General features: G+C 47.9%; 1 protein-coding gene across 2 annotated transcripts; it reads left to right on the forward strand.

Annotated features, from left to right (window-relative positions):
- The first annotated feature begins 21,022 nt into the window (after nt 1-21,022).
- Nucleotides 21,023-60,048, forward strand: LOC126520945 (uncharacterized). Of its 2 annotated transcripts, XM_050169778.3 has the most exons (4): nt 21,023-21,222; nt 31,276-31,353; nt 56,367-56,491; nt 58,089-60,048. In XM_050169778.3, the coding sequence occupies exons 1-4, from the start codon at nt 21,124-21,126 to the stop codon at nt 58,216-58,218; spliced, it is 432 nt and encodes a 143-aa protein (XP_050025735.1). In that variant the 5' UTR covers nt 21,023-21,123; the 3' UTR covers nt 58,219-60,048. The 2 variants fall into 2 exon arrangements, with proteins under 2 accessions (XP_050025735.1, XP_050025736.1); XM_050169779.3 differs by lacking the exon at nt 31,276-31,353.
- The last annotated feature ends 900 nt before the right edge of the window (nt 60,049-60,948 follow it).

The following is a 60,948-nucleotide window of genomic DNA, read 5'->3' on the forward strand; positions in this document are numbered from 1 at the left end:
ACAACTCCGAAATCATGTCAGATTTTAAGCACAGAATGACTTTTGCGAACGTTTAACGCCGGCACCATGACTCCCTTTCCAGATTCCACGCACCACCTCATACTTATTCTAGCAACAAAGCGCTCTTTGCTTCATTTTGTTTTATTTCTTCACCACCGGGGAGCGCCGCCTACACGAAGCAAATCGACTCGGATGGGAACGTAAAGTTTTTTTCTCAAGAGAAGGTTGCTCGAGCACACTGCGAATATTTTCTACAACCGATAGCAGACGATACGGTGCAAGAAAGAGCTACTGCGAATAGTATTGCACCAGCTATCCTGTCACTGCTACGCATTACGGGTAAAACTGCTATTTTGTATTTCCCCCTTCGTCTCTCTTTCCTTTTTCTAGGATGTTCTCGCAGAAGCTCGCCAAAAACGTGGCAGAACGCCGGCGGATCTGAAGGCTCTACGGCCAGAAGCGAGAATACCCTCTGCCGAACTTGCCAAAAATGTCCTACTGCCTTGGAGTTTCGATATGTTTTCTTACAGCGACGTCTGCAAGGCGTAAGGATAGGGCCGACGACCGTGCTTGGAAGTCTGCTTTCTCACGTGGTCGTGAACGTAAGCACCAGTGGGGCACCCATCCTTGAAGCGATCACCTCCCCCCCCCCCCCTCCCTCCAAACAAAAGTGTTCGCAGAGATCCCCCCACCACGCGCCCCTCGAGCAGGCGAGGGTGAAAAGAGAAGGAACGCAAAGGCGCGGAAATCCACGACAGCCACGCAGAAAAGAAGAACTAAGGCAAAGCAGTCGTTCCAGGGTCGTTTCCCAGTGCGCGCAGCCTCTCTCCCTCCCGAGGTGTGTGCGTGCGTGAGTACGCGTACGGAAACGTGCCCGGCGGCACGTCCGTCACGGTCCCACCGGGTGGCGGCGGCCCCGAACCAGCCTGGCTCACTAGCACCGCCGCTCGACACCCGAGTGTTCCATTGCCAAGCGTGGCGCACAGGATTTTCGGAAACCCGGAAGCGTTCTAAAGGTGTCCCTTTGCAACGGGTATGTCACGGCACGACACTGAAACACAGGACGTTTTGCCCCCTGTGTTGGTTCCGTCATCCGGCTGATAGATAGAAAGACGAAGGAAAGGCAGCAACGTTAACCAGGTTGCATCTAGTTTGCTATGCTGCACGGGGGCAGAGGCAGGAGCGGTGGACCTTTGACCGCATGCGAATTTTTTTCTACGGTTTTAGCTCCACGTCTCAGTAAGGTGCCTGGTGGTGGTCTCGTGCGGACGATGCCCTCTCGGTGAGCGCATATTCCCCCTCATCTTTTAAGAGGTTCAATACTTACAAGCATTTGTCTCGCAAACCATATTTATTTCAAAGGAATTTTCCACGTCTCAATAATTTCTCTCGTCGTATTCGAGTGCTGATCGCCGTGTCATAGTTTGTTAACGAAGCTTTCCCTCAAGTCTAAATATTTTAAGGTAGTTTGTCGTGTGCGTATCATGGCCACGTACGCTTATATCGCCTTCCGTTTCTCTACCACGGGTGCGCTTTAAAACCGCGGCGCTGCAATTTTGCTTCAGAGACTTTCCTTCCCTTCCTTCTTCTCCTCCCTTAAACTGGCTCTCTTAACTACTACACGCAGAGACAAAGCAACAGCGCTCGCATTAGATCCCATAGATGAGATGAATATTTACAATTATTATTAGGGTTATAATTATATTCGAGTGCTGATTGCCGTGTTATCGTTTGTTAACGAAGCTTTCCCTCAAGTCTAAATATTTTAAGGCAGTTTGTCGTGTGCGTATCATGGCCACGCACGCTTATATCGCCTTCCGTTTCTCTACCACGGGTGCGCTTTAAAACCACGGCGCTGCAATTTTGCTTCAGAGACTTTCCTTTCCTTCCTTCTTCTCCTCCCTTATACTGGCTCTCTTAACTACTACACGCAGAGACAAAGCAACAGCGCGCGCATGCGATCCCATAGATGAGATGAATATATATATATATATATATATATATATATATATATATATATATATATATATATATATATATATATATATATATGTGTGTGTGCATAGAAAATTATCAGTCATAGCTCTCGTAGTATAGCCCTCTGGGCCGTTTCTTTTTTTCTTCTTTCGAAAGTAGTCCTGTTAGGGTTATAATTACACGAAGATATTTCGCCCTCGTCAGCAGCAGTCCTTAAGATAGTTATTCTGGCGGCTAGCTTCCCACGCTATGCGTGCCGCCCTCGCACCTGTTTAAGCTTTTCCTAGACGCTAGAGTTATACTATGTCCGCGCAACCTTGAGCGACCGGAAAGCACGTGTTCTGCTCTTAGCCGGCGGAGAAGGGAGGCTTTGGTCCGGCCGCAAAGCCTTCCACGTCTCAGTAAGGTGCCTGGTGGTGGTCTCGTGCGGACGCTGCCCTCTCGGTGAGCGCATATTCCCCCTCATCTTTTAAAAGAAAGTAGGCCTTCCAACCACTCGACTATTGAAAATCGACTATCGCGGACAAGATCAGTCCTTTCCACGTAAGTATGAGACTCGGAGCAGGAGCTATAGCGCCTGAAAGTAACCTGGGGCCTGACGAACCAACCGACTGAGCTATCTTTCCGGGCAACATCCAAGGGTCACGAGTTCAAATCACCTGTTATGTTCCTTTTTCCCCCCTTTTTTTTCTTTTTTTAATGTCTTTTCTTTTATTTTATCACTGTACGGGAACCCTCCTAAAAAAATTATATATATCCTCAATTATGTATGGCCACACATGTGCAGGTCATAAATACCAGGTTCTCTAGCCGAGTGCCATCCGTGCGGTATAACCGAGCTCAGATTGGTCCACCTTGACTGATCAAATAAGGCACCACTGTAGGTTAAATGAGGCGTAAAACTCCTGCGGGACCCGCCGTGGTTACTCAGTGGCTATGGTGTTAGACTGCTGAACACGAGGTCGCGGGATCGGATCCCGGCCACGGCGGCCGTATTTCGATGGGGGCGAAATGCGAAAACACCCGTGTACTTAGATTTAGGTGCACGTTAAAGAACCCCAGGTGGTCGAAATTTCCGGAGTTCTCCACTACGGCGTGCCTCATAATCAGAAAGTGGTTTTGTCACGTAAAATCCCATAATTTAATTTTTAATTTAACTCCTGCGGGGACGGTAGAGTATCCGCCTCCCGTGCAAGAGGACCGTGATTCAAATCCCGGTGGCGCACAATTCACCACCGGAAAATACCAAAAAAAAAAACCGTGTGTTGAGAAAATTGCACAAACAGGCCTGGAGTGCGGCCTGATCCCGGTGACCAGAACCGGTAACGCACTCTCTCACCAGAGCAGGATTGGCCACCCTGGTGCGGTACTTGGCCACAAACTCCTATATGAATACAACAATAAAACCTCGGCCCTCAGTCTCCAGCAGCCGCGAAGCAACTGACCACGGCGGCGGTCAGATATGTGACGCAGCAGAGGGTGCTAAGAATACCTGGCTCCGGACAAGCCGCCATTGGAATCTGAACCTGGCAACGTTTAACGTTAGAACATTATCTAGTGAGGCGAGTCTAGCAGTGGTATTGGAGGAATTAGAGGGTAGTAAATGGGATATAATAGGGCTCAGTGAGGTTAGGCGGACAAAAGAAGCCTATACAGTGCTAAAAAGCAGGCACGTACTGTGCTACCGGGGCTTAGCGGAGAGACGAGAACTAGCAGTCGGATTCCTGATTAATAAGGAAATAGCTGGTAACATACAGGAATTCTATAGCATTAACGAGAGGGTGGCAGGTCTTGTTGTGAAACTTAATAAGAGGTACAAATTGAAGGTAGTACAAGTCTACGCCCCTACATCTAGTCAGGATGACCAGGAAGTCGAAAGCTTTTATGAAGACGTGGAATCGGCGATGGGTAAAGTCAAAACAAAATACACTATACTGATGGGCGACTTCAATGCCAGGGTAGGCAAGAAGCAGGCTGGAGGCAAGTCAGTGGGGGAATATGGCATAGGCTCTAGGAATAGCAGAGGAGAGTTTGCAGAACAGAATAATATGCGGATAATGAATACCTTTTTCCGCCAGCGGGTTAGCCGAAAGTGGACGTGGAGGAGCCCGAATGGTGAGACTAGAAATGAAATCGACTTCATACTCTGCGCGAACCCTGGCATCATACAAGATGTAGACGTGCTCGGCAAGGTGCGCTGCAGTGACCATAGGATGGTAAGAACTCGAATTAGCCTTGACTTGAGGAGGGAACGGAAGAAACTGGTACATAAGAAGCCAATCAATGAGTTAGCGGTAAGAGGGAAACTAGGGGAATTCCGGATCAAGCTACAGAACAGGTATTCGGCTTTAACCCAGGAAGAGGACCATAGTGTTGAAGCAATGAACGACAATCTTATGGGCATCATTAAGGAGTGCGCAATAGAAGTCGGTGGTAACGCCGTTAAACAGGAAACCAGTAAGCTATCGCAGGAGACGAAAGATCTGATCAAGAAACGCCAATGTATGAAAGCCTCTAACCCTACAGCTAGAATAGAACTGGCCGAACTTTCGAAGTTAATCAACAAGCGTAAGACAGCGGACATAAGGAACTATAATATGGATAGAATTGAACAGGCTCTCAGGAACGGAGGAAGCCTAAAAGCAGTGAAGAAGAAACTAGGAATAGGCAAGAATCAGATGTGTGCGTTAAGAGACAAAGCCGGCAATATCGTTACTAATATGGATGAGATAGTTCAAGTGGCTGAAGAGTTTTATAGAGATTTATACAGTACCAGTAACACCCACGACGATAAGGTGAGAGAGAATAGTCTAGAGGAACTTGAAATCCCACAAGTAACGCCGGAAGAAGTAAAGAACGCCTTGGGAGTTATGCAAAGGGGGAAGGCAGCTGGGGAGGATCAGGTAACAGCAGATTTGTTGAAGGATGGTGGGAACACTGTCCTAGAAAGATTGGCCGCCCTATATACACAATGCCTCATGACCTCGAACGTACCGGAATCTTGGAAGAACGCTAACATAATCCCAATCCATAAGAAAGGGGACGCCAAAGACTTGAAAAATTATAGACCGATCAGCTTACTGTCCGTTGCCTACAAAATATTTACTAAGGTAATCGCAAATAGAATCAGGAATACCTTAGACTTCTGTCAACCAAAGGACCAGGCAGGATTCCGTAAAGGCTACTCAACAATAGACCATATTCACACTATCAATCAGGTGATAGAGAAATGTGCGGAATATAACCAACCCTTATATATAGCCTTCGTTGATTACGAAAAAGCATTTGATTTAATCGAAACCTCAGCAGTCATGAAGGCACTACGGAATCAGGGTGTAGATGAGCCATATGTAAAGATACTGGAAGATATCTATAGCGGTTCCACAGCCCCCGTAGTCCTCCACAGAGAAAGCAACAAAATCCCAATAAATAAAGGCGTCAGGCGTCAGAGAGATACGATCTCTCCAATGCTATTCACAGCATGTTTACAGGAGGTATTCAGAGACCTGGAGTGGGAAGAATTGGGGATAAAAGTTGATGGAGAATACCTTAGCAACTTGCGATTCGCTGATGATATTGCCTTGCTTAGTAACTCAGGAGACCAATTGCAATGCATGCTCACTGACCTGGAGAGGCAAAGCAGAAGGGTGGGTCTGAAATTTAATCTACAGAAAACTAAAGTAATGTTTAATAGTCTCGGAAGAGAACAGCAGTTTACGATAGGTAGCGAGGCACTGGAAGTGGTAAGGGAATACATCTACTTAGGCCAGGTAGTGACCACGGATCCGGATCATGAGACTGAAATAACCAGAAGAATAAGAATGGGCTGGGGTGCGTTTGGCAGGCATTCTCAAATCATGAACAGCAGGTTGCCACTATCCCTCAAGAGGAAAGTGTATAACAGCTGTGTCTTACCAGTACTCACGTACGGGCCAAGAACCTGGAGGCTTACGAAAAGGGTTCTGCTGAAATTGAGGACGACGCAACGAGCTATGGAAAGAAGAATGATAGGTGTAACGTTAAGGGATAAGAAAAGAGCAGATTGGGTGAGGCAACAAACGCGGGTAAATGACATCTTAGTTGAAATCAAGAAAAAGAAATGGGCATGGGCCGGACATGTAAATAGGAGGGAAGATAACCGATGGCCATTAAGGGTTACGGACTGGATTCCAAGGGAAGGGAAGCGTAGTAGGGGGCGGCAGAAAGTTAGGTGGGCGGATGACATTAAGACGTTTGCAGGGAGAACATGGCCACAATTAGTACATGACCGGGGTAGTTGGAGAAGTATGGGAGAGGCCTTTGCCCTGCAGTGGGCGTAACTAGGCTGATGATGATGATGATGTCTGACTGCTGTTTTGCTTCCCTGGAAGCTACCTTCATGCGCTTTTCCTCCCATGTCAGTAAATTAACCAAGAGCGAGGTCTAGACGGGGTGGTTCAGACGGCTACGGCGTAGATCTGTTGTTGAGCATGAGGTCGCGGTGGGCGTATTCAGATGGCAGCGAAATATGCCTATTAGTGCATGCTAAGGAAGGTGGTCAAAATTAATGTGGAGAATTCCACTATGAGGTGTCCCTCATAGCCCAGTGTGTAGCTTCGAGACTGCAGCTACGAATGCTACGAATGCTAAGAACCAGTGCAAACGAGGAAACATGATAGGTTTAAATTGCGACTATTGCAGACAGCGATATTCTGAGCATTCTAGTTGAACATTTTTTAACGCAATAAAATAAAATGAAAATAAAACTGGCTGACTTAAAAGTGCCTAATCTTTAGGAACCTACGTCAAACAGTTGAACACGGGAGTCTAACAGCACCGAAATACTTGCAATGTCCGACGCCTTATTGAAAAGCGCGACGCTATAAGCAAAGTCAGCGGTGGTGTGCGCACGCTGCTGGCGATGCTCTTACATCAATTTTTCGATGAAAGTCATTTACATCCACACACTACTCACATTGAAGTACCTGCATTATAAACACCGTCCACATCACTCATATCTAACCTTTGTGGGCCCTCACGTTTCAAGTCATCTGCTGGAGCTCACGTTGTCTGACAATAAAAAAAGAAGGAAAGAAAGAAAGAAAGCGGGAACGGCCGTGTTTATTGATTAGTTTTGATGGAAGTGGAAACGTACGCAGACATTTTGTTGCGGGCTTCTCCACACATGCGAACGCTTTCTGGTAATGTCGGTTTCACGCACTGAAACCGTTAAATACGCTCGTGTATGCACTTTCACTGATATTTATTGAGGCACTGGAAGAGAGAGAAGGCGTAAGGGAAAGGCAGGGAGGTTACGCAGGCTGGGCCCGCTTGGCTACTCTGCACTGGGAAAAGGGGGATTGAAAGATGAAAAGGAAAGGAGAAGTTCGCGCTTTGCACTGCGGTACACACATAATCAATCGTTCATCGTTCAGTCCATCACAAGCGGTCATACACGTTGGTGCATTTCAAACTGGTTATAAGCTCAATTTATGTGTTTAATTTGATCCGAATTCGGTTCATTCAATGTATGGATTCATGTGCCTTCGCGTGAATCTATTCCATGTTTTCTTATGTGCCCCGACTTTAGTGTAGTTATATTATCGGACTTTGTGTTGCGGTGTTTCTGAGTTGACTTCTGAGTTTTAGTGTTGCTTTAGTGTACTTATGTAAGTGGACTTGGTGTTACTGTGGTTCTAAATTGACATTCAGTTTTAATGCTTTTAAGTGATTTCGTTATGATATCTGTGGACTTCATTATTTTTGCAGCTCTATGTGACAGGATCAGCCGGCGCCAATTAAAGGCGACAACATCTCCTAAGCACCATATAAAAAAAAAATTGCAAAGCGCTGTTGTGGCTTTGCATATCGCAAAATCATCAGGCCACGGCCTCAATAACTTCTCTTCTGCAAAAGGCCTGTCATCTAAGCACCTTAAAGCTGTCCGAAAGGCAATCCTCACATTTTCGTACGTTGGTCAGTCACACAGGGGGTGTTTTACGGTTTCTTATACACCACATGTGTCGCAATTGGCACTGTCAGCCATTCCAATTAGGGATGAGTAGGCGTTCGTGAGAGAACTCCTTGCAGCAGGTGGCACAGTAACGTTTCTTCCCGTCGAGTAAAGCCGGGTAAAGGTTGTAATTTCATTCAGGCGTTGAGGCACTCAAAGGCTGCACGTTATTTCCAGGATGTACAACCCTTTCAATATGTCTCTAGCCCATCAACTGGTCCACCAATTAAGTCTTCTTGAGTACACATGCCTGCACACGCAACAACGAAGACTAGACCTCTTTTATTTTTATTTATCCTCACATGTGTATATCCGCACATTTTTACAAAAAAGCCTGAAAGCGCTAGGGATGCTGCACAAGTGGCCCAGTGTGCAATGCGGTGCTGCCGTCGTACCCATGACCGAGAATGCACTCTACAGCACAGCTCCTTCAACTTGCACACCGGAGATGAACAGTGATCGATGACATGGTGAATAAAAATAGATTCATGTATGTCACGCCGGTACTCGACCGATGTTGTCAACTGCAGAATAATGGCTCTACCTGGACACTTTTTGGACAAATCTGGCTATATTTTGGATCATCTATCTGTTAACTACAATCTCGTTTAGCCCTGAGTCAGTAAGCAAGCCACGTGTTCAAAACGGAACTACAAATTTAGCTGTTCGGAGGAACGTTTAGCAATCCTCTATATTTCTAACTACACGTACACAGTGACTGGCACAATAGTGGGGGAAATGGGCTGCATATCAGACATACCCGCCTGTATTCCCTGGACCTTGCCTCAAGGCGCTACCTTTTTGTGATTGGATGTGGCGTTAATCACTGCCAACGCCTTTCGCACATGTGGCCGAAACAGGAGCCTGTGGCCGCCTGCAGAGGGACTGGTATTGGTGACATTTTGTGCCAGTGCTCGCACTAGTGGGTGCAGAAACACTCACTGGCCATTGTGTTTATAACAAGTTATAACAAGATCGTGCAAAATAGACTATATAGACTCCCCGTTTCATCAGAATCCACTGGACTCTCTCTCTCTCTGTTTCCATTATCTAGCCACTTTTCGCACACCCACATGAAGGCTAGCAAACCGGAAACCTGGATTGTCTTGTGGGGCTTGATTACCAACTCAAGTTACGCGAACGGCAGCAATAGCGACGCTTATTTTGACGCTCTGATAATATCACTCAGTGGATCTTAGATAATTTTTTTAACGGTTGCCGCGCGTGGCCGGTTCCGGTATAGGTTCGCGTAGAACAGTGCAGAGGTTATCCGTAACGAGGTCATGCCGCCGTCGCGACCTTCTGCTAGAATAGCTCCGTGATGGAAAGTGGAAGACTGTGTTTGGCGGCTACAGTCTCGAAACGAAGCCACACCAAGCGGCCCGCTGCATAAGCACCACGTCGGCTTTAAACGCACTGCCAAGTTTCGGCGCACTGTTGCTTCCCGCATTAGAGAAAGTAACAGCTCTCACCATCCAATGTCCAGAGAAAGGCCCGCGCGCATACGTGGGTCGCCGTCTTCAGGCACGAGTGGCCTGAAGACGGCGTGCCGCGTGAAGTCGAACCGCGTGCAAAGTCTACCGCGATCTGTGTTGTATACAATTCGCCAGAGTTTGCTTTATTCTGCCTCTTCATTTTCACTAGGTAGTACTATAACAAATAAATACAAAAACTAAAGCCTTCTTTTTTCTTGCGATCAAGACATAGCGCGCAGTATTTTATAATCGTGCGGGAAACGTTGCTCCTAAGCGAGTTCAGTGATGCTCGCATGCTGTGGCTTCGTCCGCAGCGATAGGGCGTCCTCGCACCCCTGGCAGATCAAGGCTGGCGCTCTGTCGGCCAGGTCCCCCACATTGCACCACTCAAAAGGATCGCCGCCGAGGGCGAAGGAAAGCACGCACGCGGCGGCAGCAGCAAAATAACCGCGACTGCGAGTGGCGGGAAAGGGAGCGCGCGCTGTGCTGTGACTTGAGCGGCGGCACAAGAAAGCGCGCCGCTCTTCTTCCCACCCGCGGGGGTGGTGCGCGAGAACGTGCTCGCGCGCACGTCCGTTCACGATCTGCCGCCTCCTCCTCGCCCGTGGGTGACGGGGTGGTCACAGACTAACCCGGCTAACTAGACGCTGCGCTTGGTCGCGACCGGGTCACGTGGGCGCCTTCACCGTCTTAGGAGCGCTCGAAATAGGAGAGAATAGACCTGCACCGTTACGTGCCGCGATCTCGAGAACGCTGTCATTACCGCGGCCTAAAATACGGTCCTGGCTGGCTCGGGCATAGCGCAGTCAGTCAGAAATAAAGGCCTATAGAAAACCAAAAGCGCGCGTCCGTTCTCTGCACGGGCTCTATACTGTGATTAGCGATTGCCTTACTTCAGCGTGCATCGTGAGCTCCTACAATTAGAGCACATGAATTGTTGCGGTGACCACTAGGGTGCCATTGTTACGCATCCTAATGAGTTGCATCACGCTGCACTGACACCGCATGTCTTTATTAGTATTTGTTTTAAAAGGAAGCACAAATCCGGGGGAAGGGAATGTACCAATCCCAAGTGGTGAAGCTCTTTCAATACAGCGATCCCATATGTGGACAACGTAGCTGTCACAAAAGGAAGCTCGGGGACAAGAGATGCCAGTGAATGAAGAGGACGGCCACGTGGCTGGAAGAAGACCACGTGGCAATTTATTTAGTAAAAACAACAAACCGGGCCGTTACGAGGTACTTACAACTCTTTCGACGCGCTCGTACATTAGAAACACTCACAGGTGGGACTGAATGAACCATCGAACGCCCGTTTTGCAACTGCTCTTCCCTGGCGCATCTTTTCAGCAGACCGCGCTAAACTTGCGTGCGCTTCTGCGGCGTTTCAGGTCAACTGGCTTCAGCGACCGTGAGTAGGCCTCCTCCGCGCACGCAATGCCTCCCGTTCCTTTTAACCCCGTTTACAGAGCAACAAACGAAACGCGCGATCTAGCTGACCACCCTCCCTTTCCTCTTATAGCTCTATATCTACGTATTTATCTTTCTTTCTGCATCACAAGTGCACATTTAGAGTCTCATAACGCAATCTTATGCTATAATATAATGCCAGATTATGAACGCACAAGCCGCACCGTGCGTTAGCGCATTTTTCCGGCGTTGAATGACGTCTCCAAATCCGCGATTGCAACACAATTCCTGTCGCCAGTGAAAGGGGGCCGGAGAACGCGTACAATTAATCGGTTGTAAAGAGGTACTCAGAACCGTCGAGCTTTCGTCGACTCAGACAACTTTAGCGAAACAGCTTCGTATCCTCACCGGGGTAATTTTGGCTTGATAGGCGCTCTCAGTCTGCCTTTGGAGCACGTGGGCGGTGTACTGTTGGTCTGTCACGGGAACAGTCTTGTTTGATGCATAGCAGAAGAGATTGCTCCTAAAATGTTCTGACGTACGCGGCTTTTTTTTGGCCAGGCCAGCCCGGATCATTTGCGTCTAAAGCGATTTTGACACTCCGCTGCTCTTCTATATTATATGGCAAGGCAGATTTGGGATTTTAGAGAAAACCATATGAACCTGCAAATCAAGTATTCTTGAGGATGATGTGTTGAATCTAGGGATTGCTGTGAGATTACGCCTACTTTTCTTTAAGACACAAGGCTACAGCGCTTCAGGCATCCGCGATGGAGGCTGTATGCGCACCAGAAGCTTTTATTTCTTCTTTTTCTTGACAGTTCTTGTGTAATCATTTGCTGGAAGCATGAGATAAGCGACGTCGCATTTCATTTGTTTTCAGCGTAAAATGTTCGAGCATTGTTCTGATAACTGGCAAATGCCTTCCGTGTGAAAGTATTTGCTTCCTTTCATGAATTTTTTAATGATATTGCGCACATAGCTATTATATATGGTAGTCAATGACGTCTATTGCCAACTGTTGCAGACAGGTCAAACAATCGAGCAAGCACCACCTGCCAAGAAAGACCGAGAGGAAACGCAGAGAAATTTAACCACGCGTAAGGCATCTCCCGTTCGCTGCTTCGCACGGCGAGGGGGAGTGGTGAAGGAGGTTGGAAAGAAGGAAGGAGGATTGACAAAGAGAAAACACTAGGAAGTAGCACAAGCGTTCCCTGACCCTGCTTGATCACAACACGCACGCCTTCGGATGGGATATCGAGTGACGTCTACCTAGTCAAAAGATACGCAGTGTCAAAAGAATGAAAGCCGCTCTGCGCGCCACCTTTGATGTCCCGGCTGTGTATAGCAACTCTCGTTTCAAGATGCTGATGCTCTGGCCGTGTGCAAGTAGAAAGCGGAATTTATTACTTTCGAGATCTTCGGAGCTACGTTGGTGCCACAGAACAAAGTACACGGTCCGTTAACAGGTGCCATCACTGCTGAAGTGATGCATAAATTTTTGGCACAGGTCTCTCTTTTATAGCATCTCGGTTCTTATTTCTCCCTTTTCTTTTTTTTTGAATGCTTGTACCTTTCACGTGTTTCAATAGCCCCAACATTCGAAGACCTCAATGGCACAACAGCTGATCGTCAAATGCTACTTCACTGCATGGCTGCAATGCATTGCGCTGAGCTCAGTGGCGTTATCGCTCTGCTCGCATGGCGAAGCAATAGTAAGAATATCATGCACAAACCGTGGTTAATATTCCATGATACCACGGGTATGCGTTTCCAATCAAGAGCACTGCAGAAAACAAATTAATGAGCTTGGTGACGGAACTATTTGCAGCAATGAATTTTTGTTAAAGGATGCTTTATGCTACTGCACCCCCTTCCGTCTCCTTAAGCTCGAAGTGTAATTAGGTATGTGTCGTACTTATCTGTGCAGACACATCTCCTCACCGTTCTTCCATCGACAAGCATCGCCTTCGCCCTTGTGCTGTCGCTGCGCCGACGTCTCGTGCACCTGACTCGGTGTGTGCGTTTCGGCCTCGCTTGCGAGCGGCGCAGTGTGCAAACATGCACACTTCACGAGATTGTGTCCCGTACAGTGCGTAAACATTGCGTCAGTTTTCAGGTTGCATAAGATGAGAACAAACACCACTGTAGGCGTTTGATGAAAACAGTCGTCGTAACCACATGGCTAAAAGCTGCGCTTCATGTAGATTCCAACATGTGCATTGGCTTTATATATTCTTTTTTCATTTTTGTACACTGCAGGCAAATACTTAGGTCGATGCAAGACAGGCAACAATGATTCGTTTTCCCGAAGTTACACTTAGAGTACAAAGGACGACGTAGCATTTCTCAACGTGTTCCAGTACTATAGAAATGCAGTTTGCACTCCCGGTAATCGAGCCCATGCCACCTGCTGTTCAGCAACAGGACATCATAGCCGCTAGGATATGACGGCTTGAATTCGGCGTATACGAACGTTCAGAGAAAAAGAAGACTCGCACAAAAAGGCTGGGAAAGAAATGTTCGCTTCGCCTGCTGGGCCCATCTGCCACGACGCCACACTCGGTGCAACCAACGCGAGCGCTCCACGTCGTTCGGCTGGCGCGGACGAGATCTCGCGGGAACCGCGCGTCCAAGCAATGTTTCTGTGCGGCCAGCCGAATTCTGTCTTCAAATATCTCGTTGGTGTGCAGCGGACCGGTGCTTCTGACGCACGTGGCATGAGTCGGCCGCAATGCTGACGGCAGCGTATCACGCACAGAGGGACAATGGCAGTGTAGTGAAGACCACGCAGCGGTGATTTCCTGTCCCACAATACGTAGCGGTGCGTACACCCGTTTCTCGACGAAGTCTATATCCATGAGCTTTCCGAACAGCTATGACCGCTCTGCTGCCTCGTGCAGCTTATTGCGAGAGTTTGTGCACGTGAACAAAATAAGGCTCTCTGCTTGTTTCGGATGACGCAAATGCGACGAAGCTTTGAACATTGCTGCGCCTTATAGGCTCTAGAAACCAGCCCACGAATTGCGGAGCCGGAATTGTATATGGCTTCACAAGCGTAACGGGCAGCAATATTCCCTGCAATAAAAACAAAAACAATAACACGCTGGCGAGTTAGAGGAAAATTTGTTTCATTTATACGCAGCGCCTCATCCATTGCTGACGTTCGAGTGGTTCTTTCGTGAAAACATTTTCTTGACCTCCACGTTGCAGAAATGCTATTATTATTATTATTATTATTATTATTATTATTATTATTATTACTACTACTACCACTACTACTACTACTACTACTACTACTACTACTACTACTACTACAACTACTACTACTACCACTACTATTCGTTTTGAAAACCTATATACATTTGACAGGAAAAGGGAAGGCGAGGAGTAGGCAATACAGGCAAAGCATTTCAACGCAGATTTTTTCACTGCTTGAAGTAATTTCCTCGATAAACTTTATTTTTTTGCACTTAGTATGTACCATTGGGAATAATGAAATTCCTATTAATATGCGTCGGTCGACAATAAAACAGCACGCAATTGTCAACAACCTCATCCACTTCCAATCACGTATACGATGAACGGTACAGAGATGGGCAGGGTGAAAGCAAGTGTAGCGCTCGTTAATTTTTCCCCCAATAGCAACTACGCAGTAGCTCGAGGCCCGTTGGCGCCGTTGGCCCCACCGCCGCCATGTCATTACGGTATCTGCAGCGCACGCGCATAACGACGGAGCCAAACGGACGCAGCGCCGCTGGCTCGTGCGGAGCGCTTCCGCTGCTGGCGCGCCTGCTGAGCCGTGCTGCGCGCCCTGGGGCGGTGAGCAGCTTCGAATCTGTCTCATCGGGCGTCGACGCTCTCGGGCCGTGCACCATGCCACATCGGCGCCGTTCTCGTCACATGTTGTGACACGGCGCTGTTGCCGCTCTGCGCATCCGCAGATGTGTGCTGCGTCGCGCCATGCCGTCCCCGCGTGTTGTTAGTTCATCCACAATAAATGACTGCGCACTGTTTACGCGTAACTAGTGCATATGTGTGCGTGCGTGCGAACGATGAGTGAGTGAGTGAAGCTTAACATGCGCAGGTGCAATTCAAAGAAAGTTTCACATCTAATCATGTTTGCTACCCCTATCATTGCTAGACGTGCATAAAAGCGCAGAGGCGATATTATCTTTGACCTCCCCTCTTAGAAGCTTCGAAACAACAACTTTTTGCTCAAAACAGAGCGTTTGTAAGCTGCAGTGAAATGAAAAGTTATGAAAACTTGCCCATAATTGAACGCGCATAGCTAACACATTTCGCGATACATTGGTGACCCGAAAATCCAGAGTAATATAACACAAACTGTCCTATAATAATTTGCACCTCGTATTGTGTGATCTGCCGTTCGTTGTGTGCGTTACGTGCCACATTAATTTTGAATTGTATTAAAGAATGCGGCGTGCTCAAATTGCGTTCCATTAATTCAGTTACTTCCACACTTTACGCAGTCAGATAACCCTTAACCCGCTCGCATGTCGTCCACACAGCCTTTTGATCGCCCTCTGGAAGGTTGACACTGTATCGCTATATGGCACCTCCACAGACTGTGTGACGAGCGCCCACATTGACAGTTTTATGTCCTTCATTCTTTCCTTCTTTTCCTCTCACCCTTTCCACCTTCCTCCTTTCCCCAGTAGACAACCGGAGGTGTTATCTTGTTAACATCCGTCGCTTTCCATTGCTTTTGAGTCTTTCACTTTTGAACGCCTTCATTTACTTTCGAATGGAAAATTTGCTCAGAAACCCGGGGGTCATGTTGGGGAATACACCAGTTGAATATATCCTATATAGTATTCCAATCAGCAAGGTCCACTTTGTTTCAGATGGTTTTTACGAAAATTGCGTTCTACAATCAAAGAGCATGCTGGTGCGAGTCTCTTTATTATTATTATTTTACGGCAGGTGGCCCAAATTTGTTTCAACATATATGTTCTTCCTACCTCCTTCGTTTATTTATTTTTTACTCACCGTGGTTGCTTAGTGGCTATAGTGTTGTAATCCCGCCATAGGGCCCGCATTTTGATGGTGGCCAAGTGCAAAAACACCCGTGCACTTAGATTTAGTTCCACGTTAAAGGAGGACCAGGTGGACCAAATTATTCCGGGGTCCCTCACTACGGCGTACCTCATAATAATATCGTGGTTCTGGCGCGTAGAACTCCATGATATAATTTTATTTATTTATTGCGATTTTGCCTCAATCGAAATGAAAGGCACAGATTTACACTAGCAAGTTATGGCAAATTTGCCGCCAGGATCGTTCGTTCTTTTGATAAAGAACGCTCACCCATAGTTCTAGTCTTCTCTAGAGACTAGTACTATGGGTGAGCTGCGTACTCTCTTGAATTCTCTCCGGAAACATGACTCGTGGATCAAGAAACACAGCTTTAGTTTGTCGCAGAAAGACTTTCTATAAAGCCGAAATGTTGTTGTACTGTCCGAAAACACCGTGGCAACCGTAATTAACGGATTCGCGAGAGTTATAATCACAGTATCCCCTTCCTTTGTCCCAGCCACCTTTTGAGTTTCCAAGTTGCAGGCCGACTGGATACCGTTATAATTTGGCACTTTAGCTTCTTTATCCCGCTACTTCCCTCCTTTACATCCAGTTTTGACCGTACGTACGCATTTACAAGTGACGCTTACATTGTTTTCCTCTCAACAACACACGTCTTACGAAATTTGTATTACGTACTGTTCCCGCACACGTTATTACAGGCTTTACATTTGCGCTTACCTCGATAATGCATCCTACCTCAACAATTATGGCCACCATGAGACGGCCGATTTATATTGCTATTAAGTTAATAACAGTGGTCGTCACTATTATGAAGTTGCTAAATCTCTGTTTTATTTTAATTTTGATAAAGAACAAAGGCCGAGTAATGCGAATCTGCAGCAAGCCTCTTTCTCAGTCGTGCAGTGAAAAAGCGCTAACGTCGAAGAATTCCACGTCTATGACGTAAAATCTCAGTGGAAGAGCCTCTTTTTTCCCCCCCCCAGAACATCGCGTGCATTGTCATATCAATTTTGTTTTTCACTGATAATAATGACGTTGACAAACGCGCAGAGAACAGGCCTGCTGCCTCCATTCGCCGGCCTTTCCGGCGCTCTTATCGTTCCTCGCTGCCGTCTAGCGTGTAAAAACGAAAACATGGCGTCACGAACTCTGTAATACAGCTGCCGCAGGCTGTTTGTGGCAATGGTTCAGCGCTCACGAGCACGCGTGTCATGTGCATGTGAAACTCATGCTCGAAAAAAAAAAAAAAAAAAAACGAAAAACGGGAGAATGACCAAGCACGAGTGCATCTCATCGCTATTTAATACGAACGTTCCGGTCAACTTGAACGTGTTTAATCCTATAGCATTTCCCGTGTTGACGTGCTTTTACTTTGTTGTCCTTTTCTGGAACACACTTGAACAGCTATTCGCACTCAGTGCACTCAGCATTGGTGCATTCTGAAGGAGCGTATGTATTACGCGCATTAGAAGGCGTGAAAAGCTGCCGCGATTAGGGCCCTGGAATACGCACTCCGGCCGCAACAGCCAAACATGAGTAACAGTTCATTCTGCCTCATACACCGTTGTGCGTGGCTTCAGAAGTGAAACGCCCAATGCAGAGAGAAACATCGTATATACAATGACAATCCAATCCAAATGATAGAATACCCAGGAATCCCGATAAATTCCATGCACAGACAGCTATTGCATTCGCCGTGCGGTGAAAACAAAATTTTTTAGAGGCTGCCACTGGTCGGGATCAAACCGACACCTCTGCGGGCAGGTTGTATCAGGGGAGAGAGAGAGAAAAAAAGACGTTGTCAACTTCTTGCCTTGCTTTATTTTACGTTACTTATACAAAATCTAATTTACGGGCCAGAATGTAATGAAGAAGCAAATCATCAAGGGCGTGCGCCTTGGGCATTATATAATCATCATCGTCGTCGTCGTCGTCATCATCATCATCATCATCATCATCATCATCATCATCATCATCATCATCATCATCATCATCATCAGCCTGATTACGCCCACTGCAGGGCAAAGGCCTCTCCCATACTTCTCCAACTACCCCGGTCATGTACTAATTGTGGCCATGTTGACCCTCCAAACTTCCTAATCTCATCTGCCCACCTAACTTTCTGTCGCCCCCTGCTACGCTTCCCTTGCCTCGGAATCCAGTCCGCAACCCTTAATGACCATCGGTTATCTTCCCTCCTCATTACATGTCCTGCCCATGCCCATTTCTTTTTCTTGATTTCAACTAAGATGTCATTAACGCGCGTTTGTTCCCTCACCCAATCTGCTCTTTTCTTATCCCTTAATGTTACACCTATCATTCTTCTTTCCATAGCTCGTTGCGTCGTCCTCAATTTAAGTAGAACCCTTTTCGTAAGCCTCCAGGTTTCTGCCCCGTACATGAGTACTGGTAAGACACAGCTGTTATACACTTTTCTCTTGAGGGATAATGGCAACCTGCTGTTCATGATCTGCGAATGCCTGCCAAACGTACCCCAGCCCATTCTTATTCTTCTGATTATTTCACTCTCATGATCCGGATCAGCAGTCACTACCTGTCCTAAGTAGATGTATTCTCTTACCACTTCCAGTGCCTCGCTACCTATCGTAAACTGCTGTTCCCTTCCGAGACTGTTAAACATTACTTTAGTTTTGTGCAGATTAATTTTTAGACCCACTCTTCTGCTTTGCCTCTCCAGGTCAGTGAGCATGCATAGCAATTGGTCCCCTGAGTTACTAAGCAAGGCAATATCATCAGCGAATCGCAAGTTACTAAAGTATTCTCCATTAACTTTTATCCCCAATTCTTCCCAATCCAGGTCTCTGAATATCTCCTGTAAGGACGCTGTGAATAGCATTGGAGAGATCGTATCTCCCTGCCTGACACCTATAATGGCAGTGTCCAAATAATCTATGCTGTAATTATTTTTTACGAATCACTCCTCGCAGAGTGTCACTCCTCTTGGGTTCTTCATTTCGTTTTACAGATACAGTTCATATAGAGTGCGTCCGATTAATCGGGCAAGTGATTGACCAAGAATACGGCTGCGGATATGCTGATGATAAAGAAGAAAAGTATACTGAGGTTCCTCAGTCAAATGTGAACGAAATGTGAGAGGCCTATCAAATGGCTCCTGTCGCTAGTTTGCTCGCTGTACTTCCCCGTCTGTGATTTGCATGCGAACATGCCACATGCGCGGACAACGCGTAGTTGCTTTCCCTTTGCGTAAACTGACGCGTCCTTTACTGCGGCACCGATGAGTGCATCCGGGCATGAGCACGGACACAACTTTATTTTTGTCCGTGCTTGTTTCTGGGCCCACTCCTCGCTCCAATAAAACCCGGCGTTTCGTACTCCTTCGCCGCTGCCTTGGTTTCTTGTAAATGGGCACCATCTTGTTAAGTCCTTTACGGATGGTACCGTCGCATTATCTCTTAGGGTGGACATTATCTCTTAGGACGTCGCGGGCTAGAGACAACGAACTTGCATGTTAATGCGTAAATGTAATGTTTTAATCAAAACACGCTACTTCATTGGCTTGTCGCATGAAGAGGGAAGTCGGTGCTGTTAGGGTTGGCGTCTGGCACCACGTGCAGAAAGGAATGTCATCCGACCATCTTCGTCGAAATGAGGCGTGACTTATCTTGCGATGGTTGGCGTCCCGCATCACGTGCAGAAAGAACTTTCTCTCGCCCGACCTTCTTCCACCAGGCCTCGTCGAAATGAAGCGTGACTTCCTAATTCATCATGACCATTTCGAGTGTCTGCCGGTCTGGCGGGAGCCCCGCAGTGCACAGGGCTCTTTTGCGTGCGTGCGTGTGTGTGCGTGTGTGTGTGTGTGTGTGTGTGTGTGTGTGTGTGTGCGTGCGTGCGCGTGCGCGCGTGTGTGTGTGTGTGCGTGCGTGCGAGTTTAGAGAGACCCTTTCCTCGAACAAACTACATGAGAACGTCCACGAACCCGCAACGCGCAGAAGAGACGGACAGGCGTCTACAACTCCCGGAGGCGGGACAACCTCCTCCTTGCAGCAGACTCGGTATAACCAAAGGAGGAGGGGCCCTCTTTCTGTGCCGGTCACGTGACGTCGACGGAAGCAAGATCCCACCCACGATTGTAGCGAGCCTATTTAAGGGGCTCCGAAATGTACTTTTGATCACTTCATGCTCTTCTCACTTTTTTTCATCCACCTTTGAATAAACCGTGCAAGTTTCGCACTAGAAATCGTCTCGCCCTTGCTTGGTCGCCATGGTCTACCGGATGCCTGCAGCCCGCCGACGACGCCACGCTACCCAATAAGTAACGTCGGTCGAGCTTCGTTAGGCAGGCGTCGCTAAAGCTCGGGAGCAGTACGATACGCTACCCTGGAGTACGCAACAGTGCCCAAGTTAAACACCGAAAAGTGTCGGTACTTATCGTAATATAAGCAAGGTCGAGAACGCTTGTGACAGTGAAATAGGTCTCGCAAGCAAAGGCAGGTGTCAAATGTTGTCTCGTTCCGGTTTCTTTTTCCAAAGTTTCCGTCTATTTCCCTGGGAGTGCATAAAGAAACGTGCGTCAACGAGGGAGGCGCCACACGCATCCACGGCAGTCCCGCATATGACTGGTACGGGGCATGGCGCGGTACTACTCTCTTGTCCCAGGAGACGCCGGCATCTGCAGCCGAAGTGACGCGGCCCGAATTCGAGGAGCGCGCGGACTATACCGCTCCGATTGACGGGCCGTGTTGTTGCGCGCCAAGATTACGCCGCCATCGGTTCAAAGGTCCATCTCCGTGCAAGCCACGAGAGAATGTGTACGGTGCTCTTCATTGGTCGGCGGTATATCGGTCTCCCTCGTCGCGATTGGTCGCCGCCAAGGAGACGAGCCAGAAGACACGCTATTGCAGAAACAATTCGCACACACGTGTTTGTGCGCCCAATGGAAGCAAGACCTGACACCAAACACGGCAGAAAACAAGCAAGCATCGTCACGCGGACGGCAAGAGACCGCCTGCTTCCACCTCCTCTCCCACTGTGCGCGGGCTCCGCTTTCGCTCTCCCCGAGAAGCCTCTCTCTCGCAAGGTGAGGGTGGTAAGGCCACGCTCTTAAAGGGTCGCCGCCGGCGGCCGAGCCGTTCAAATGCGCTCTCGTGTGCCCGCAGCAGCAGTTCGTTCCGCCCATCCTACCGCTGTGGGACGACAGGTGCCGTGGCTCCCTTCTTCCACGCCATGTCGACGACAGCACTGCAGGGAAGACGCATGTTCGCCGTCGCTGCACTGATTGCCCTGACAGTGGTCAGCCCGGCCGTTCTCGGTAACGTCATCAGGGTGAGTCGGCACACTAGGAGCTAGCGCTTCTCTATATTCTTCGCAATACCCTACCGTTAGGCTAGAACCATCATTGTCAGCCTATTTTGTTATGTCCACTGCAGGACGAAGGCCTCTCCCAGCCGTCTCTAATTACGTCTGTCCTGTCTTGCTCTAGCCGATTTCAACTTGCGCCCGCAAATTTCCCAATTTCATCACCCCACCTAGCTCTCTGCCGTACTCGACTGCGCTTCCCTTCCCTTGGTACCTAACCTTTAACTCTAAACGTCCACCAGTCATCTGCCGTACGCATTACATGGCCTGCACAGCTAACCTTTTTTTCTTAATGTCAAATGGAATATCGGCTATTTCCGTTTGCTCTCTTATCCACGCCACTCTCTTCCTGTTTCTTAACGTTACCCCTAACACTTATCGTTCCATCGCTCTATGCGTGGTCATTAACTTTTTCTCGAGCTTCTATGTCAACCTCCAAGTTTCTAGCCCTTATATTAGCACCGGCAGGATGCATTGATTGTACACTTTTCTTTTCAACGACATTGATAAGCTTTCAATCAGGATTTGGTAGCGCCCACCGTATGCACACCAACCCATTTTTATTCTTCTGTTAATTTCCTTTTAATGATCAGGGTCTCCTATGAGTAATTGACCTAGATATACGTACTCTTGCAGATACTCTAGAGGCTGGCTGACGATCATCAATTTTTGTTCTTTTGCCGGGCTATAAAGCATTGTCTTTGTCTTCTGCATATTCATCTTCTGCATATTCATCTTACACTTAAAGTCCTCAATCATTAATAAAGGGAAAATGAGACATCCAACAGTCTAGCAACTGCTACAAAGGAAATCCATACGGGTTCCTCGAAAGAAAAGCTTCTCAGTTGAATAAAAATTCGTCCTGGTCCGGGACTCGAACCCAGGACCACCGCATTTCCAGGGCAGCCGCTCTACCATCTGGGCTAACCAGGCAGCTAGCGGATGGTAGGGCGAAGTCGAATTCATCAACAACTCTGAAGCAAAGGCAAGAGTTTGACATAATAGTTCTGCGGAAACCAGCAAGGTGGAGGGAAGTGATTAATAAAGGGAAAATAAGACATTCAGGTGGATGCCTCATTTTTCCTTTATTATTCACTTCCCTCCACCTTGCAGGTTTCCACAGAACTATTACGTCAAATACTCAATCATTTGTCGCAATTCATCCCCTGTGTTGCTGAACAGGACAACGTCATCTGCAAACCGAAGGTTGCCGAGATATTCGTCGTTGATCCTCACTCCTAATCTCCCCAGTTTAATAGCTTGAATACTTCCTTCAACCATGCAGTGCATGGATAGCATCGGAGAGATTGTGTCAACTTGCCGGACCCCTCTCTTAATTGATAGATAATATTCTACTTTTCTTGCGGATAAACAAGGTACCTGTGGAATCTTTGTAGAGATTTCCCAAGATTTTCACGTATGCCTCTTGTGCTCCTTGATAATGCAATGCCTCCATGACTGCTGGTATCTCCAATGAATCAAATGTATCTTCATGATCTATGAAAGTCATATGAAGAGGTTGATTGTACTCCGGAGCTTTCTCAATTTCGTGATTGAAGACACGGACCTGATCCAATGCAGAACAGCCGTTCCTGACGGCAGCCTGCTCGCCTGATTGACTGTAGTCAAGTGCTGCCCTGATTCTATTGGAAAGGATCTTGGTGAAAATTTTATAAAATATTGAAAGAAAGCTATAATGGGCCTATAATATTTCAATTCTTTAAGCTCTTCTTTCTTATGAATTAGCATAATGTTGGCATTGTTTCAGCTCTCTGGCACACTTGAAGTCGTGATAAACTGCGTATAAAGGGCCGCAAGCATTTCAAGCGCAAATATTTCCTCCGTGTTTGATTAAATAGACTGTTATTCGATATTCTCCTGCAGCTTTTTCTCGGCATATGTCTTGCAAGGCCCTTCTAACTTCATCGCTAGTTATAGAAGGAACCTGTTTTCTGTTCATCACTACTTCTAATGAAGATAGCGTGGCTATATATATACAGTGCTAGAAATATACAGTGAGAGTATTCGCCGTAAGAGAGAGAAATGGGGGGGAAGAAGGAAAGGCGGGGAGGTTAACCAGACTGAGTCCAGTTTGCTTCCCTACACGTGGGGAGGGGAATGGGGAGTGAAAGAGAGAGAGAGAAAAAACTTAGCTGTAGGCTGTCTATAGTCGGGCACTCAAGTCTGTTGCCTTCAGGTAGTGAAAAAGCGCTCGAACTGCTTTCTGGGCCAATGAACTGTGAGGCGAGGCTCCCAAGATCTTCGCTTCCGTAAATGGCCTTTCATCCAGTCTATTGGAGATCAACCTAAGCGGGCGTTCTCTTGCCTGCCGCTCTGCAGAGCGGCGAAGAACATCGATGATGGGAAATGCAAATATATGCATAATTGTAACTCTACGATCAGGTGACATTTCTAAAGTCACAAGTACGGCTCCGTGTCGCCTAAAATTTCCTAAACTAACCTGCGTATCATTATTGCAATTTGAGCGATGAACACTTGGGAGAGGTGCGAAATTTTCGCGCGTTTGCGAGGCAAACTAAAACAAACTCGCCGACGATTACAATACTTCCTAATGCGAATTTTGAGCGCAGCTTTATATGGGTTTTCATTTCGCGATATATTGAGGCAAATAATTTGCAATAGGTAAAGAGAGACATGTAGCAGAGTCGGCAATCATCGAAAATCTGACCTGCAGGTTAAGCGCGTCGGCTTATATACCTGACTCGTCGAAGGTTAAAGTGCAATCGCTGGTCCCGCGTGGCTTCCAGAATGTACTACACAATTCGCGTCGCGTATACAATCAGACTACAAAACAATCACAAACCATGACAACCTTAACAAGCGCGAACGAGACTAAACCAAGCAAACCAAACAAGTGCGAGCGAGAGCCGACGCAAGCAGACGATAGTACGAAACGAGCGGTCGGGCAGGTCCGCATGACATCAGTTTCCCGCGCGCACTTCGCTGAAGACGCTGCTCTCATTGGTCTCCGCCATTCTCGGCTCGCGTCTTTCATCTTTTGCTGTGCTCGTTCGTTCGGTGACACCGCCGACGCCGACATTGGCCGCATGAACAGGCGCCTAAGAGCTGCGCTCTAAAGATGTGTGCGCACAAGGCGCCTGTGATTGTACCATAAATCCAGCCCTGTTCACGCGGTCGATGCTCATGACGTAACGACAATTATACGACGTCAAGGCAGCACTAGTGTTCACCAAACAGGCTTCGTATACGATACGATTCACTGTGCATTCTTTCGCCTTTCGTCGTTGTTTCGGACTTCACCGTTATCGCAGGCATCGGCCCCACTCGGCGCGTCGCATGCATGACAAGAGCGATGGTGAAATAAGTGGATGGTTAAAATACGCGGCCTCTGGTTCGGACGCGATAGGCTTCATTTCATTTTTCACACGAAGCTTTACTGTATCCTCGTGATTGCTGCTAGAGTTAGAGTTAAAGTTTGCTGTTATAGGGCCACACGTCAGTTTTGGGAAATATTGCCAGATGAATAAACGGGCTAATTGGTTGACATTGATAAGAAGTTTAAGCGCCTTGCCGCGTCGTTTCTCTGCGCCTCGTCTTTTCATTTCGCCTTAAAGAAAGTTCTTAAGGTGTGGAATGTTGCAGGACCCGATTTACATTCAGCAACGGCAGATGTCGTCGGGTTCCCTCATTTCCGCCCACCACATTGCCCTAAACACAAAACCTTAGCATCAGATGGCAGATCGCTTGTTTCAGGATTGTGATTACACAACTTGCTATTCACATTTGTGGATTTGTACTGTGTTGTTTCATCGAATTTAGTGCGATATAGCTATGCCAACATCATCTTTTAATTCAATTTCATTATTTTAATGACTTCCGTAAAGAGCATATTACATAAAGCGTAGGCTTGAATTAGCTTAATCAGCATCACAGGACTTCATATACAAAGATAAACAGTTACAGAGTTCAAAAACGATGTTGCGCAGGTGATGGGCGGTGATGTTTCAGGGCCGTTCCAGGCCATGCCTGCTCGGAAAAAGGAGAGAAGGAAGAAAAAAAATACAGTTATTAATGTAGCTATAGAAATGTTTCCGTACCGGTACGTGGACCAGCGAGTTTGAGGGGATGACCAATGCGTCGTGCGCAGGGACTGTAAGGTCCGCGATTAAGAAAACGAATGAGACATCTTGCGGAGACATCCTGCCATGTTCGCAGTGCCTCTCCAGCTAGGCGTATCGGCGCAAGCGGGCGACCGTTTCATTCATGTTGTCGGTGCCCCATCGCTATGTCCTTCGGCTGTAATTAATTTTTCCTCATCTTCCGTCTAACCATAAGCGGCGCTAACTGGTCTGTTTTGTTTGGCGTCCTTCACTCTGCAGAAAGGACACCCCCTCTTTCTTTCTCTGTCCTTTCTTGCTAAGCTCCAATATATGGTTGTGCGAAGCATTGTCATTCCTGCATGCAGCGGTCACAAATAAGGCCTAAGTGAAACAACCAAACGAGCACTTTTATCAGACCTGCCTTTGTTAATCAGGCACACATGAAAACATGGGAACAACGCCAAACTGAAAGCCGCTGGCGGTAGAATTGTACTCGATATTGGGAAAAATATATTGCATAATGCGCCTAAAGAGCTACAACAAACTTGGGCGGTACCCACAAAAGCAGTTCGTATAAACGCTTAACCGGCTCGGTCACTGTTTACAAACGTAGACCCTGGATGGCTTCCGGCTTTGCTCGCTGACGTAGCCCGCTAAATCTGGTGAGCAAGAAAGCCATTGGCGGCGATGTCGAGTAGAAGTCGTGCGTTAAAATCTAAGCCAGCAGGTTTTCAACACTTTTCCTCTGCACATAACGGCAGTTTTACAAGTGAAGGAGCCCTAAGTTATACGAAACATTTTATACATTAATCTTCAGGCGTAATGCCCCGCGTGCCTTTTATCTCAAAGCTTAGAAAATAGACTTTCCGCATAGTGGAAGAACTTAAAATCATGCTTCGTGGTCCCGGCGCAGCAGACTGATAAGGCCCGTGACCGGAAGTTTCATGGGGCGCGCTCTCACGCTGAGAAACCGTCATCACGCTGATGAAACCGTCTATAGGACAGTCCTGCGCCTGTGGGGTTTTGGCACGTAGAGCCCCAGAATTTAATTCAATTCGTATAGGAAAGACACTGGCTGCCTATGACGGCGAACGTATAAGGTAGCCGGCCATAGATGCGCAGTTCTTCCGAGCGAATATTTCCGAGTGAGGTACGTCCTCGATCATTCTTTTAAAATTTTAGTCAGACGCCCAAAAAGTGTGAAATTTCTGAAATATTGAGCGAATGAGAGATCATAGATAAGAGACGAGTAGGTAGTCTAGAAGTGATAAACTGGTTACACTTATTTTCGGGATTAGCTGGTGGAACAAAATTGCATCGAAAAGCCGAAGCTTCAAAGTTGGGTAAGGAATATTACAATAGCAGAATGATGTTTAGGTTTTGATTGGGAATATCTCGAATTGGACGTACGCGGGAATGCGAGAAAAGTGTATGAGAAAAGTGTATAACAGCTGTGTCTTACCAGTACTCACGTACGGGCCAAAAACCTGGAGGCTTACGAAAAGGGTTCTACTTAAATTGAGGACGACGCAACGAGCTATGGAAAGAAGAATGATGGGTGTAACGTTAAGGGATAAGAAAAGAGCAGATTGGGGGAGGGAACAAACGCGAGTTAATGACATCTTAGTTGAAATAAGGAAAAAAATGGGCATGGACAGGATATGTAATGAGGGAAGATAACCGATGGTCATTAAGGGTTACGGACTGGATACTAACGGAAGGGAAGCGTAGCAGGGGGCGGCAGTAAGTTAGGTGTGCCGATGAGATGAAGAAGTTTGCAGGGACAACATGGCCACAATTAATACATGACCGCGGTAGTTGGACAAGTATGGGAGAGGCCTTTGCCCTGCAGTGGGCGTAACCAGGCTGATGATGATGATGACACGGGAATGCAACGATGACGCAAGATCCATACACCAGCGCCGCCTGGCGTCTGCCTGCTGCGCCGTATTAATGTCACGCGCTAATGCAAGCAGGAAGGACGGAATGCCCGATATCTGCCGCGCATGATGTGCTATAGCGTACGCCATGGCACATGGAAAGCACATAAAAACGAATCCCGAACAAAACTTGGATAGAAGGTGAAAAACTGTTTGTCTTGATGTAAAAAAAAAAAAATGAAAGAAAAATGTTACGCCCAGGGTCGCACTCGCCGTCGAAACATGCATGTCACAGCCCACTCCTGGTATAGCCCAACAAAGCTGCAGCATGTATAAATAAATAAATAAATAAATAAATAAATAAATAAATAAATAAATAAATATGACACCGGTCGCCCCTTTCCCATCTCTCTATAGCTCGGCAGGATGGCAGGATTTTCCTTTTTACTCGTTATCTCTCGTATTACGACACATTCATCCTACTTGCCTGAGCTAGAAGAGCCTGCTAGTTCTAGTGGCAAAAAGTACAAGCCGATTTTTCTCTTCCAGTGGAAACAGGGTTATCGACAATAGCTCATTAGTAAGCGCAATTCTGTTACGTAAGCGTGATTACTAAAAAGACGGGCATTAATTGCACGACAAATCGCAGTGTGACATTAGTAAAATTAACCACACTTCACGAATTAACGTTGTAACGTCGTATGTCCCAATTGCGGTATAGAAGCCAAACAATAACGAAACCATATACATTTAGCTTAAATCTTCGTCATATAGCCGCTCTATTTTCGGGAAATATGTTTTCATATTCTTTGGCAAAATAAATCTGCCTTCCATTTACCGTTTATCAGCATTGCATTTGCTAATCAGCGTATGTCGCATTACAACTTGTCATGCAAGTAACGTCTCCTTCTACAAGCGAAAATTTGGCTTTAGCGGGTCTCTGAATTGCCCTCGCATGTTTTCGTTCGAATAAATCGGGATTATTATTAGAAAAAGAAAAGATTATCCGTTTGATGGGACAAAATTTCGCTTTCACATGCGGCTTTTGAAGGGGCAGTTCCCACTAAGGAAAAAAAATCCAATTTACACGTTGTTACGAGTCTCTTCTCTGTTTGCCGGCAGCATGCAGTCATGTCTCCTTCATATTGGACAACGTGTATGTAGTAGCTCATTGTACCATAGCATAATCACCTGCCGCCTATACCTTTACCTGGATCTCCATCCCTTTATGCCGGTGAGGAGTAGCGTGCTAGAGATACGCTCTGCAGGCCTACTTCTCCTCCCTTTTCTTCATTAAACTATGCTCATCCGCATCTGGCTGTCTGTACAGAATACCCACCGCCATTCACCAAGCGTTCGTTCAAAAAGAACGACAAAAGAAAGGCACGCGCGTCGTCACTTCCAACCTGAAGCGGCACGCACCAGGCCACACGAAAGATGCCAGCGCGCCTCCTCCTCCCAGTCTTCTCTTGCAGCTGGGCAGTGTCTGTTCGCCCCCCTCGTGCTATGCAGACCGGATATCGGCGCTGTTCCCAGAGATCCTGGGAAGCGAGGCGAGGTGCGCAGAGCGAAGACCTCGGAAACGGGAGGAGCCCCGCAGGATGGGACGAGCAGAGCGGTCGCAGCCATGGGGCGCCTTTCTTTGCTTTTTCCCGTGCCTGGAGCCTCGTTGCTGCGCGCGCGGGGTATTCGCTCGGCGAGAAAACACGTGACGACGCCGGAAACGTAATGCGTCGCAGCGGCCACGAGAAAAAAGAACACCCGGTCTGGTAGCAGTTGCGAGACTCACTTGCGCGGAAATTGCCCTGCCGTTTCTGTCACCCTTGGTGATTGTGACGATGTGCATAAGCCAGCCTCTCCCACTCGGAAAAGAACAGAAAACCAAATAAAGAAAATTCGATCGAACTAGTTAGTACTCGCATTGTGTCAATGTCCAATAGCCAAAACTGCTGGCGTCATGACGCCTGCCCTAGATCTCATATTTTGTGTGTTTGGTATTATAGAAACTCTATTGATAACTGTATAATTGGATTACCAGGGTTGCCAATAAGCTACATACATATTACTTTTTACTTTTTACGTTGTTACTGGAAAGTACAGTCAGAGTTTACTGAAGGCGAACGTCAAGAGCGACCTTACGGCCTGGCGATCATACGTCTATAGTTGATTGCGTGATCTTAACGGATGAAGACTTAACGAATAAATTGCGCGTTTCCAACACCTTGAAACCACAGTGAGAATTCTCGCATCTCTACCCTGCGCGTAAAGGTATCCCTCTAAATATCCGCGCCTCTCCTGAAGCCTCAACTGATATAGCAAATTGGTGATCTCCTGAAGCCTCAACTGATATAGCAAATTGGTGAAAAACATTCGCTCGTTGCAAAATGTACCTACCATAAGTTAAGAGCTTTGTGCATTACACAGTGTCCGATTATTCGTTGTCATTCGCAATTCTACATACATGGATGCCACGTTTTATGAACTACGAAGAGAAATAAACATTATGGATTCTTAACAGCGCGTATCGATTTTTCGTGCTCGTGAACGACCTGTCGCAAATTGGTAGATGCCACCGGTCTCGTCTAGAGCGTTGTAGTTAACGCATCTCTGTTAGTTACGAGATAAGAGCCTCCTTGCAGGTGCGCGCAGCCAAACTGCGCACGATCTGGCCCCTTCGCGACGGCGAGAGCGGTGGTGTTTATACACCACAGTTGCACCCCGCCGGGGCTTCGTGGTTCGCACGTTTGATTCCAAACTGCGGCTGCAATCCAACCGGCGTTTCCAAACCCGCACAGGGGACAGTCACATGGCCGCCACGCGTCGGTGCTGGCGCAGTTTGTGCCGCCCCCTTTCCCACTCCCAACTCCGGCGGGAACCGCTGACGCAGCTCGGAAAGCGGGTCACTGCCACGCGCGCTCGACCGGCGCGGAGAGGACCCCTCCCGGCCGCGCGCGCAATGCGTGGTGGTCCTGGCGTCCTTGGAGCTGTGTACTATAAGGCGCCGCCTTGAGCGTCTCGGCCAGTTTAGGGGATCACGCTGCTCGACCCGAAGAATTGGGAGGCCGTGCCCCAGCGACGGGCGGCCGGCCCAAACTGTTTTAAAAGAAGCTCGCTAATCGCGCTGGTTGCGAAACTGCGTTCTAATTCCGGCCATATCCCGTGACCGATTTTGCGACCGTTAACCAACGCGCACTCTCTATTAACGACTGGTTGTATGGCGTGTGGCTTCTAGGGCGGAGGCAAACTCGGTCGCCTGCCGCGGACACCGTAGCTGCCTCTCGAAGGGCGCCTGCGCGGCAGAGTGGGGCGCGCACCCCCTTCGGAAACTCGTGCTCGCGGAAAGCGTGGCGACCTCTGTTGCACCTTGGGCCCAGTCGCAGTATACGCGCGATGCAAAAGCTTTTTGTTGTAGAAGAAAATAGCACTCGTCGCACAAAATGTTTACATCGGGTCAAGTTAATTTTGTAACCTCGAAACGCGTTCGACGACGGCTCACTTTTACATCCAACTGCCCGTTTTGTTCCTCGGTGGTTCGCGGCCAAGTGCGCCGAAATGGAGGAATGCGACAACTTCTTCGAGCATACTCGGACATGTAGCGCTGGAAGGCGCGCCGCATAGGGACATGCAGCACCAACAAACCCAGTTTTCAACCCTTCTGAGACAATTCGCGGCATAAAATGTGTGGTCAGAAAGTTAGGAGCTCGGAACGTTCGGATTGTTTCTCCCGATTAAGTATTCGCGGTGGAGTTCTACAGATCACGCAGGCATTATCCATCTTCTTGCTTTCACTTCTTTCGCTCTCCTTTCTGCTCTGCAGCGTTCGTCGAAAGCAGCACGCCTCTCGCGTATTAGGGTCACTTAAATGCAGTAATTGCCAGCGGGTCCATCTTCCACATGCAATCTGCAGTAACGTGCTAGACAAACAAAAAAAAAAAAGAAAGAAAGAAAGAAAGAAAGAAAGAAGACTGCAGCCACTGAGTCGAGAATTGTTTCCTAGCACTTTATCCTTATTTTTCTTTTCGTGATTTGTGTTTTGTTGAAACGTGCTTTCCTTGCAGGCCGACAACAAGCTTCACCCGCCCAGCTCGCAAAACGAGGAGTTCGCGGCTTTCAACGCTACACGCGCTAGCCAGCAGGTACCTTGGTTGCCAACTGGCTTTTCCTCGTTAAAATGATAAGGCTCTTCTTATTCATTTCATCTGTTTCTTTTTTTAAATTAGCATACGTCTAGCAATACTGTTTGGCATCTTGTCTCACCAAGACTGACCGCTGCTATCTAATTGGTCAGTAAAACAAAAAGAGAGGGTGGGGATGATGTGCGAGTTTGAAACTTGGCGTAAGAATGCAGTGTTCTTTCATTTACTTTTTCGCAAAACCCCTTTTTTCATTGAAACTCTCAAGTTATTGAAACTCCAATGAATTTCATCGCCAACATTGGGAACGCATATCTCGAAACTGGTGTCATCCTCAGAATTCGTTCGAAGTGGATATGACTTTCAAAGTTACCGGTTACATTTCGTAAATTGAAAAGTATGACGCAAATTCATTAGTTCGGAAGTTAATTATCTATATGTGTAAATTAGTGGGAACAATGTCTGCCCCTGAGAGTAAGTGAGTGAGTGAAAACTTTTGAGTCTTTCAAGAGTTTCGCGGTTACGAGGTCTCCGTCGTCTTCATCTTCTTGGCGCTGGCGACTTGAGACTCCTCTTCAGCAAGGGTGGGCCCCTATTCCAAGGCTCCACTGAGTCGTGCTGCATCGCTCGCGTGCTGCACTAGGGCAATCCACAAGTAGAACTGTGCTACATGTGACGGGTGACTTTTAAAAATTCTGTTAATAATAAAATAAAACATCCCGTATATTACAGCGCGTGCCGCGCTTTGCTTGCATGATGTCAACGTGCTTTTGAATGTAAAATCGCAGTGCTGGAATATTTTAGCTTGAACTTCACTTTTGCCTTAATAAGTGTTACGTGCTTTCAATCCCTGCTGTAATTGTGGAAGTTCTACGTTGTAAACAACTCCTTGGCGTTGCTGTCGAGAAAAAAATACTGAATGGGGAACATGGTATGTGGAACATGCTAAATGTAAAACATGCGCCATTCCGGCTTATTCCTCTGTTGCCTGTGGTCCTGATCAGCTATGATGGAAAGATAGATTGAAAAATATTCGGCAGTTATTGGCTCGAGATATTTTTTTAATGTGTCTGAGAAAAGAGCCTGTAACATAATTTTACGTTATCGCAGTATTGGCTTATTGGACGCACACAGGAAAAAATACATTTTAAAAATACTTTTTCTTAGATACTTCAGCGACGAAGTAATATTCACAAAGATAAAAATTAACGTTCCCAAGAAATGCGAAAGCCAGCCATAGCCAGACCGGCAAAGGCGCTGAGGTGTCCTTTTGATTGATTCATCTCGCTGCGGTAATTACAGATGTTTCGCTAGAGAGTTGTCCATAGCGGGTGGCGCTTGAGAAGTAGTCTGCACTATATCTTCATGTGTCCAGGCCATATGACAGACGATTTGGACGGAGACTGGAAAACAGTCGTCTACGACTAGAGCAGGTAGAAATGATCGTCGTGGCGCTGTGTGTTGTAGGCGATGTGACAGCGACAAAGCTATAGTACTGAACCACAGCTCGCGCATTGTCACAAGGCCTGGAATTCTTCTATTCTTAATTTATATTAATGACTTACCGCTGTGTTTAACATCTTCTGATTACATGCTACATGCAGCAGACACTACCAGATCTTCTGATAAACACGTGGATATCTTCAAAATCCACATTGAATACCGACGCAGCAAATATATTAAACTGGTGTCAAAGCAACGGAGCTTTATTTAACACTAAAAAGAAATCTTGCTTTATAATTTTCACGTCTCTTTCTCCGTAGGGAAACGTCCCTGGAAGTCCCTCTATGCGTGCTGGCAACAGTGTTCTTCGTGCGTCTGACCGTGCTAAGTTTTTAGGCATCGAATTGAACATTCATTTAAAATTTTACAGACACGTTTCCGCATTAACAAAAAAAAAGGTGCGTTTGTCATTAAGGTTATCGCGGCTCGAGATGGCGTTTGGACCAGGAATCCACCAAGCCCATTGAATAGTACGTCCGGTAGTAGGAATGAAACAAAAAGCGTTGAATTTACATTATTTACACTGGCTCCAGATACGGAAGCCCACTCCACGTAGGAGCATAGTGAACGCCTGAGCTCACATCGGGACACATCAGCACCGCTCACTGCACCAAAGGTGCCCGCTTTTTACACCTTCGTCTTCCCTAGGTGGCTAGACTAGAGAATCTGATGGCTGTATCACGGCCAATGAAAACCGTCGAATGGGTCGCAATACCCCGTCCACGATATCGCACCATTCCACCAAACTCCGCCTGCGATGTTGCACCTTCGTCCCCGCATATTTAGCAAGCACGTAGCAACCTGGAAATCCGAAGTCGGCGCCGTTATTCCCACTGTAGCGTTCGACGTTGGCCCTTTTCATCATTGGTTAAGAATGTCGGGTGCAGGTAGAGGAGTCTTCTGTGGAACCGTCAACCCTCGGTGTCAACGCTGCGTTGACTTCGGTATAGGCGCTGATGAATGGGTGGGGTTGTCTCGTGGCAAACGTCTAATTATTGTCCTTGACTGTGTTGAGTACTCATTTTGTATTCTGATGAACATATTCTTCAATGAAAGCTTCATCTTAACGAACAGAGAAACCAGTTTTACCATTGTAGATCCGCGACGTTTGCTTCCAATAATAATAACTTGCTTCCTAAGCCCAAGTGTAACTATATATGGCAAGTTTTTTCGCAAGGATTTCTGCTACTTACATTTAGAATTCATTACCGCCGAACCTTAAGGAACCCTGCACTATTAACATGTTTGAACACAACCTTCGCGCTTTTCGCAAGTAGCATTGGCACGTTCTTATTACTTGTTATTTTGACAGCAGACGCTGCACTAAATAAATAATTAAATTACATGCCATCGCCTTCAGTCTTTGACTATGGGACCTCCTCCTGTATATATAATTTACGTGTAACGTTTGCTATGCATAATAAAAGCGGTTCTTATTGGGATTCTGAATATGAGTGAGGGTGCAAGGGTTTATGACTGCTAGTAGCCGGTAGCGCAGTTAATGCAATATCTTACACTAGACTGTAACGCCAATTTGGGCCATCTTAATGTGAGCAAACATTGCTCACATTCTCATTCTGAATGATGTCGTGATTAAATACGACACATTAAGTGCTAATATTTTCGCCGCTTTCATATGCACTCGTCAACATTGAATTAAGGGCTTTGGTCGGCGGAATGTGCACCTTTCTTTTCTTTTTTGTAACCGTAACACAAACACACGTCCTCATGACCGCGCCGGCGCATGTGCACAAACCAAACGTCATGCGCTTGCAAGGGGCTCTGCATTCCCTCAGCACAAAGCACAACCCGGCCTTTCACAATGGAGCCCCGTAGAGTAATCTGTCACTGAATGAACTGCATATAACTGCAATGAACTGCAATATAACTGCATGGTCAGAAATCACCAATCGAAAACCAGGTTCGTATCGGTGGGGGAAAAAAAATCCACTGCAGAGCGAGAGCAGTTGCGATTCCGAGTGGAGAGAGAAAGAAATTTGTGTAAAAAGAAGAAGAAATTGAATAAAAAGGGGAATTCGCGTGATCAGCCAAACAGTGGAACGGACTGTGTCCCGTTTTTCGGCGTCTTCATCCGACCACGTGCGGAACTCCCCGACTTCCGGTTCCGGTTGACGCAAGCGACTGCAACGTTCCGTTCCAACGCGTATCGCAGGCTCAGCGGCCTTGCAACTGCGCGGACGGTGCGATTCTCTCGAGACCGCGGGAGGCTGAAGTTCCTCCTATCTGTATCAACGTTATCGCACGCACGACCTTTTCGGCCAGCGGAGTAAGCGCTAGCACGGTGACGTCCTGCCGCTGTGCCTCGGGGCGTGACTCACCCCGAGCAAGGCGCCTCACGCTTCCGTAATCTGCCGTTGAATGGGCCGGACTTCCTTTTGTTGACACTCCTTATCGATGAAAGCGATGATGTCGAGGGGGGTTGGGACTCTCACTTACGTCGCCATGCCGCACCGTAAAACGGCCATGCAACCCTGTCCACTTCGCCAGAAGCTTTGCCTGCTCACATGCATGCATCTTCATCTAATTCCTAGGTCTGTCGGCTATAAGACTGCACTCGAAGTTGCCCGCCGTCATGAAAGTTTTCATGGAACGAGCTATGGAAAGAAGAATGATGGGTGTAACGTTGAGGGATAAGAAAAGAGCAGATTGGGTGAGGGAACAAACGCGAGTTAATGACATCTTAGTTGAAATCAAGAAAAAGAAATGGGCATGGGCAGGACATGTAATGAGGAGGGAAGATAACCGATGGTCATTAAGGGTTACGGACTGGATTCCAAGGCAAGGGAAGCGTAGCAGGGGGCGGCAGAAAGTTAGGTGGGCGGATGAGATTAAGAAGTTTGCAGGGACGACATGGGCACAATTAGTACATGACCGGGGTTGTTGGAGAAGTATGGGAGAGGCTTTTGCCCTGCAGTGGGCGTAACCAGGCTGATGATGATGATGATGATGAAAGTTTTCCATATAATTCTGGTATAATTATGTAGCAAGTGTAAGTACGCAATTATTATGTAATCAAAATTCAACCGATTGACACGATTTCGAGCGAAAACAAGCCCTTCGTTCAATGTGCGTTGGTTAAATTCTTCGTTCCAAGCATGCATGTCTCCACATGGGTTTCTATCCTACGATCGAGTTGACATTGTGCGGCGTCATTATGGTAGATTCGCCGCTCTTGAAAATTCTCGCTTTTAGACAGAGGTGCCGTGCTGCATCCGCGCTACCAAGCATTACTAAAGAAGTTATAACTTGCGGCAGGCTTGCTAAAATAACAATGCCTGAGAGGACTACCGCCTTCGCTTGCTGTCGTCATACAAGTGGAGTAACGACCATGAGCAATGGGGCCGCGGTGGAGCAGTCAACCGATACGGTCACTTCTAGAACCTCGCGCACACAAGCAAATCAAGCGGCAGGTTCGACAGCCTAGCGCTGTCAGCGGCCGCATGCAAAACACGGGACCGTATCGCGATCAGCTGATCCCGCGGGAAACGGGACACCGACCCTAGCCAGGCTTCCGCGCCCGTGACGACAGCCGTCGTTGGCAGCCTTGTCCTGCCTGCTGAAGCATCGCACGATTCGGCAACCGAGCGCAGGCGTCCGATCAGCATCCGAGGCGACGGACACCTCGCCGGCTCCCACGATGCCAGCGGAATACGTGTGGTCGTCCCCGGTCGTGCTGGTCGCCGCGCTCGGGACTTTTGGCGAGGGCGTTAACCTCCGCGCCTGTCGTCCGTGGAACGACGCGGCGAGGGAGGACAAAACGCTGACGCCGCTGGGAAACCGAACGCCTCCGCCGCCGGCTCTCGTGTCGCGCACAGTCGGCGGCCCTATCTTATCGGCGCCACCACGGCGCGGTCTGCTCCCCCCCTCCCCTCCCCTGCAGGGTCGCGCAACACCATCAGTCATCATCACTATCGTCATTTTCGTACTCGACGAGGCCACGAGAGCATGGAGTGCGCGGAGCAAAAAAAAAGAAAAAGGAAGCGCGGAAAGCGACGCAGTGGTGGCACATCGGGTAATCCCCGCTCACCCCTTCGCTCCTCGCTGTACAGCTGTGGTGATAACTCGTGCGGTCGAGCCCCCAGTGCATAGCAGGCGAGGACCATGAGACGAGCCACGGTGACGCAGAAATGACGTCACCCACGTCCTCCTTCGAGCTCCCAAAGTGAGCCGCCGCGATTCAACACGGCTGCCTGTAGAGACGAGCGTCGCGTTGATGTTGCGAGTGCACTTGAGCGATCTCCGATTGCAGTTTCGGGCGAAAGACACAAACTCCGGGAAGATCCCGCGGCGTTATCAAGGCCGAAATTCGGGGAAAATGTTCTCTCAACACGTTTTGGTTCTATCGCACGTGTTATTTTTTATTAGACGGCTATCTAGTGGCAGTGTAGGAGGCAGGGACCTCGTCAGGCGACTAGTGTCGTTAGCCTCGTGTGCCTTCGAATATTAAAAAAAAATTTTAAATCCGAAGACGCCTAAGCACTTCTATGGGTTGTGAATGCGAAAGAATTGATGTCCAATTGAACGCCGCTGACTGGTCCTTCGGCTTTTGGGCTTCGAGTAATGTTTTCGAGTTTTGGTGCGGGGTATATTATAGAGTTTTACGATGAGATTGGTACGGGTTATTTTTATTATTATTTTTTTTTGCAGTTTCTACGTTCGCACCGTATACATGGTCGAGTACTTTAAGCGCATTGAACTCAGGAGCAGTGCGCGTGCGCACGTTCTGCTATGGTTGAATGCGGCGCTTGACGCACTCGGCCAGCACAGGCGAGCCTCAAAGGAGCAGAACGCGGGAAACGGAACACGTGCTGCCGCATTAGCGCGCCAGGTGTTGCGTGAGGAGGGTAGACGGCATCGCCGCTGCCTCTTCGCTCGTTCTGGTGCGTTCTTCCGCTCCCTTAATTCGTCTGCGGCGTACTGGTATGGACGGCCACGTTTCGCTACTGCCGAGGTTGCGGCCGCTGACGTTTTGGATCCTTCAGACTCCATAGCGGTACGTGCTGCCAGAGCCAGCGAGTAGCAGCAGCCTGCGGTGCCAATGCCGCCGACGTCCTGCGCGACGAGAGGTCGAGGAAGCAGCAGCGGCGGCAACCAAGGCCGGCAGGGCGCGCTCAGCAACTAGTCCAGTGGGGGTGAGAGAGAGGCACGACGCGGCGATGCCCTCTCCCCTCACTCAACAAATGCGCGCCAGTGCGGCAGCATGTGTTCCGTTTCGCACTCTATGCTCCGTCGAGGAGCGCTCGTGACATGGCGTCGGAGCCAATGGGAATTTGGATGCCGTTTCACTGCTACAGACGCCGGCTTTTTCGCTCAATGGGCCATTTGACGCTTTTGCATCAATAAAGTAAGCATTTGCTGCGGCTCGAGTTTAAACTATTCGTTGAAGCTAGCACTGCGTCGCTGCCTGCCTGCTCTCTCAACTTAGTGGAACGGACACTTCTAACAAAAGCGCCTGCAAGCGATCGCTATAAACTGAGCTTTGTAGGCGGGCGCCATGCGTGCTGTGGCCGACGGAACCCAGACTTGATATTTGGTACTCGATATTTCATTTGCACTTCAAAAGGTAAATTTAAGCAGTACAGAAGGTGTGCAGTACTGCCGAAAGGCGATGGCCCATGCAAGCACATGTGACTGCAGAAGCTACCCCTGTACCCAATAAATCAATAAAGATGAATGATGGGGAAAAGATGAATTGAGAGAGAGGGCCGAGGGAAGGCGCCATAGACGAGGATGTCCTGTAGTCGGCATGCACGGGGGTGAGCAACTCTGGCATTTCACCAACTCGAAGGCACTTGAGGCTATGTTCACGGGAACCTGGAGTTGAGTCAAGTCGGCTTCTGCGGCTTAAACCCGGTAGTCGAGTTGCTGCAGACAGTAGCGGCTCAGCCCCAAGAAACCATGGGGACGGGTTGGGTCCGCCTGTCTAAGCACTGTGGTGGCTCTTTCGACCTGACATCTGACTCGACCTGCTGGCGTCGAGTTCATGTAGACAAGGCTTACGCAAACACACATTTTACAACGCCAAGGAGATCTCATAAAAGTTGACAGTAATTAAGTATCCTTATGTGACTTGAATGCGAAAGCATAATGACTTCTCTAAGTTATCACCTTACATTAAAGCTCTACCTTAATTCACCTTGCTTTAATTTGTTACCAACATTAACCCACTTTAATCCACCTTAACCCACTCTAATCCACTTTATTCTACTTGAATCCAATTTAATCCGCCTTAATCCAATTTTTGCAGTGGGCGAGATCAGATTTTTTTTGGGGGGGAGGGGGGCCACGGCAACCGTCCTACGTCGTGGCTGTTCACCGTGGGATTTCGCAGTGCAAGCCGCAGCAGGTCCAGCGCCGGGAACCTGACGTCATCACTTGGTTGGCACCATCGGATGATAACAAGGGATGGCGGATCTTTCGCTTCATAGTGCATGTTAGGATTTCGCTTTAATAATTATTAATTTTCTTTCAATACCATCAGCGTCCAACGCTGAGAGTTATAGAGGAGTGGGTGCATACATGGAGAGGAGGGGGGAAGGGGGCTGTCTTAAATAAGAAGAATTATTTTCATTAAGGACAAAAACCACTCAGTCCTCTTCAAAGTAATCTCCGACTGAGTCAGCACACTTGTCCAACCTTCCACTGTTCTCAAGCTTAATGCTGTTGAGTAGCCCCTGCGAAGTTTTCTTCCTCGTGCGCCGTGGGAAATCTTTCTTTATTGAAATTTCTTCTATAAAGAAAGAGTACCTCGGAGCTCGGCCTGATTAACAGCGTGCGCGTGAAACGCCAGCTCATCCCCGAGAGGCTAAACACACCACGTGACAGCCAAAACGGTGCGAGCTGTGTCGGGGTAGAGAAACCTATCTCCCCCCTCCCGGCATTCCATAATCGCACGCAAGTTGCTGGTTGTCAGTCGGTTCAGAAAGAACAGATTCTCGCTGCACAACACCGAAGAAGAAAAAAAATTGAGTCGCTTTAGCGTACGCCAAAGAGGCTGAAGGCGAAAGCCTGCATGCTCAAGAGACATTCATTAAGTTACTTGACATTCTCATTCGAGTGTGTTGTTACTTCTTATTGCTTTTTTTCTCCCACCGATGGTCGTGGATTTGAGTGTCTGAATTAAACCTATCTTAATTAACTTTGCCTTTCTTTTTGACATGCTGAGCGGTATCGGAGTCGGCTGTGAAAGAAGACGACGACAAACGCGAGGGCAGTGGCACGAGCGCATGACCGCGCGAGGCGAGCTCACATGAATTTCTCTACCGCACGCCGCGTTTTACGTATACCATCGGGGGTATAAGCACATAAAAACTTTTGCCTTAAAAAAAAGAAACGCCCACTTGAAGGGAGCGCACGCCTTGGTTAAGAAGGATACTTCAACTTGCTTAGAACGTGCTGATTTCGGGTCACACCCACAGCGCCAGCCTTCGTCACGCGTGATCATTTTTGAAAGATCTGGGTCACTTTCGATTTGAATTTAGAATTCCTGGTACAACAAGAAAAAAAAAAGTGTGTGTGTGTGACAGAAAGAGAGAGAAAGAGAGAGAGAGAGAGAGATGTGGCCATAACAAGTGGATAACAAAAGTCGCCGCAACCCCGTCTTGTGCTAATTCCCGTATTTCAATTCCACTTATAATAGCTGCACATCATGCCAGCACCTTCTGAAATCTTGTCATTTGTGTACCGACGACCCTCGTTGGTTTTTCTGTCGAGCATTTTTGACAATCTCATATAGGTACGACTGCTTGAAGGTCGGTTGAACTTAGCGTGGTCTTTAACGCTCATTCCTCTCTTGGAACCGTTCAAACCACTAAGCTTGTGTACGGCTCAGTGTCTCTTACATAAAGGCCGTTTGAAGGATTTTTAGTGTTTCTCTAGTCATTTTTCTAAAAAGAATAGACGTCGAGCCTCTAAGGCATTCATCGGACACGCTAAGGTATACGTCATAGTGGGTCCTATAAGCGCGTTATATTCCCGAAACATTTTGTCCGTGGTACTAACTGCGTATCGAATTAATGGTCGAGGCTCTTAGCAACAGATAGCACCTTGATCCCCCTCCCCCCATCCCGCTCCCATGTGTAGGGTAGCAAACCGGTTGAGCTAAACTGGTTAACCTCCCTGCCTTTCCTTCTCCACTTTTTCCTTCCTTCCTTGATTAGTTAATAATGTTACCAACTCGCTGGCGCTGTCAAATGCAGTTACATCAAGATAGTGAATGTTGCGAGCATTAGGAAGTAACTACAATGACCGATTTTCCGTATATTTTTATTTTTATTTTCAAGTGTTCACGAAGCAGCCATTCCCCTAAAAAACTAAATGACTGGCTACGATTTCTTTCTAAAGACGGAGTTCTAGCTGTGAAAAAAAAAAAAAAAAATGAGAAAGAAAAAGAACAAAGAAAAAGAAAAGAAAAAGGCGATGTTTAGAGCCTTGCTCCAATGACACTGGGTTTGAAATACTCTAACGGGGTTCTGTGGATTTCATCTGGTGTTTAAGCTCACAGCATCCGCTACGTGGGTGGCGTGAGGGAACTCACTTTGACCAACTGTTCTTACAAGTGAAAAAGTGGTCGGAATAATCTCAAAATGTCTTGATGAGCTCGGCTACATTGAACTTGCCACTTTCATTTTAACTTGTTCTTTTATTAATAAACGTCTCTCTCTCTCTCTCTCTCTCTCTCTCTCTCTCTCTCGTTTTTACGCCACCAGAGCAAATTCGCCTAGTATTTCTCGAAGAGAGAAATTCAAACACAAGCTGCCCCGCGTCATAGTTCACGGAAAGACGCAGCGCCGCTTCAACCGGGCCCGGACAGGCGGCGTGCTGGCCGCGGCCGTGAGCCAGCCATTGAGCAGCCTTCCCGCAGTATCGGGTCCAAACTCCGGTCTCTGTTTACCACCGATTCTAATACGTTTTCATGTTTATGATTTCTTTTTACTCACCACAGGCTAACAAAATATCAGCGCTAATCTCTGCAAGGTATAATCGAGGGAGAGAAAATGAGGAGGGTGCGGAAACTGAATTTGGGAGAAATTGAAACTCAGCCTATACAATATCGCATGTTTCTGAAAAGCTTATGAATTGACGCACCACCGATAATGCGAGATGCAAGAAACTGCAAAAACATTGACCTAGTATCGAATGGGCACACAATTAAGAGAATAGAGGTTAGCAACCCTAGCCATTCGCTTGCTGCCTTTGGCAAGAAGTTAAATGACACGACGTAGGAAAAGTAAAGAGCACGCGGGCGAGAGACATCAGTAGCCAACGGCGAACACTTCTTCTGCAGATGCTCGCCGCGAAGCCAAGACGCGGTGTATCCGTCGAGAGATCAAGCGGCGACTCGAATCTCGGCGTCGCCGCCGCCTGCGAGGCGCTTATCGGACTCTCTCTCTCTTCGCTGTATCGAGTGCGCGGAGAAAGTGTTGCGACAGCGCCGGACGACGAAGGTCGGTAAACACGACTTGGAAAACATGCCGTTTCCGCGCAAGCCCGCAAAGCTCAGGGAAGCTCAATCGGCCGCTAGCATTGAACGCGGAGAACGGCGACGTGCTTCCGTCCGTCGGGAGGGCAAGTTTGGTCAACTGTTTGGTCAGTGGGCACTTCGTGAATGAAGGGGCAGGGCGGCAAGGAATCCGGGCAAGGGTCTTCTAATGCTAAGACGAGTTTGAACAGCTAAACCGAAACGAGGGACAAAGGGAGACAGATAGGGACGTCGCGAAACTATAAACTTTATTTTCTTGCATGCGTCTACGGTGCACGCGCAAAAACTAAGCAGCGTCTGAGGCTGACATCAATCACGCAAGTGAGCCTGATAGGCGAGTCACGCGGGAAAGCTTTGCTCTTTCTTTAGTTGTCAAAGGTGCTGAGGCAGCGCTGACACATCTGCTACTCTTTTTAGAAATCTCAATGGCTTCCAGGATTCCCCGTTTTTGCTTTGTTGTTGCTTTTTCTTGAAACGCTGACCTCACGAAAATGGGGTTGGCACGTAGTGCCTCTGGAATAAGCAGCTAGCTAGGGTGCTGCACTGAGCGAGGCCGAATGTTCCTGTATTTAGTGTTGCATTTCGGGGACGCTTGCTTGAGATTCAAGTCTCATTCGAAGATAGATCTGCTTTCGTACGCGTCCAGGCACTGAAAACAACGCAGAGGGGGCTGTCGCTCTTAAGATTTTGATATTAACCATACGAAGACAGTGCTACCGTCATCTGCTCGACAGCCTTGAAAGGCAAGCGCCTAAACTGAGCGATGCGAGACACTCCCGAGAAACGTGAGCGCAACTTCAAAAGCGCGAAATGCATTCCCCGCTGGGAATTCGTCAAAAGCAGACGAGATGAGAAAGCTCCCTCCCGCGCTTACACATGTTCACGGCGTGAACTACATTTGTGAGAATATTGCTCCCAGACAGGGCTTGAAGACTCTTTCAAGCTCCAAACAAGGCATGAACCACATGCAGACGCGTGAGCACTGACGAGAAACTCTGCAAAAAGAACCACGAGACAAAATACGCTCAGTGTCAACAAGCGGTCGTTTATCGTTCGTAATTTCCCTATTATGTGACCGTGCTTATGTCGGACAAACAGGACGATGTCTGAATGAGCAGAATAAAAACTCAAATATTGGAACAAAAACGAAAAATTCTGGAAAATATAGGAATTTCTAAATAGCGTTGCATATGTGTCAGCACCGCCTCAGCATCTTGCCAACAAAAGAAAGAGCATATTCTTGGCATACGGGTACCCTTCCGGCAGGTGACTTGCAATCGCGTATCGATCCCCTTTGCGTGGCCGATACAAGCCGCAGACGCGGTGGCTCTCTTTCCTTTTATTTTTTCGCCTACACGACTATATACATTATAGTACACTACTAAATACAGTATAAAGTACGGGAGGGAACAAGGGGAGCGCCAACTTTTTATTTGACTGTTTATTCTGAAGAAGGGTAAAAAGAAGGACACCGACCACTGAATGAATACAAGAAAATGCGTTTGTGATTGTGAACAGATTGTGAACAAGGCTCCCGTCAGGGGAGCCTAAACGTCTTTTCTTGTATTCATTCAGTGGTCGGTGTCCTTCTTTTTACCCTTCTTCATGATGCCTCCCAACCAGACGGGCTTCCGTCAAAACCTCGACTTCACTGCTTATTCTATACTGTATACCATCCAATATATACACGCTACCGAATGCGTAACATACAGAACAGCTTCAATCGCGCAACACCCTAATCACAGCCAGCTATAAAAAAAAAAAAAAAAAAATTCTGTCTGCATGTAAAAGTGAAACAGATGTGTCGCTAATGCAAGATGAATTTGGCTCTTTAATATGAACAGCCTCTAACAATTCACGTGCCGCGGTGTGCCTACTTTTTAAGAGGATCCGTATCTTGTCCAGTCGTGGCTCACCCGGATGTGAATTGCAGTGCGAGCCACTGCGCTCCGTCCTTACCTCTCAGTGACAGCTCCCGCGCACGCTCATTTGCGCAACTCCCAGTTTGGCCGAGATATGCCTTACCGCAAGACAACGGAAACTCATAGACGACTCTGGTAGGACAATTTGTGTACGGCTTGGCATGTATTTTACAACAACCACGTTCCTTGCTCCCTTCAGAAAGTATGCGTAGGCACAGCTGGTCGAGCTTGCGTTCATTTCGTAGCCAGGGTCTCGACTCCGGCAGGTTTGGTGCATTCAGGTAGCGTATTAGCGTTTATTAGTCTGCTGCCTGCCCCAAAAAGCTCACGCACTGCGTGACGCTAGCTGTCAAAGAAGTATAGTGTGTGTCAAAGGAAACACACAAGCGCACACGAGTACGGAGTGCATCCGCTGTGAATATTCCAACGGTTACGGAATGCGAAAACGTTCGCGTGCGGAGTTTTCGGTGCAGGTTAAGGAACCCCAGTTGGCCAAAATTAACCCGAGACGAGTGACGCATAGTTTGGTACGGTCGATATTCGTTCTATGCCACAGTAAATTTTTTTCTCCCTCTTTGTTTATGTGACATAACGCGGGCACTTCAGAAGCGTTCGTGAGCAGCGGTATAAAATAATTAGGCATTCCCTGGCATCGCTATGACTCGGCAACGCCTTGTTTCGCTGGTTTCGTTTCACCGCAGTGGCGAAGGAATGGGCGGCGTGGAAGTGGACACGGCGCAGATCTCGACGCCTGAAGCCGCTCTCATTTCCGACGGTAGCGGACAGGCACGCCGCTCCTTTCTGCGGTCTTCGCGGCGGCTCCGGTAGAAGAGGCAACGGATGCGTGCACGAAGGGGGCCCGCCGTCAGGAGGAGAGCGGCGGAGGGCTCGCGAAGAGTGACAGACAGTCGCGGCTCCTTATCTCTGGGGGCGTTGAGGAGGGAGCTTGGAATGCGCCGAGAAAGAAAGCAACGATGGCAGACACGCGGGAGGTCGCGGACACGGAGAGACGGCCGCCGGCGCCGAAATACACACAGCGGGCGACTTCCGTTTGCGCAACCCGCGCAGAATCGCACAATCCGGACCTCGCCAAGAAACGGTGTGCGTTGCTCCCGTGACAGAATGACGATGATGTCGCGGCTCTTTTGTCGTGCCGATTGCGGAACGCCCTAAACCGCGGCACACGCCACACCAAGGTCTGTAAATATGCCGATTCTTCCGCTGACCGTAACCAGACTAGAGCGCTGCAAAACAAATATACGATCGCCGATTTCGGGGGACCGGAATGCTTCCATTTTGTTGTTGCTGCCTAAACAAAGCGACTTCAGGGGAAAGTGCTGCGTGGTCTTAGTGAATAAATAGCACAGGTGTCCACTTCGCTGTCACTGAATTGTCTGTAATCCTGCGCATAGTCAGTAAGTCAGGATCAGAACCTACATATACAGTTTAGCGTGCTTGTATTCGTGTGGTGTGTCATGCTGTTTCATCATTCCGGAAACTGGCCTTGGGAGTTGGCCACATTCTTACTCCGCGACCAGCGAGTATGACTTTGGGTTGCGTAACGAAGAGTCAGTAGTGTGACGCAAACCAGTCACGAGGCCCAAAAAAGAAAACAAATAAAGAGAAAAAAGAGGGTGAGCAAGCGAGCTGGGTGAATAACAAGGGGGTGTTGCTTTTGCGACATCCAAGTCACGAGGAGGCATACACAGTTACCTCTTTCGCACCTGACAGAGCCGTGTTTCGCAGGAGTGGATACAGCGCGTCAAAACAAAATCGGAGTCGAGGCAACGTTGTTAGCAGGGAGCGAAAATTTTGCTCTAAGCAGACCGCGGTAGTACCTCTGTCAGAAAACTCAATGATTGATTTCCCTACGAGCAGGCGCAACAGTCACGTGTCGCCGGCGCTGTTGTCCACCTGCTGATGTTCTGACACGTATAAAAGAACAACCACGAGGACGGCTTGAGAGGGGCCTTCAGCAGATACAAAGCACAAGTTTTGGAGCAACCGCGGTGCCAAGCTTTGTTTAACTGAGAGAGTGAGGAAGCTGGTGCTCTGCATCTCATTCGTACGTTATCTTCGTTTGCGACGGCTTCTATAGTACATCATTTCTAGTTCTTGTTATCGGTGACAGAAGTTATTCATTGTAGCTTTAAAGGGACACTAAAGCGAAACAATAAATCAGTTTAGACTAATGAAGCATTGTTTGAGAACCCTGCAGGCAGTCATCTCAAAAAAATGGTGTGATTATCAGACGAGAAAATGAAGGTACAAGTATCAGTATTTGAATTTCGCGCCGAAACCCCAGCCCCGGTAAGCCAGCGTCACGTCATGGATTCCAAAGTATGTTTTTGCATTTGGGCTGCGTTGGCTGAATAAAGGTTCCCGAAACTTTCCATGTTTTCTATTTGGTTCCTTTAGAACACAGTGCAGTCAATCTTTACTGCTATATATAATTAGTAGGCCCTAGAAGATGCCATCAAAATCCAAGACGTCACAGCCCCCTTAAGTAGGCGTCGCCACCCGTATTTCGTTCTTGCGCTTTTTCTGGCTTACCAAACGTTTTATCGTTGTAAGAGTGGCGTTTTTGGTGTTGTAGAACGGTAATTTACAGAGGCAGAAGAAATCATTTTTCAGTTTAGTGTCCCTTTAATATTATCCCGGAGTGGCACTGAAGTATATTAAAAAGGCAAATGTCTCATAGACATGCCATGATGACGGATGTTCTTGAGTAAGATTTACCGCAATGCAGCTGTACATTTCAGTGTGATAATTTATCATGCGAAAATATAAATAATACCGACTAACGGAGGCTTGAGGAGATCACCTGAGGTTATAAAGAAGTCCACCACCAAAGTTCACTAAATAATGACACGTTGTTTACACTCCATACTTGCGCAAATTATAGTTTCCCTTCACCGCAGTACAGTGTGTATGTTTCACCGCGGTACGCAACTGTATTGAGGTTGAGCCATATAAAACAAAAATAGAATGAATGAATGATAAATCAAACAGCATTACAGGGAAAAACTGCCCTCGCCAAGCGAATGAACATATAAAGGTCGGTTAAAGATAGCGCATACCACAGTCAGCGGTCATAGAATATAGTCTCACGGCTCAAGTTGCCCCGGTTAATATATGTGCATCAACATGCACTCCAGGTCAATGGCTATGTGCTCACGTAGATTAGAGAATGGACAACACTGTTCACGTCACACGCGGAAACTCATTAAAATGCCTTCTGACCATCGAATTTGCGACAACGTTCGCGATGTTTCGGATACAGAAAGTACGACATGTGTGAAAGTGATAACCTGATAACAGCAACGAGAGTGATAAAGTGATCGTGAGAGAAAAGTAAAACAACGCCGCGTGGAAATATTTTTTCACGTGAGCCTGCTTCTTAACTGACATTCTCTCACACTCTTATGTGGTAATATGGAGACATTTGTGCTCACTGGTATTTTTTTGTTTTGTCTCGCTTTTCTTTATCCTCTTTCTTTATACTAAATTTAGACTCTCCAGACGCTGTGCCTTAAGAAGGGTGCAAGCTTCCCTCCGCCGCGGCTTCCCCGTACTCCGAGACGCTTCTCCCGATTTGGCTTGGGCTCGCCGGCGGGTTACGTCTTGGGGGAAGAGGGGCGGGGCGAAGCTCGGAGAGCGGACGGAGGTAGGACGACCCGAAGGAGCTGGCGCGCAGGCATCGTGTAATAACGGCCACTCCGAGGAGATCCTAACACGTTAAAGGAAGCGATCTGGCTCGTATAACTGTAACTTGAGGAATAAACGACGTATGTACGTAGCACGTACATCAAACGGCAGTGCGTTCTTGGACGACCATGAACCACAACTATATAGTACAACGCTAAACGTGCAGTCAAGCAAGCCCTTAAAAGCTACGTTATTGGACCGCATAATGTCGATCGTCGTAAAGCAAAACACGCGATTTTACAAAATCAGCCGTTTCTCGGTCCCACCCACGGGCGACATGCATAACGCCAATCACAAAGCCAGCTCTGAACAAGCGGCAACGCTGCAGCATGCGCCGCGGTTCGTTCCTTGTCGTAATGCATCTTTCGTAGGGGTTCAGCTTCTGCAGCTCCACGGCGTGTTTCCGCATCGTGAGATGGTCGCCTACACGTGTAAAATCACGGCAGCAAGAGAAGGAAACGGTGTGTGCGTTTTGTCAGCGGGCGCCGTAAACAGTAGCAGTGGTGGTAGATACGTGTCTGTACACATAGGAGTGAGATTTAGAGAGAGAAGGACAATTGAAAGGCAGGGAGGTTAACTAGGATTAAGTCTAGTCGGCTACCCTGCACTGGGGAAAGGGGAGGAAAAATGAAAAAGACAGAAAGTCCAGTGTTAGTGTTGCCGACGGAGTAAAGTGAATGTCTGGGATACAAGGATGGGCACGATGCCTGTGTTGTGGTGTACTTGGGAAAGTGTTGTTTCTTCACAGCACCGGATGTAGCAGAAGAACGTGCGATACGAAAGACTATGTAGCCACTGTCTCGCTCAAGGAGGACTCGACGCCTGCAGGAGCTGTGATGCGGCAAAAACGGAGGACTGAGCGCTTCGAAGAAGTGCTTGTTCTTTTCCAGGTCCAATGCTGCTTGGCGCAACGTTACTAAATTGGCGGAGTAGCGCCTTTGATATGCGCCTATCTGACGTCCTTCTTTTTTTTTTTTTTGCGTATAGCGTGCTTGACACCCAATGAGTGGAGCACAGAAGACGCGATGGGGTCGCGCGCGGCCCGCTTTCTTATCGCCATGTCGCTCTCGATAACCGGCAGTGCTTCTCACGCGGTGGCGTGCGCGTCAGATCGCTGACCCGAAACCTCGTCACCCCGAAACGGCAGCGGCTAGCGGTAAACTCGACGGCGCTCACGTGTTCGTGCACGTGCACGCCTCCAACACCGGCGTCGCGAGGCGCGGTGCATGTGGCTCGCACGATGTCGACAGTGCGCTTTATTTTATTCAGAGCGCGCTCTTCTCACTCTACGAGGCATCGGGCTATCTATCTATCTTTCTTTCCTTCTTTCTCATTGTTTCTAAATGGTGCCAGCTGTTACGAGTTCATCGACGGTTTGCTCCTTCGTCCGGTTTCCGGTGTGTGCGGGGGCGATCTCCAAAGAAACCGCATGGAAACAGGCGAACAGAGGTAGCGGGTTGAAATTTCTCAAATTGTGGGCAGAGCACGCGTAGATACTCGTGAGCTCCGCATGACATATGTATGGTGAGAGTGCAGTTTCGATGACTAATTAACAAAGTTTCAGTCACCCTCACTAGAGCGGTCGGGGGCCACTGCAGCAGCTGGCACTATTGTTGACATATCTCTGTTAAGAATTTGCATAGATCTGCTAATGAGGACGATGTCTTCCTTGACGAGTTACTGCCACTTTTCCGTACTGGGTATGTCCGTTTTTAACCTCTTCCCTGGGCCGATCCCGAATATAATGCGCTCTAAAAATGTGGACGGATACCGAAGATACAGCAGCTAAAAATTAAGCAGCCCGACGCTCTTTCTACTCTCCTCCCGCGAGGGGTAACGCTATAGAGTTCCGTGCGCAATCATTCCGCCACATTGCCACCGCCAACTCGTTCAGGAGAAAATTGCCTTTTATCGATGTTGACTAGAGATTGGATCGCCTTCCAACTTTCTTTTTTGTTATGTCTTGTGCGTGATTCCACGTGTATTCTATGAAGAACGATAAAAGCTTTTGGAACTCATGCGCATGAACAGAACGAGCGGGGAAAGAAACGAGAACGTGCACCCATAACTATTTTTATTTTCGTAAGAACGCGCTCGTAACCCAACGATGTATTATAACGTCGCCATAATTTCTGCAGCAGGCTTTTAATACTTCGACTTACGATACATATTCTTTCTGGCGCAAGGTAGAAGAACATGAAGCCAGGGTAGCAGGAAAAAAGAGACACACAGAGCTTTGACACAGAGAAGACACTTTGATTTTGCTCACGGCCAAAGAACTTAACCAAAAGACAAGGATTTGGGAAGGGTTGTGATTTCGAAAAGAGCATGTTCGTAAGAAGGTCTTACACTAAAGATCGCTCTGTATAAGGTAATACACTTTTGTGACGAACTGCGTGTTCCACTCAATTTACAGGCTCATAATTGGGACTGTTACTCAGTTTGGTGATAGGCGAAGCACCAAACGCGAGTAGTAATGTTGCTGGTGTTAAAGACCGCAAAATATTCTTGTACTAAAACCAAAGTGAAAACAAGAGTCGGTTTTGCGCTACATATAATTGATGTGCAAGTGTACCACAAAGCAGGAGCAAGTGTAACAAGAGAGCCGCCTTCTCAGGGGCATGACCATGAAAGCAGTGAAGGAAGGCAAACGCACCGCATCCCTAGACTTTGCCCACACACTCAGTGGACGTATTTTCTCGAAGGAAGTTCGGTGTCTCTGACTACTAGCATGATTTCTTATTATATTCCTTTATGTAAGGATATTTTCTCATTGGCTGCCACTCTGGTGTCCGCCGCTAGTGACACCGATCCGCGTTAAAACGAGGTATTCTTAGCGATGACCATCCACCTCAGAAATGGTTCTACGTAGATGCTTTATGAGATGACTATCTCAGAAACCATCCACGTAGAGGTATCGTCCGCACGTATACCTGGTTTGTAAAGAAAGGGTAGTGGATATCTGTAAGAAATAGGCGATACATAGGGATACTATGGTATTGACACGTGTATATCTTTCTCCGGTGACCGCTTTTCAACGGCTAACAAATCGCTCAGCGCAGGACGCGCCTGCATCGGAAGTTTCTCCAATGTTATTGATGGTTCTATCCGTTGTCTGTAGTCACCGAACCCAATGTAATTGATGGTATGCGCGACGCGGATTGTGTAGTACTTTCTGGAGGACACGCGGGCACCAGCGATTAGTCTGGAACCTACGATGGCTCATCCACGAAGCCACTATCGTTTTCGACGATAGTGGCTTCGTGGTGACGTACATTGAATCTGTATAAGAACTCCTTTCCTAAATAAACTTTCCAGTTGTTAGTAGCACTTTGTCCCGTGTTCTTCCTAAGACTCCGTTTATGCAGCACTCTTACGTCATGAACGAGCCCAACGCGCCGGACTGACAGCTATTCTCATGCATAAAAGCCAACGCTCTTGACCCGCAGATCAGATTTGCGACGATCGCCGACTGTGTTCGCCAATGGCATTGTGATTTGATTTCGCTTGCATTTGTGGGCAGAAGTTCGCCCAATAAAAGTTGGCTTCGTCATTCATAATTTCGCTACTATGTTCTTGAGGCTCACTACAACGTGACAGTATTGTAGTAAATGAACGCGTACCGGCTCGGTAAGCGGCAAAGATCATTAAAAAAGAAGCGTCGTCAAGCGGGAAGCGAAAGCATGCAACACAAGGAAAGAAAGAGAGAAGATAATTTATTTGAGAAAAGACCGAAAGGCCGGCTTGAGCTTGTTCCTGCGCTCAAAATAAAGGCGAAGAGGGGTTTAAGATGAGGATAGATAGTGGGATGCGACTAAATGCACATTCGTGTACGAAGAGCCCGTTCGCAGAATTGAATCTAAACCTGCCATATCAAGCAATAAAAGGAAAGCTCACCCACAACGCATATTATTGACACTGTCGCCCACTGCACGTCATGTTTCCAGGAGAAGTCTACTTACATATTTTGTTTCCTCCGAATACCGCCTAAGCACTCGGTGCAGATAATTAACCAGTGAAGTTGAAACTTGCGGCCCCGGTGTTTATCACTGGTTTAATCCCGATGGTTAATTAAAGTCTTTCTTAGTTATTGGTGACGGCTTTGTGTGTTTCCTAATGAGATTAGGCACACGTTCGGCTGCGACGGAGAGAACGACGTCAGTGACTGTGTGCCCGCAGTCCGCCGTTGTCGCTTGCGTCCGATGTCTCGAGTTTGCTCGGCGGCGTGGTTAGCACCATCCGCCCGCCATTGAGGCTTACTATTCTTAAAAATCACATTGCTTCAAAATTAGATATGTCCGTCCCGTGAGACAATGAACGGCTAATACCCCTGTTACGATCGGCCTGCAGGGGTACTGCTCTGCGAAGCTATTTCAGCCCGCTGCACGTGCTTCGATCGACCCGCGGTGGTGGCGCCCTTCAGAGAACCGGCGAGGACGACAGCGCTAACCGACCATGAACTTCCTTCGGGGAAATGGAGACTACGGCAGCGTTAATCCACCATGCGCCTCGTTGGGAGAATCGGCGACGGCAGCAGGGCTGGCCACGTTTGGCGCCCCGTGGTTGATTTGCCGGGTCTTCATGGTCTCTCTGCAGCAAGAAGCGCTCCCCTAACAAAAGGGTGCTTTGCGGTACGTTTTCCTCGGGCCCCAGGATTCGTCGCAGTCTGCTGACACTCGTGGCGACTACAGGAGAAAGGCAGCTCTGGAATTTAGAGGCGCCGGCTGGGGTCAGACCTGACCAGCTGGCTACGAGGACGTGCTCAACTCGGGTTCTGGGAATCCAAAGTGCTAACGTGTGTGTGTGAGCCCTACTCTTCCAAAAAGGCGGGTCAACTTCGATGACGTTGGACACTACGAATTGGCGGTGAAGTGCCGTTTCCCTCACCCAGGGATCTAGGGAGAACGAAGTGTTTATAAGCAGCTGATTTTCGGCTGCTAGAGTGTGCTCGTCAGTGTGCTCTGTGATCGTGCTCGTGCTTGAAGAAGCAGTGTGTTTGGAGCTTCGTGCTCGCATGCTGTATGCTTAGTCTTGCGTGCTCCATTTGGGAGCCACGCTAAACTGTCGAATGTATCCCTTGTTCTAATGTAAAATATCTGTAAATAAACCCTGTACGCCTAGTTCGTCCCAAGTTCCTCCTTACGACCTACAACCCTTACACTCCCTTTAGCAATGGCTCATACCCCCGTAAACACGACCTCCCCATTACGACGGCAGAAGAGAAGTGAAATTCTATACCGCAATGATGAGCGGCAACGGAGCCAGCTGTGGAAGACGACTAACGCGGTAGCAGAGGCACGAGCGCGTTCGCGCGGTTGCGCCGAGGGGCGCCAACGAGCTAGCTGTGGAAGAATACGTACACGTTCGAGCAACTGCTGATGATGATATTTTTCGTTACACAGGCGCAGACAGACGCATTTTCGTTTCGCCTACCCATATAAAGTTTCGCTTTAAAGCACCGCGGTAAGGTGATAACAAGCGGCGAAAATCTTCAGACTGAGAAGGGGAGTGGTATCACGCCGTAACGATGGTCGTCAAGCGTAGTGCTCGAGTTCCGGCTTCCAGGTGACGATTGTGGAGCATCAATAGTCAGGACCAGAAGGTCGTGCGCGTCTAAAAGTGATATGCTGCCCAACGAGCCCATTGCGAGCCCACATTGCGAGCCTTCGGGAAGAAATTGGGGATGCATCCAAAGTTAACTTCTCAGTTCTTCGCAATAGTCGCAACATAGTGAGGGAGTGCAACACACCACGTCAAAAGAGCGTCTATAGAAAGGGAGATCACATAGTCACCGTCACAAGCAGGGGACTCTGAGCTGAACGTGACATACGTCGGGGTAGCTGATCGCAGAAGAACAAACTCGACGGCACATAAACTCGGTGGCGACTCGGTGTGTAGATTCGGTGCAGAGGGGAGTTCCAACTGTAGAACGCCAGATGAGCAGTCAGTGAGGGCAGTATGGGTGCTCCGGAAGTCATGGCCGAGGATGACGTCAAGGGGAACACTGGAGTAGGACGGCGAATAGAAGCGAGGTCTGGTGGCCAGCGAAGCTCACACGCGCAATGCACATGCCAACGACGCAAAGTGTACCACCGTCGGCAACGCGAACGACAGACGACGTGGAGGAGGGCGTAAGAGCCTCGCGGAGACGACGAGGAAGGCGAGCGCTCCTGAAAGATAGTTGCGCCCCAGTGTCCATGAGCGTCGAAACAGGCACGCCGTACACTTTTATGTCCAAAAGGTTCTGTCGAGTAGGATCAACAGAAGATTTCCGGGTCGGTGGGCCAACGCAGCATCACCTCTGGGAGCAGCACTGGTTTGTTTTCGGAAAATGGACGACGAGGGTATGGCGACGGGCCAGCTGAGAGAACGCCGGCTTTGCGGGGACGGCGAGCGGTCGTAGCGTGTAGTCGCAGCAGGAACATCAAGGTGCGGGGTTCATCGCGAGCACTAAACGACGAGAACCGACCTACTCTTACCGTCTTAAGGGCGGTAAGAGTATGCCGGACGAGGTGACGACGGCCGCCAATAGGGACAATGCCAGAAAATATGGCCTAACCCGTTGCAGTTGAAGCATACTGGCATCTCGCCATGCGTCCGCCACTGCTTTGGATCGCGGTATACAGGATAGATCGACTGTGGGCTAGGAAACCTAAAGAAATTGCTGACCGCAGGGTGACCTACAACACAGATGTGATGAATGCCTGCGTTTGGCAACTCTTCGCGTACAACGGCTTGGATCAACGATACTGCCGGGCTGGACTCGTCGTAAAAAACGTGCCTGAGGAACAGAGGGTAACGTGGCCTTAATCTCACACTGCAGAAAACGCAGCAAGCTTTCGGTACCAGGTGGTTAGACGTCTGCACACGTAGGGCGCCGCACGAATCGTTGCGTTACACGACGGCTCTTCGCTTCTTCAAAGCGTCGGCACTCTTGTATGACGTCGTCGACGGTAGAGCAGTCCTTATACATCCGTAAATCAAAGGCGTCATCGGCGATACCTTTAAGTGTGTGGCTGACTTTGTCAGCCTCAGGCATTTTGTCATCAACCCACCGACACAGAGCTAAGGCGTCCTGAAATGTACACGACATACGGTTCAGTTGATTTTTGGGCCCGGCGCGAAAGTTCCTTCTTGGCTGCTCGCTGGCGACCGACTGGCTACCCAAAGAATGCCTGCAGTTTTTGTTTGCAGGTGGCCCAGCTATTCATTTCCTCCTGGTGGGCTTGGAACTAAACACGGACCATTCCTTTGAGGTAGTAGATTGACGTTAGCCAGCGTGGTGGTTGGGTACCACGGGTTGTTCTTGCCGTGTCGGCTCGCATTCGGTTGATCACTCTTCAACGTCCATGGTGCGAGTACCGGAAAAGATACCAGGGTCACGGAGTTGGGCCAGGACAACGGATGTTGATGTAGCCGAGACTGTGCCAAAGGGCCTCTCAGTCGACATGGTCGTATGGCCCACAACGTGTTCGTTGTGAAGTTCCATGGTGTCCTTCGCATATACTCCACGCCTCCATCAAGGATGTTACGGGGAAGTGTCAAAAAGGGTTTATATACAATATTTAGTTACACAGTGACAGCGAGTAGCACCACAACAACAAAGATGGCGGGCCAGGGCACAGCTCGTCCACTGGTCATGCAACAACGACATCTTCGTCCGCAGGATAGGTTGCTCACAACAATATTACGGAAAAAAGCTTTGTGTTCGTTTTGGCGTGAATGCACCGAGTATTCTGTACACAGAATACACACATACAGCCGACGTAGATATCAAATGTCCACATTTAAAATATGTTGCTTTGTATTTCCATTGTGCGTGAGTTCGACGTCATATGTTGTCCCAAATAGTAGCAGGTATATACCAATCATTTACATATGTTGTGGGAATATACTGAATAAGGTATTGTCCCCTTTTAGTTATTCTCTAAATCCTTAATAACTGAGACTCTCTGACAGAACATCAGTTTTGAGGTCTAGCCTGGGCTTTGGAATGAGACAGACTCGCGGCAACTTTTTTAAGTTACGGTAACGCATCATATTGTTCACCAAAACAGCAACGCGATATTTATAAAGGATAAAAACACGAGACCTGCCAGACAAAAAAGTTATTTCACACTGTAGCCTTGTCTCACAAAAGTTCGATGAAAACTGGTCCCTCCTCTATAAACTATGTGTTCATTGTCTGCAACATTTCGGCAATTGACAATTATCTTGGTCCCGCACTCGCGCAACATAATTTCTAGACTACATCTGTTCAAGTTTATTTTCCTTTCTATTTTTCATGGAAGAAAACTGATGTAATAAAAAGGGCACACATGCGTCGTGAGGATTCTCTTGGTTAGTATTAAGGAAGAATATGTGTGTTTGTGTGTGTGCAGACGAGTTTGCTGAACTACAACTACTACTACAACAACGGCAACATGACGGAGTGTAGACTACCCTCACCGTGCGGCTGGTTTATGTACCACCCCGTCGAGAGGAACTTCCTCCACTACTTGCAAGTGTGAGTGTCGGGCGTTTCATTTTAGATCCCGAAAAAAAGAAAGAAGAGTGATTGCTTCTGAAGGGTCCCCGCAGATTGAGCGTGCAAGTTTCATTCAACAAACCAGATAATACAATGAACATTGTATTATTTACAAAAGAAATAGTTCCACGGAACAGATGCTGAGAGTGGGTCAGAATGGCATGCCGTAAATACCAGTGAGTGTTGCAGATGTGAAATGCCCATGGGCACGTGGGCATACCAAGAACAGAAAGAGCTAATGAATGACTCGATAGATATACGGGAAACTGCTGGCCTCAGCTTACTTGTTCAAGTATCCTTTTGCGACAGGAAAAAGAAAATACTAGGGGTATTAGTCTGGCTGACAAGATCTCTGATTATTTTGCTACCGGATTAAAGTGTAACGCACGCTTGAAGGGATGCTATACACAAAAGGAGCGGAATATCTTAGTTTCACCATAAAGAGCTGGCAGAGAAAAATTAATTTAGCATAACTTTGTGATGAGTCGCAAATTGATGCTTTAGCATAAAAATTAAATTGATGCTCACTGTTAATTACACGCAGCGTGTGATGGGCATGCGTGTTTGGACGTTTTGTTATGGTTTCCAGACACACTGATAAACCCGAACTAATAATCTGCGGAAAACAATAATTTCTCATTTCCTAAAATTCATACTAAATATGCAAGTTCATACTAGCTTACGGCGTGCCAACGGCAGCCATTCTCGTGAAATTAATGGGTACCGGGTTCTGCATGAAGGCCGTTTTTGAAAGCGAAAAACAAAGATAAAGCTTCTCTACATTGTTCGCTACCAAGTACCATATTACCGTAATGAATAATTTGTTTTCCTGTTTGACCTTTTCTTTCTGCACTGTCAAGTAGCCAGGGTTAAATGGCGTGGTGAACTGGAGAGGTTGGAAGCACGTGCGCCCTGCGGCTCCTCCATTTCATAGAAGTTGGGTGAAATAAATAAATAAATAAATAAATAAATAAATAAATAAATAAATAGAAAGGACGCTCTAGCACACGCAAACGTTAACACGTACAAGAAAAACAAAAAATACCACATGCGCAAAATCAGCAACAAGCACGCGTCATGGTTCATAAAATCGTCTGGAATATATTAAAAGCATATTTAGCGCCAGCAAACAAGGACGTAAGGGAGACGACAACACAACGCGCATTGTGTTGTCGTCTCCCTTACGTCCTTGTTTGCTGGCGCTAAATATGCTTTCAATTTACCAACACGCCCAACAAATGGCAATGCTACAATATATTAAAGTATGTGCATTTTCGCTTCGCATTCAAAGTTACTTCAATTGTCTTCATTTATTATTGCGAGCGCGCGTGTGAAAGCAATGCGTCGCTATGCGCGCAGCATCTGATGCCTTTTGTAAATCAGCGTTTCGAATGAATGTATTTTCATAGTAAATATTCGCAAGCGGTTCCCTGAAGTTTTGGACTCCCTTATCTACACTAACGCGAGTAAAGCGACGCTTTAACTTTGTGGTGGGCCCGTGCTTCGAGAGCGGCATCGCCTTTCCAGCAGCGCGGAGTGTTCTCTCACGCTTTCGTTCTTTCCTGCGCGTGCGTAGATGCTACTGTCCGACCGGGATGCGCTGCTTGGCAGACCGCGACGACGTGTCCATCTCCTGCTGGGTCTACAAGTGCAAAGTGGCGCCCCCCGGAACGCCAGCGAACCCCCCCGTGGAACCCCCGATGTGACCCCCTCCACGATTTGGTGATGCCCTCTATTGGACCCGGGCATAGCGAGTGAAAAAAAAAAAGAAAAAAAAAAGTAGGAGCACGTGCATGTAATCCGCTTACATGCACGTCACTTTGGTCATCCGGATGTACTACAGGGAGGAGTAAAGACCACGGGAGGCGTTGGACGACGAAGCAACGGGCTGGCGTGTTTTGGCCAGCTGTGACGCATTGGAGCAGAGAAGGACGATGCGCGTGTGTTGGCGGCAGGGTGGCGGCCGTGTGTGCTGGACTCTCCTCAGTTTGCTCGATGGCCCTTCTTTTGCCGCCATTTTTCTGTTAATTCCGCGGCAAAGCTCCCTGCGTCGCGTCGGACCGTTACGTTGCTTTCTTTCTCTCCTCTGTTCCTCGACACTTTCAGCTTCTTTCCATGGGGTGACCCGCTACGTTGAGGCTTCATAAAAAGCCGCCTACGTGATGTTTTTAATTTTAAATTATGGGATTTTACGTGCGAAAACCACTTTCTGATTATGAGGCCCGCCGTAGTGGAGGACTCCGGAAATTTCGACCACCTGGGGTTCTTTAACGAGCACCTAAATCTAAGTACACGGGTGTTTTCGCATTTCGCCCCCATGGAAATGCGGCCGCCGTGGCCGGGATTCGATCCCACGACCTCATGCTTAGCAGCCCAACACGATAGCCACTGAGCAATCACAGCGGGTAACGCGATGTTTTTGCGAAAATGAACATGACTTTCAATTCATTCATTTTGTATCACACTTGCATTTGCTGTTTCGCCGGTAAATTTTTATATATGCTCACCCCACCGCCGGTGCCATCCGATTAGCCCTGTCCTGGTGCCAACCACTGCAGTCTTGCGTTGGCTTCGGCTACGTCGAGGCGATATTACCTTGAAAGCGTAATTTATTTACTTTAATCACATCACGCTTCGGCGACAAACAAGCTGCGTACGTCGCAGGCCAGAAAGAAAGCGCGAGTTCCTTGCCACGGCAGGTGGCGAGAGCTGGCTGCCAAGCCGGATAGCGCAGCTCTTGCTGCGGCCGTCTCGAGCCTCGGCGCTTGTTTGACGCCCGAGCGGTGTTCGGGACGCGAGGGTTTTGTATCGTAGCGCTTAAGACTTAATCCACCTATCTTGTCAGTGGGATATTCGTCGTGTACGAAAATACCCGCTTATGTTGCTTTATTTATTCGCACACCACTTCTTTTCATCCCATATCCTCCTCTGTAGAGGACGTGGCTCTCACTATCTGGAAAAGGAACAACTCTCACTGCACCTTTCTTTTCATTTTGTCAACGAGCCAGATTACGACGAGCAAGAACTGTTGTCGGCTGCACAAGTGTATTGTTTGTTTGTATTTCTGAGCGCTAGTGCTCCGTGCGGTCGTATGTTATTTCATAGTGCAAGGAATATAACGAAAAAAGAAAAAACTAAACACATGGTCGCAACACTCCTCATATAAAATTGCTACAGCTCTCCAAGGAGTGTCCTCCTTGCAAGGGTCATTATACTGCAAGCTAAAAATGGAAATGTGGTGAACGGTAGTTATCGCAAGTGCATAATTAGGTGCTTTCTTTATTCATTCTCTTCTGTGTGCATTTTCCGTATATCATTCTTGTGTACAGTATGTTCACGTGTGCTTCACGGAATACGAAAGCGTGTTCCTTTGTGTACGACCCAGTTTTCTTGTATTATACTGTAGCATTTCACATCATTACTGTTGCAACCCGTTCTCATTTTTTGACACACACTGAGATGATTTCGTCGCTGCTCTGCGCTGCCAAATGTGCAACAAGAGAGCGGATGCAAATAAAATCAAAAAGACTTTCTTAGTTGTGACGTTCTGCATTTCTCCGGACGCCATCTGAAGCGAACAGACAATGAAGCCAAAGAAAGTCATGGGGAAGATTTTAATTGAAATTTGGGATTGATAAGGAAAGGGGAAATCGAAGACGACTTGTCGCCAGAGGGAGCCGAACCTAAAAGCTCCGTATGGCATCTCAGTTCTATCCTCCCGCCCAATTTCGCAGGAACAAAATTTATCAACTGGAACACACTTTTTCATTGTAACCATTATTAAGAACTCGGAGCTCACAGCGAAGGAAATTGAAGCCCACACAAAGGACGAACCAAGCGCCGATTTTCAATGAATTATATTTAGATGAAAGTCAGAGCGCCGTGCCTGTGTCTTGGTAAATTTTGTGAAGTTTTTTCCCGTGCTGTAAGCTTCAAGTACTTTGTCATCCACAGCCACTGCGGCCTTTCTGGAAGCTAGTCAGGTGCGCTTCTATACTTCAACGGAACGCCAAAGGTCTGCAGTCATGGACGTCAGAATTTTGGCACTATTTTCGAGAACAGGTTCCCCATTATCATCATTTGTGAACCTCATTTTTCAATGACAATTCGACTGTCTGGGTACGAATCATTTTTCTTCATCATGCATTCGACGTAGTCAAGTTGTGTATATCCGCAAGGAGCTCAAGTATGTTCAACGAATGGCGCAGCCCTACGATGACAATGAATACGTGTGTATCCGTCTTATCCGTCTTACGAATACGTGTGTATCCGTGTATCCGTCTTCACACTGACAGGCACCTACATATCCCCATCACGTCGACTTGATCGGCAGAAACTAAACGACATACTCACAAAATCTTCTGGCCCTTGGATAATAATCGAGGACTTGAATACCCCTTATCCACTCTGGGGAAGCTTCAGGACAAATCAACGAG

Source organism: Dermacentor andersoni, chromosome 3, assembly GCF_023375885.2.
Source record: "Dermacentor andersoni chromosome 3, qqDerAnde1_hic_scaffold, whole genome shotgun sequence".
Lineage (NCBI taxonomy): Eukaryota > Metazoa > Arthropoda > Arachnida > Ixodida > Ixodidae > Dermacentor > Dermacentor andersoni.

Coding starts and splice junctions, on each gene's coding strand:
- LOC126520945 (XM_050169778.3), top strand. CDS start 21,124: ATGTCGACGACAGCACTGCAGGGAAGACGCATGTTCGCCGTCGCTGCA. Junction 21,223..31,275: donor TTCTCGGTAACGTCATCAGG/GTGAGTCGGCAC, acceptor CTTTCCTTGCAG/GCCGACAACAAGCTTCACCC. Junction 56,492..58,088: donor TTCCTCCACTACTTGCAAGT/GTGAGTGTCGGG, acceptor GCGCGTGCGTAG/ATGCTACTGTCCGACCGGGA.